Genomic DNA, 72089 nt, shown 5'->3' with positions numbered 1-72089 from the left:
CAGTGCCCAAAGATCATGGGAATCTATCACAATGGATTTCATCTCAGGTATTCCAAGAACACCTCAAGGTCATGATATGATTTGGGTCATAATTGATAGATTCAGCAAACAATCACATTTTATTCCATGTCATAAAACATTGAAATCCGCACAAGCTGCAAGACTTTTCATTCAACATATCTTCAGATTACATGGTATGCCTTCTGAGATCATTTCAGATAGAGACTCCAAATTCACAAGTAACTTTTGGCATGCTTTATTTGAGAATTTGGGAACCACTTTAAAGTTCTCCTCAGCTTTTCATCCTCAAACTGACGGCCAAACAGAGGTGATGAATCTCACTCTTTTGGATATGTTGAAAGCTTATGTTAGTGAACATAAGTCACAATGGGAGAAATATCTTCCATTATTGGAGTTTGCTTACAACAATACAGTGCACTCATCCACAGGGAAAGCTCCAAATGAAATTGTACAGGGTAAAGTGATTCCCCCTCCAATTATTCGCACTAAAGATAAGATTTTTACTGCTGATGAGTTTGCTTCAGATTTAAAAACCGCAGTGGATCAAGTTCGAGCCACTATCAAAGTTTCCCAAGAGCGACAAAAGAAGCAAGCAGATAAACGAAGAAGACCTTTGGCTTTTGAAAAAGGTCAATATGTCTTGCTAAAGTTTGATAAAAGCAGGCTCAAACAAGGTTCTGGTCAAAATTCATCTTTTCCAAAGCTCTCCAGTAGATACTTTGGACCCTTCAAAGTGATTGAGAAAATAAATGAAGTTTCTTATCGACTTGAGCTTCCTGCTCATTGGAAAATACACAATGCTTTTCATGTAAGTTTGCTAAAACCTTACATAGGACCAGAACCAAAGGAACCCATTATTGAAGATCCCCCAGAAGTTGAAGAAACAGAGCAACTCTTGGAACCTGAAAATATTTTGTTTCTCAAGGATCGAACCACGAGAAGTGGCCTTGTGACACGAAAATTCTTACTAAAATTCAAGAATCTACCCACAACAGATGCACAGTGGGTAGATGAAAAATTCATGAAGGATTACCCAAATATTCTACAGCAATATCAAGAAGCTTTTCAGCTGAGGACAGCTGAATAAAAGCCAGAGGGCTGTCACAACTCTATAGAAACAGAATTTGTATCCTTTTTCATTAATTTGTCTATATAATGATTTAGTAAATTTATTTCCTTTGCACTAATTAGATATAAAGAAAAGTGCATTGGAGCTGGCCACTGATGAGTGGTCACAGGTTATGGTGGACCCACGCGGTGGGTTAGAGAAAAGATAGTTCACACTTCCACCTATATGGCCTGATTGGGCGCCTGTGACTATAACTCACGCATATCAGGGTTAGACTCGCACACAGAAAGGATTGATGCCTTGAAGTGTGGGCTAGATCCACCAGAACAGACAGTTACAATCAACAAGATGGCATGATCATGAAATGCTTGTATAATGTGCATGTGTGGGCTGAAAGCTTGAAATGCACATTTCTTTGCATAGGAAAGTCACATGAAGATTCAGATACCATTTTTGCGATATACACGGAAAAAGCTTTCATATGATACCCATATTGGGGGGGTCCCTAAATTTTAGGAGATCCCTAAATTTTAGGAGGTTCCTAAATTTTAGGAGCCTCGAATTAGCCTAAAAATGGTAGTCCTAAAAAATAGGGATGTCATTCTAAAAATAGTAAGTTCTGTACTCTGACTGTGCTTACTAAATTTGGTTGTTTCTATTCTTGACAGTATTCAACCCAAAAAGGAAGGCCATAGAGAAGAGACAAGTGTCAAGACACTTGTCACACAAGTTTCCAAGTGTCCCACCACTTGTCACATCTCATGACATGTGGCTGGACACTTGTCTTGTGCTACTCCACTTTCCCCTTTTGTACTAGCTCTCCCCTCTCCTATAAATAAGAGCTCGTTTTTCTTCATTCAACATCATTTTTCTTTGCTGTAAACTCATGTACAACACCCACGTATAGCCAGAAACTGGCCCCATCCATTCCCATCATCATCCCCCACTTCTCCATTATCAAATTCCTCCATATTCCCTCTTCTATCACTGTTGTTTTACAAGACAACAAGCCTGTAAATTCATTACAGCACCTCCTTCTTAAGCTATTTCTTCCATTTTAGCTACAAGAAGCAAGCTCTATCCATGTACTGCTGATCAACGATGGAGAAAGGCTGAATTCCCCTTTTTCTTCTCTCATACTGTTGATTGTAACTGAGCTCTTCCCTAAGGGACTTGGGTTGAGCAGAGATACATTCCTTCGGGGGGGGTTGCCCATCTTCAACCCTCAATCTTGTCTCCATTACTTTTACATTTTCATGGCTGTAATTTTGTGAGTAATTTTCATTTTCAGCTTTAAGTGTTCATTCTCTTTTATATTAAATCTCGAAAACAAGCAAATATCATAATTGTTAAGCATACTACGTTGTTCGGGGCGTTTACAACAAAGAAATGTGTCCTAGATGACTGCAAGTCCAACACACGATTGGCTCTTGTGTCTACCCTCTTGGGCCTTTGTCTCTCCCTCTACCTAATGTTATCACCGGTACTTGCTAGTAGTCAATAAGGATTGGAGTGACCACTAATGACCAGTATCGGTGATGACGCTAGGTAGAGGGAGATCTTCTCAATTCCTAGCAATAGACTCTTCTCGATTCCTAGCGCTGGTCAGTAGTCACTCCAATCCTAGCGCTGGAATCGAGAAGAGTCCAGATTCAGCTCCTCCACATAGTGGACTGGAGTGTCACTTGGTGGATGGGTCGCCAGTTTATAGGGTTTTCACTGCACCTCCCACTTAGTCAAGATTCGTTTGGGGGATTACGACTCCGCTGGATTGCTAGATTGTCAACCAGCATCGCCTCTATGTCTATGTTTCATTGATTCTTCTATTCCTTGTGCCAGAAAGGTGTTTCAAGTTTATGTATGGCCTTCAGAGGTTCATACAGTCGGTGTCTAAGTGGGTCTGGTCCAAAATTTAAAATTTTTGGAAAAAATCAAGTTTAGCCCAAGGTCCAAATTGCAAGGGCCAAGTGTATAACTCAGACAGGCTGAGTGGCTGAGCGTCGAGTGAAACTAGGCCAAATTAGGACGGTCTGAATGGTTGACGGGCCAAGTGGGTGTTGTGTCCAAGGATCAAGCACTTCCAGATCACATCTATGGATTAAGAAGGTTTGGATATACCTGTAGCGGGCAACAAACTTGTCGGTGGCAAGATCAAAGTGGATCTCTCTCTCTCTCTCTCAATTAGTGCTTGATTTGAGGTGCATAAGTGCTCAAGCTTGAATCTGTTGGTCCCAAAAATGGAACCAAAATGTAGAAGCAAACTCATACTCAATGGAAAAGACCCACGGATTGCTTATTTATTCAAGTGTTTCAAGCAAGCACATATGTCTATCTCTCACCTAGCCGACACGCCTTCGATCCTAGCGGGGTGTAGTGAGCTTACCTCAATGCACGAATGAGTTTCCTCCTCCCTCAAGCACACCAATAGCTCCATGATTCTTGATGCAAACTCAAGCATCCTCAAGCCTCCACCTCCAAGCTCCATCCTCCATAACTACACGCGAGATAAGAGAAGAGAAAATAAGAGAAGAAGAAGAAGGGAGGAGATGGTGGAGAGCTTCACCTCCTTGATCCCTCACCCTTACACAGTCACTCCCTCACACTCTCACACTCCCTCTCTCAAGCACACACAAGCAAGAAAGAACAAGAAGAAGAAGAGAAAGAAGAAAGCTAGTTTTGGCCACACACAAGAATGAGCTCTCATTCACTTTTTAAACTTTATATACATGTCCTAAAATCCTATGGGCACCCATCCCCTTTTTTACATGACCGGCCATTGTGGCAAGGTCCTCTTTTCCATTCCTTTCTACTTGGCCTATTTCTTTAGCCTATGCACATCTTCCCTTTTACAATTTGCACAGGAGGGTGCCTGGCACTCTTTCACAAAAGTTTTTAGGTGCCTTTCACCTAAAAACGTGCTTTTGCTTTTAACTTGATTTTAGAGGCTGCCCTTGCACCTCTGGTTGTTCGTTGTCATGCCTCTTCCATTTCATCCACATTTCACTTCTTTTGCTTCTTTCTCGAGCTGGAGTTAACAGTCAATAGCGAGGTACCCCTTGTATACATAACACACAATACATGCATATATAAGTGAAGATAACAAAGAATAAGGGCAAAATAACTTGACTTTAGATGTTTGCGAAGAGATCTTGGTACATGATTTTGATGTATTCAAGTGTACATGTTGCTTAAGCACAGGAGTAGATTTTTTTTGGAAGAAAAGGGGTTTAAGAAAGAGGTCTACTTGGATCTAGTAGGGTTGTTTCTTAATCTTAGGTTGTACTTGGCTTGAAGTAGGGGGGCTCTTGTGTCTATAAACAAGGAAACAGAAAGGGTGAGAGATTTATAGTGATATCTCTGGGTACTAAGAGGCTACTTATATTAAAAATGACCCATGCAGATGCGTTTTCCTTGGTCAATCTACTCCCCATATTTTTTCATTATCTAAAAGCTATGTGGTATCTATTTTACCCCACAAAAACCTTTCTATAAGGTCTAAATGTTATTTGGCAAAGTGGAAGGTTGTCGAATTACTCTCGGCTTTGGATTGCACACATATTTTGATAAATTTATTCACTTTGAGGATGTCCCATGCTAGTTTATACTCACTTTCCAAAGATTATGTGGACTAAAATTAATTTGTGAAGGAAATTTGCATGTAATTGGTCTTTGGTGATTGTTTTATGCATAAAAGATAGCTGAAATACTTGGGACATCTTGCAAAAAATTCATATGCCTTTGGAAGTGCTAAAACATCATTTTCACATTAGGTTTATATTGGTTTGATATTTAGATAGCCATTGCTTCCCTTTGTGGGGCACTTTGTTTGCAGTCTGTCGATCTATTTTGAGCTTGTTTGTTCGATATACCTTCTTGTTTTTGGTATACATATGTACATACTTTTGTCATTATGGCTTCTTCATCAATTAGGTCATGCATTGTTTAATATTAAAAAAACTTGATGGTACACAATTTTCATATTGGAAAGATTAAATATACAATGTATCGGTCTTGAAGAAGCAAATAAAGCTACTAAAATGAAGTGGGATTAAGCTTAAGGACATGGATCTAGATGTCTAGGATGAACTAGATGAGTTAGTATGCTCTACTATTATATTGACACTCTCAAAGCTCGTGTATATTAATGTGAAAGACATGACATGTGCATATGGTATATGGAAAAATCTTGGTGACTTGTATAAAAAAGAAGGTGCAACCTTGCTAATTGATTGGCTGAAAAAACTCATTGATCTCTACATGGAGGAGAGGGCTTCAATATCTAATCATCTCAATAAGTTTAATACTATTTTTAGCTAACTGGCATCCCAAAATATTGTCTTTCATAAATCATTGAAGGCCATGTTCTTGCTAGTCCACCTTGCCTGAGAGTTGGGATACTTTCAGAACTACCATTAGTAACTCCACACTTGGAAGTGGTATTATGAGCACTAATATTGAGAGTAGCTTACTCATCTAGATGGTGAATAGAAAGAACAATGTAGGGTCAAAGAGCTCTAATGTACTTATGGTGAGAGGAATATCAAATACTAGGGAAATTATCAGGAGAGAGGTAAATCAAGAAGCAAGTCACATAGCAAGAAGGATGTAGATTGCTATATTTATAACAAGAAGGGACACAAAAAAAAGGATTACTATAAGTGAAAGAATAAGAAAAAAAGACAAGAAGAAAATAAAGATGATGGGAAAAAGAAAAGCAAGGTAAAAACTTAGGAGATTAATATGGTGATATCTTGTTTTTTGTATCCTCTTTTGATGATGCATACTTGGTTACCACGGATAATGGCATGTCTTAGAATTGGCTTATGGATTCTAGAGCATAATTTCATGTTACTCCAAATAAGAAGTGGTTCTCTACTTATGATGTTGAAAAAACACAATGCATGAGTTTTGGAAACAACTATGCATGTAACATTGTTGGCATTGGGGATATATATTTTTCATAATTTGCCAAATGGTTCTTTTTTTGTCTTATGGAATGTACAACATATTCTAGACTTTATAAAAATTGTGATTAGTACTTGACAACTTGATAATTGTGGTTGTAGAGTGATCTTTGATTATCATATGTAGAAGATTTGTAAGGGATCTCTTGTTGTGGATAAAGAGCTAAAATTTAGTACTTTTTATCATTTATATGTTTTTGGTGTTAAAGAACATGTTATAACTATCTTGCTAAATTGCCATATATTTCTTTATGATATCACCATTTGGGACATATATCAGTTACACTAAAATGAAATCTTTGTGTCTTTTGAATTATCTTCCTTGTCTAAATTATTCTGATCTTAGTTTTTGTAAGCATTGTCTCTTTGGAAAGCAAACAAAAATGTTACATAAGAGAAGTAGTGGGAGTAGAAGATTAGAATATCTAGAATTGGTTTATAGCAATTTTTGTGGGCCAATATCCAAGGTTTCGTTGGGTGGAGTATTGTACTTTGTCACTTTTATAGATGATGCAACAATGAAGGTTTGGAATTATCTCCTTTGCAAGAAAAGTGATGTGTTGAATGCATTTCAAAACTTCATAACATTTGCAAAGAATCGGTCAAGCAAGAAACTAAAATGCTTGAGGACCGATAATGATGAAGAGTACACCTCTCATGACTTTATGGACTTTTTTGAAATCCATGGTATCAAGAGAGAGTTGACATCTCTTGAGAATCTTGCTTAAAATGGTATTTCTTAGAAGATGTTGAGATGGCAAGCTCAACACATGCAGACATTGATGATGGATCTCTTGGTTAGATAGGTCCACACATCTACACTTAGCATTTTAGTGGTCTTTATAATCCTCACATAGCTATCACTTATCATATTTGATAAATTACACCTACCTATAGCTAGTATAGTTATAACACTAGTTGATTAGTATAGTTAATTATGCATTGTTTGACTTAATATGCCACTTTTCTTTATGTTGTATCTTATCATCAATACTTTGTGTACATTTCATTATATGTAGAAGAAATAAGAAAAAACAACAAGAAAATGTTTTGGCCTCCATCTTTCTTCTTGTGCTCTTGAGTGAGCTTCCTCTTGTATGTATTGTGGATTCAGTGCAGTAGCTCAAGCAAGTCCCCTTACCTTATGATTCGTGACATGATATCAAAGCGGCACCACTGAGAAGGGTTAGTTTTGAAGGCTGAAGTGAAGGAGAAGGAGAAATGGTTCAAGAAAGCACGCAATCAATAAGAAGCTCTCCCATTCTTTCTCTCTTTCCCTTGGATAGTGCTTTTGGAGTCATCGAAAGTAGGGTAGAGCAAAAATCTCAAATTGCTATGAGATTCAATGAGCAACCAAAATGGTGTGTATTTTACATATAAGTACTTCAGATCTTGCCACTGTCTTTTTGGTCATTTGAGGCCATTTCGAGCCCCATTTTAGCTTTGTAGATTGCAGATGACAACCACAAGAGTCTCCTACTCATGGTTTGGTTGATAGACCTTGGAGTGGCAGATTGAGGTCATAGTTTACTCCACCAAGTACATCATAACTGTCAAGAAAAGGTATCGAGAAAGTTGGGGACTCATCTATTGTGACAAATGTATCTTTAGGCTTCTCTCATATTGAAGGTGATTCATATTACTTTGAGAAGAGCTTAAATGAGGAGTTTTGAATTCTGTCTATTAAAACACTTGGCATGCGAAAGGCACAAGAGGATGCTAAAGCATCTAGTAGTGATCTAGGTCCATGCATGTCACAACTCTATAGAAACAGAATTTGTATCCTTTTTCATTAATTTGTCTATATAATGATTTATTAAATTTATTTCCTTTGCACTAATTAGATATAAAGAAAAGTGCATTGGAGCTGGCCACTGATGAGTGGTCACAGGTTATGGTGGACCCACACAGTGGGTTAGAGAAAAGATAGTTCACACTTCCACCTATATGACCCGATTGGGCGCCTGTGACTAGAACTCACGCATATCAGGGTTAGACTTGCACACAGAAAGGATTGATGCCTTGAAGTGTGGGCTAGATCCACTAGAACAGACAGTTACAATCAACAAGATGGCATGATCATGAAATGCTTGTATAATGTGCATGTGTGGGCTGAAAGCTTGAAATGCACATTTCTTTGCATAGGAAAGTCACATGAAGATTCGGATACCATTTTTGCGATGTACACGGAAAAAGCTTTCATATGACACCCATATTGGGGGGGTCCCTAAATTTTAGGAGATCCCTAAATTTTAGGAGGTCCCTAAAATTTAGGAGCCTCGAATTAGCCTAAAAATGGTAGTCCTAAAAAATAGGGATGTCATTCTAAAAATAGTAGGTTCTGTACTCTGACTGTGCTTACTAAATTTGGTTGTTTCTATTCTTGACAGTATTCAACCCAAAAAGGAAGGCCATAGAGAAGAGACAAGTGTCAAGACACTTGTCACACAAGTTTCCAAGTGTCCCACCACTTGTCACATCTCATGACATGTGGCTGGACACTTGTCTTGTGCTACTCCACTTTCCCCTTTTGTACTAGCTCTCCCCTCTCCTATAAATAAGAGCTCGTTTTTCTTCATTCAACATCATTTTTCTTTGCTGTAAACTCATGTACAACACCCACAGATAGCCAGAAACTGGCCCCATCCATCCCCATCATCATCCCCCACTTCTCCATTATCAAATTCCTCCATATTCCCTCTTCTATCACTGTTGTTTTACAAGACAGCAAGCCTGTAAATTCATTACAACACCTCCTTCTCGAGCTCTTTCTTCCATTTTAGCTACAAGAAGCGAGCCCTATCCATGTACTGCTGATCAACGATGGAGAAAGGCTGATTTTCCCTTTTTCTTCTTTCATACTGTAAAGAAATCAGTTCTTATCATTGCATAATAGATAATGCATGTGTGTTTGTACATCTTTGCATGATCTTGTGAGAGTGAGAATTACTTCTTCTCACTCTCAGGTTGATTGTAACTGAGCTCTTCCCTAAGGGACTTGGGTTGAGCAGAAATACATTCCTTCGGGGGGGGTTGCCCATCTTCAACCCTCAATCTTGTCTCCATTACTTTTACATTTTCATGGCTGTAATTTTGTGAGTAATTTTCATTTTCAGCTTTAAGTGTTCATTCTCTTTTATATTAAATCTCGAAAACAAGAGAATATCATAATTGTTAAGCATACTACGTTGTTCGGGGCGTTTACAGTGGTATCAGAGCTTTGGCTCGGTCCTCACCCCCAACACTGGTAGTGCTTACAACTATAAGTTTGTTTGTTTTCAGCCCTTGCATTGAGTGCGTGAGCATTTTTTTTTTCTTTAGTCTCAATGGATCAATCGAGTGCTATCCTTCAAGCCATTCAAAGTCTTAGAGAGGAGAATCAGCAAATTCGTGAGCAACTTCTCAAACTAGAAAAAGTTGAGAATCCCAAAGAATTCAAGGAAAGAAGCCCATCTACTTCAAGGAGACAAAGCCATACCAATGAAAGGAGCCGATCAAGAAGTCCAACTATTTCTAAAAGGCAGTCCCATTCTACTTCAAGACAAAGAAAGAGATCGCGTCGAAACTCATCCTCTTCTTCAAAGTCATCTGGCGCCTATTCTGATGGATCCTCTTCTAGTAATGAAGAGTCACACCCTTCTCATGGAAGACCTCATCATCGTCAAAGGCGTCGACATTCTTCACCCTCGTCTCCATCTTCATCCCCATCAAGCACTTCATCATCTTCAACCTCAATATCCGAGCATGGACGAAGGCATAAGAAGAAGAAGAAGACTAAGTCACTATCTCAACTTGAAAAGAAGATCAAGTTCAGTATGTATGATGGTTCCCGAAATCCTGATCTTCTTCTGAAGTTTATTCGTCAATTTCAAATTTTGTATGGTCGTGACAAGTATAAAGAAAAAGAAAAGATTAAGTTTGCAGCTTTACATTTAACCGACTTAGCCCATACTTGGTGGACGGGGTTGGAATATGATCATGCTGCCCCAAAATCATGGCGGTCCTTTGTTCGCCTGATACAAAGCCAATTTCTTCCTGTTCATTTCAAAAGAGATGTAAAAATGGAATGGGATCGGCTTTGGCAAAGGAAAAATGAGTCACTTGGTGACTATACCAAGAGATTTTGGGAGCTACTTTTGAAGGTCCAACATTTCAAGAAGATCAGCAGTTCGGAAAAGCTTAGGAAGTTTCAAGGAGGTTTGCATTTTAAACTTCGTACTGCTCTTAATCATTATCATTGTTCTAGTCTCAGGGAACTCATTGACCATGCTGAGACATGGGAAATGGAGCACAATGGCAACAAATCATTCCAAAAGAATGATAATAAGAGAGTAGCTGATGATGAGGAGTATTCAGCCCCAAATGAAGGACAAAAACAGTGGAAAAAGCAGCCATCAAATCAAAAGAAGATGAAGCCCTATGCACCTCCTAATGCTCCTCAATTTCGCTCCAATCTATACCCACAAGCAAAGCAAATTTTCGAAGAAGAAAAGCAACGCTTCATGAAAGAAGGGAAGTGCTTTAAATGTGGACAAACAGGCCACATAGCGAAGCAATGTCCAAACAAGGGACAAAGCAAGGTTTCTGACAACAAGCCTAAGTCGCCAGTGAAAATCAATGCTATCAGTGATGTAGTTGCAAACACAACTCACACTCCAGAGACGCGCAAATTATTAAAAGCTTGGGGACAGTTGCAAGGTAAGCAAGCACTATTCTTGATAGATCTTGGGGTGAATGAAAATATTATTTCCTTGCAATTAGCTAAAGAGCTTGGATTAAAGAATGAAGAGATGGACACTCCGGTAGAAGTTCGCCAAGCTTTAAATGTTGATGAAGGTGACACAATGAAGACTGTGATACCCTACATTGGCAAGCTCAAGTTTCAAATTCAAGGCTATAGTGACGAAGATACCTTCTGTATCGGAGACCTTGATGGTTGCGATGTGATTCTTGGCATGCCCTGGAATCATAGAATAGATTCAACCATCTTCTCTCAGAAAAAGAAGGTAGAACTCACCAACAAAGGCAAGAAGTACGAGATCCAAGCTGGAGTTTCTGGAGACACCATACCTATGGTAAGCCATATGCAAGTCTCTAGAGCAATTAAGGATTGTGTTCAATGCTGTCTGCTTTATGTCACTGATGTAAAAGATAATATGAATGCTGAAAACCAAGAGCAACTTCAGCTCTTGGAAAAGTATAAAGATTGTTTTTTGGAAGATCTTCCTTATCAGCTTCCCCCAGAAAGGCCAGAAGACCATCATATTGATATTATCCCGGGCAGTTCTCCTCCTAATATAGCACCATACCGTGTGAGCCGTCCTCAACAAGAAGAAATCAGAAAGCAAGTCGAAGACCTACTGAACCGTGGGCTAATTAGGCCAAGTAGCTCACCATTTTGTTCACCGGTTCTTCTTGTTCAAAAGAAAGATGGCACATTCAGGATGTACATTGATTATCGAGCCCTCAACAAAATCACCGTGAAGAATCGGTTTTCTATTCCCAGAATTGACGACATTTTGGATCGTCTAGGAGGCTCAAAGGTTTTCAGCCGCATTGATTTAAAGAGTGGTTATCATCAAATTAGGGTAATACCACAATATGTACACAAAACTGCTTTCCGCACTTCATACGGTCTTTATGAATTCTTGGTGGTTCCTTTCGGATTAACCAATGCACCAGCCACCTTTAATCGAATGATGGAGCGCATCTTTAGAGAGCATCGACAATATGTCGGTACTTTCTTTGATGATATTCTTGTCTTTAGCAAGAATGAAGAGGAGCATCATCAACACTTGGAAATTGTTCTACAATTACTACAACAAAATCAACTCTTGGTAAATGGTAAAAAGAGTGAATTTTTCATGCATAAAATAAATTACCTTGGGCATGTCATCTCTTTTGAAGGGATTCAGATGGATCCTGAAAAGATCAGGATAATCCAAGAATGGCCTCATCTTCGTGATGTACATGAGGTCCGATCGTTTCTTGGCTTATGTTCTTATTACCGCCGCTTCATCAAGCATTTTGCACATATGGCTTCTCCACTTCATGACCTTACAAAGAAGAAGATCTCTTTCCAATGGAAGGAAAAAGAGAAGGCAGCCTTCACAAGGCTGAAAACAGCTCTTACTTCTGGACCTGTTCTTATCATTCCAGATCTGGTAAAACCATTTGTGATGGAAGCAGATGCTTGCGGTGATTGTATTGGTGCAGTGCTAAATCAAGAAGGCCATGCCGTAGCCTTTGAAAGCCGCCGTCTAAATGATGTGGAGAAAAGGTATGACATTTATGAAAAGGAGCTCTTAGCTGTGGTTCATGCTTTAAAGATATGGAAACATTATCTTTTAGGCAATGAATTCCTTATTAAAACCGATCATCAAAGCTTGAAGTATTTCAAGACTCAAAAGCATTTGCAGGAGAAACATGCAAGATGGGAAAATTTCTTGTCTATGTTTCATTTTCAAATTATGTACACTCCAGGGAAACAAAATGTAGTTGCTGATGCACTTTCTAGAGTGCCTCGCATTGCAACTATTACAGTGGCTCATCATGAAGATTTTCAAACGATGAAGAATACTTATGATGAAGATACTGATTTTGCAGCAATTTGGTCAAATTTACAGCAAGGAGGTTCTCATCCAGATTATTCCATCAAAGATGGTTACCTTCTCATGAACAATCGCCTTTGTGTCACTCTTCCTGTTCGACAAAAGGTGCTTAAAGAAAGTCATGAACCCCCTTATGCAGGGCATAGAGGGAGGGCAGCCACTCTAAGTGCAATTGAGCGCTACTTTTATTGGCCAACATTACGAAAAGATACACATAACTTCATCGAGGCTTGTCTAGTATGCCAAAAATCCAAATATGATAGGCAGAAGATTCCAGGATTGTTGCAACCTCTTCCAGTGCCCAAAGATCTATGGGAATCTATCACAATGGATTTCATCTCAGGTATTCCAAGAACACCTCAAGGTCATGATATGATTTGGGTCATAATTGATAGATTCAGCAAACAATCACATTTTATTCCATGTCATAAAACATTGAAATCCGCACAAGCTGCAAGACTTTTCATTCAACATATCTTCAGATTACATGGTATGCCTTCTGAGATCATTTCAGATAGAGACTCCAAATTCACAAGTAACTTTTGGCGTGCTTTATTTGAGAATTTGGGAACCACTTTAAAGTTCTCCTCAGCTTTTCATCCTCAAACTGACGGCCAAACAGAGGTGATGAATCTCACTCTTTTGGATATGTTGAAAGCTTATGTTAGTGAACATAAGTCACAATGGGAGAAATATCTTCCATTATTGGAGTTTGCTTACAACAATACAGTGCACTCATCCACAGGGAAAGCTCCAAATGAAATAGTACAGGGTAAAGTGATTCCTCCTCCAATTATTCGCACTAAAGATAAGATTTTTGCTGCTGATGAGTTTGCTTCAGATTTAAAAACCGCAATGGATCAAGTTCGAGCCACTATCAAAGTTTCCCAAGAGCGACAAAAGAAGCAAGCAGATAAACGAAGAAGACCTTTGGCTTTTGAAAAAGGTCAATATGTCTTGCTAAAGTTTGATAAAAGCAGGCTCAAACAAGGTTCTGGTCAAAATTCATCTTTTCCAAAGCTCTCCAGTAGATACTTTGGACCCTTCAAAGTGATTGAGAAAATAAATGAAGTTTCTTATCGACTTGAGCTTCCTGCTCATTGGAAAATACACAATGCTTTTCATGTAAGTTTGCTAAAACCTTACATAGGACCAGAACCAAAGGAACCCATTACTGAAGATCCCCCAGAAGTTGAAGAAACAGAGCAACTCTTGGAACCTGAAAATATTTTGTTTCTCAAGGATCGAACCACGAGAAGTGGCCTTGTGACACGAAAATTCTTACTAAAATTCAAGAATCTACCCACAACAGATGCACAGTGGGTAGATGAAAAATTCATGAAGGATTACCCAAATATTCTACAGCAATATCAAGAAGCTTTTCAGCTGAGGACAGCTGAATAAAAGCCAGAGGGCTGTCACAACTCTATAGAAACAGAATTTGTATCCTTTTTCATTAATTTGTCTATATAATGATTTATTAAATTTATTTCCTTTGCACTAATTAGATATAAAGAAAAGTGCATTGGAGCTGGCCACTGATGAGTGGTCACAGGTTATGGTGGACCCACACAGTGGGTTAGAGAAAAGATAGTTCACACTTCCACCTATATGACCCGATTGGGCGCCTGTGACTAGAACTCATGCATATCAGGGTTAGACTCGCACACAGAAAGGATTGATGCCTTGAAGTGTGGGCTAGATCCACTAGAACAGACAGTTACAATCAACAAGATGGCATGATCATGAAATGCTTGTATAATGTGCATGTGTGGGCTGAAAGCTTGAAATGCACATTTCTTTGCATAGGAAAGTCACATGAAGATTCGGATACCATTTTTGCGATGTATACGGAAAAAGCTTTCATATGACACCCATATTGGGGGGGTCCCTAAATTTTAGGAGATCCCTAAATTTTAGGAGGTCCCTAAAATTTAGGAGCCTCGAATTAGCCTAAAAATGCTAGTCCTAAAAAATAGGGATGTCATTCTAAAAATAGTAAGTTCTGTACTCTGACTGTGCTTACTAAATTTGGTTGTTTCTATTCTTGACAGTATTCAACCCAAAAAGGAAGGCCATAGAGAAGAGACAAGTGTCAAGACACTTGTCACACAAGTTTCCAAGTGTCCCACCACTTGTCACATCTCATGACATGTGGCTGGACACTTGTCTTGTGCTACTCCACTTTCCCCTTTTGTACTAGCTCTCCCCTCTCCTATAAATAAGAGCTCGTTTTTCTTCATTGATAATCATTTTTCTTTGCTATAAACTCATGTACAGCACCCACAGATAGCCAGAAACTGGCCCCATCCATCCCCATCATCATCCCCTACTTCTTCATTATCAAATTCCTCCATATTCCCTCTTCTATCACTGCTGTTTACAGGACAGCAAGCCTGTAAATTCATCACAACACCTCCTTCTCGAGCTCTTTCTTCCATTTTAGCTACAAGAAGCGAGCCCTATCCATGTACTGCTGATCAACGATGGAGAAAGGCTGATTTTTCCTTTTTCTTCTTTCATACTGTAAAGAAATCAGTTCTTATCATTGCATAATAGATAATGCATGTGTGTTTGTACATCTTTGCATGATCTTGTGAGAGTGAGAATTACTTCTTCTCACTCTCAGGTTGATTGTAACTGAGCTCTTCCCTAAGGGACTTGGGTTGAGCAGAAATACATTCCTTCGGGGGGGGGGGGTTGCCCATCTTCAACCCTCAATCTTGTCTCCATTACTTTTACATTTTCATGGCTGTAATTTTGTGAGTAATTTTCATTTTCAGCTTTAAGTGTTCATTCTCTTTTATATTAAATCTCGAAAACAAGCGAATATCATAATTGTTAAGCATACTACGTTGTTCGGGGCGTTTACAATGCAAGTCAAGTAGAGTGAGCAATCCAACACAACAATTGGCATATAATAGCTATGTAGCTTATCACTATGCATACATGGCTAAGGCTTTGTAGGATGTGGAACCCACTTGTTTTGAGGATGCAGTGGGTAATGAGTATTGGGATCATACTATGGATGAAGAAATGGCTGCACTTATGAATAATGAATGACACATGGGAGTTAGGGGCCCTCACATGAAGGCAAGAAAGCTATTGATTACAAATGGGTTTACAAGGTCATAAGTCACATGGATCTATTGAGCACTATAAGGCATGACTAGTTGCCAAAGAGTATGCGCAGACTCATGGTATTGATTATGAGGAGACTTTTGCTCCATTGGCTAAAATGGCCAATATAAGGGTTGTCATAATAGTGGCTACATCAAAAGGTTGGATCATGCATTAAATAGATGCTAAGAATGCCTTCATACATGGGGAGTTGCAAGAGGAAGTTTATGTGGAGCAACCACCTGGTTATGTGAATCAAAATCATCTAGATTATGTATGCGTGCTTTGTTAGGCCTTGTATGGGCTGAAGCAAGCACCTAGGGCATGGCATGATAGGATTTCAGAATGCCTTGTCAACATTTGATTTTGCAAAGTGCATGCTAATCACTCACTCTATTTATGTGAAAGTGATGCAGATATTGTGGTGATTACTATATATGTGGATGATTTGATCCTTGTGGGTGATAGGGTGAGATAGAGATTGACAATGTGAAGGACTTCTCAAGACTAAATTTGAGATGAAGGATTTGAAAGACCTGTGCTATTTTCTTGGCATAGAGATAGTCAAGACTCTAGAGGATATATGATTATCACAGAGATAGTAGGCATTGGATATATTAAAGAAGTATGGTATGGTTCATTCCAACCCTATTTCTATATCCTTGGATGTTAATGCTAAGCTTAGTGTACATGAGGGTGACTTGATTGAGGATGTCTCTATGTATCGAAAGATTTGCAACAACCTTATCTATTTGACAATCACTAGGGAAAACCTATACTACACTATTGGCTTGAAGAGTCGATTTTATGCAGCTTCCATGAAAGCCACATTTGAATACAGTGAGGTGCACATTGCTCCATGTCATAGACTATGCCTTATTCTATGGTGTAGGTGTACCATTGGACTTGCATGGTTACATAGATGTTGATTGGACTGATAGTATTTTAGAATGAGATCTACCAATGGTTTTATGTTTTCCTTTGGGAGTGTTGCTATTACTTGGAGCAACAAGAAATAGTTAGTACAGAGGCAAAGTATAGGGTTTTTTCAATTGCAGCATGTGAGGTAGCTTGGTTACATAAGCTACTTGGTGATTTGGGGATGCAGGTGGATAAGAATGTTATCATCTATTGTGATAACCTTATTAGCATTCAATTGGCTAGTAATCCAGTGTATCATGTGCGGACCAAACACATAGAGGTCTTATTATTTCATTCAGAAGCAGATTCTGGCAAGTGATATGGACTTGCTTTATGTCAACATAGAGGATCAAGCTACTGTCATGTTCACTGAGGCCTTGGGATCTAATAAACTTCAACACCTCAGGACTATGCTTGGAGTTCACGAGCTCATGCTAAGCTAGAGGAGAAGTGTTGAGATGTCAAGCTCTATATAAGTTGGCATCCAGTACATATCTTAGTGATGTGGTAGGATATTATTCACTAGCATGTTAGGTGATCAACATGAGAATACACCAGTGATTCTACAGTTGACCAAGGATGGGCTACACCCACGTAGTCCATCCTTGTTTATGGCACTTTCATTATGCTACCTCTTCTTTCCCTAGCAGGTTCACCCTTAGCGACTGCATGTACATATGTGGTACTTTCATATCGGTCTTTTATCATATTGTAGACTTAGTTCTTTTTTTGTATGTAGAAGAAGAAGAAGAAGAAGCAGAATAAAATTTCAACCCTATCTCTCTATATGCTCAAATATCCATTGCTTTTGTGTGTGTGCTCTTGGTTTCTTCACCTCTTCCCCCTCTTTTCTATTTTCGCTCTATAGGTGGTAATCAAGGTAAGAAAGAAGCATATGCCATACTTGAAGCTTAGAAAATGCAATAAAGAGGCAAGTGTTAGAACGAGTCCAGAGGTACGTGAGAAGAGAGAAGGCAAAAATCAAAGCTGAAAACGTGCTTGCAACAAAAGCCTCCTTTGATGCCCTAAAAGCACTCTTTACAAAAGTCCCCATGGCAACTCAAGGTCCCCTTCCTAGTCAGATTCGTCCTGGAAACATTGATGACAGGCCAATAAATGTAGTCCCATTGCCAATTTTTAAGGGAGAGTACAATGAAGACCCTGATCTTCATGTAGCAGAGTTCATGGTAGCATGTGTGGCTAACAATGCCAGAACCCCTGAGCATTGGTTAGCAATATTCCTCGCCACTTTCAAAGGCGCAGCGTTTCAGTGGTATGAGAGACAAGCAGCAGGAACTTTTGGCACATGAATGGGATGACCTGAAGTTGGCCTTCCTCACTAAATTCAGGCGTGAAGGTTTTGAAGAGTGGACGCGAGAGGAGTTTATGAACCTAAGTCAATCCTCTGGAGAAAGAGTAGAAGCTTATGTCTCACGAATGGAATCCATCCTGAAGAGATGGACTAACCATCATCTAGACGAAGGCATTCAAAAAGGAGTGTTTCTCAGAGGCCTACAACCAGAAGTTTGCAAGTTTGTGGAATTGAGAAGACCAGTCAATCTCCAAGCTGCAGTGGAAGGTGCAAGGTTGTATGACGAAGTTGAAGCAAGGCTATCAATGACTCTAGGAAGAGGAGTCTTACCTCCTCCCATGCCTGGAATGGTATACCCACCAAATGCAGTCCTAGGGAAAGTTCTCTACCCCTATCCCTAGATGCAAACAGTGTCGTAGTATAATGCACCTAATCCAGTGTGGTCACCGCAGACGACAGTGCCTCAAATGATGGTTCAACCACAACAACAGTGGCCTCAAACAGTTCCTCCAATGGCGACTCTCAACAACCCCAAGTCTCAGCAGGAGCTCTGAATTAGAGCCAGAACAAGGACTTTTTGGATCGACCCAACCAGTTTATACAGTAATTATAGAAGCTTCCCAAAATCCTACTACAAGCACTTCAGGAGGTGAAAATCTGAAGGACTACTTATCCAACTCAGTTGCAAGTATCAAGAAAGAGCTTCTAGATGTGATTACGAGTAGCTACAGATGCTGAAGGTGAATACTGCCAATATATCCACTCCTGTGGGAGCTGGAAGAGATGTGATGCACTCTAATACATGGTGCGGAAAGTTTCATCAAGCGGGACATTTAGCCACTGAATGTACCCGAAAACCAACCATTCTTGGAGCCTTCTGTTCCTATTGTTTGCGGAAGAACCATACAGAAGATATTTGCTCTCTGAAAGAGATGCATGAACGAAGACAAAAGGATGAAAATGCAAGATTCACTTGCTAGAATCCAAAATGACAACATAGGATATTGGACCAAATCCTAGGGAGTTTGGTCCTAATTTTAGTCCAAGGAGGTTTCCCTCTCAAAGTTACAGAGGACGATAGTCTGGCGGTGGTTAGAGATCAGAGGTGGAATGTTATAGGTGTGGAGAAAAGGGTCATATCTCCCCAAATTGTCCAAACCCTAGACGATCCATGGATTACAAGCCCTTATGCAGCCGATGCAAAGGAGAAGGACACACTGCAAAGGATTGTCCAAGTCCAGCCCTTGTAAAGGCCAATGGCACTGATAGCCAATAGAAGGTACAAGAGGCTGCCTCCAATTTGGTAGAGTTGGAAGTTGCTGCTGTTACGTGCACCGAGAAGAAGGAACCAGTTGTTCAGAATGAAAATAATTCTCTTGCCAAGACTGTGAAGTTCAACCTGCCCACAGAGGGACAGAGCAGTACAGGACATAACAGTGCAGTATAGAGCATTGTAGTGCCATAGAGAGTTACAGAGATAGTCCTAGAGACAGGACCAGAGGTCCAGGAGATAGATGAAATAGAAGCACTTCCAGAAACAAAAGAAGTGCCAATGCTGCAATTATTAGAAGAAAAAGGAAAGATGAAAATGGGTGTAGCCCCATTCCCCAGCAGGCTGGAGAAGCCTATGGATCCTATAAAAGATTATGACTTGGTCAAAGACCTAGACACTTTTAAACCAAACCTAACATTCTGACAGTTGTTGATGCTGTCTCCTAGCTGCCAAAAGAAATTCAAAAGCATCTTGACAAGAAGATGTGGGACTAAGGATCGCTCCTTCAACAGCGACCAAGACCAATAAGGCCCCAGAGCCTGTAAAAGAAGTAGATGCCTTCCTAGATCTTGGAACCCCAGAGATTAGTGTATAGATAGAAGAATGCTTTATTTCAGATGCATTGATTGATGGAGACTCATCAGTAAACATAATGACGGATGTGACAATGAAGGACTTAGGGTTGTAAGGAATTCATCCTACACAGTGGCTTATCAGATTGGCGGACCAAAGCAGAATTAAGCCGTTGGGCATCCTCCCATATGTAAAAACAACCCTTGCAGGAAGAGACTATTGGCTGACATATTTGGTGGTCAAACCAAATTCTTATGGGACCTCATACCCTCTGATGTTGGAAAGACCTTGGCTTTTTGAAGTGAGAGCTAGGACGGACTGGTTCAAAGGAATCCTAACCCTAGGCAGAGGACCCAACAAAGCCGTGTTAAGGCTGTATAGATCACAAAAGGGCAATGGATCCATAGCCATCAAAGTCATAACTGACTCCTCCAACGAGGTAACAGATGGTACATCAGGAGAGAAAGAGGCTGTTAAGCAGATCTTTCCTAAGAAAACAGAGGCACAGTCCCTAACAGTGGGCACTATAAGCCAACTGCCAAGGGAAGTAAAATCCTTATCCATGGGTGAATACCTCCTGCCTCAACTAGAATTAACCTCTGAAATCACCTCTAACAGTGAAATAGAAGCATGGATGTACTATTCTCCCTATTACATGACAGTCACAGAGACAGAGCAGAGGCAAAATAGATATAGAGCAGATAAAGAGACAGAGTAGAGACAGTACAGTTACAGAGCAAAGACAGAATAGAGGCAGAACAGAGACAGTCACAGAGATAGTAACAGACACAGAGCTAGAGCCAGAGCCAGAGGCAGAAGCAGAGTCAGAAGCTGTGATAGAAGCAGAAGCAGATGCAGAGGCAAAAGATCTATTCTTCTCTTACAGAGCCTCTACAGAAGCAGAGACAGAGCCTTCAGAGGAAGAGGATAAAAATGATGAGGAAAAAAACAAAGTAGGTTATGAAAGTGCAGATGAAGAATTTCCTCTGATAGTGGATGATCTTGTTGATGTCCCTACAGAGACCTCAGAGGCCGAAGATCTCAGGGTAGTGGATGGAATGACCATGGTTCCATTTGGGTTGGCTAATGGACCACAAAGTATGCAGAATCTGTATAATCAATGGATTAAAAGCATAAAAATTACATTCACTAGTGGCTCCTGTCGCCCTGACTGTTCAGTCCAAAGAAAAGATAATGATGATGCTCCTTGTCAACAGAAGCCAAAGCCCTTAGAGCCCCGTCATCTAAAAGGTTTGTGCTATGTGACATTCCTGGAGACATCCTCTGAAGATGAATACCTAAGTCCAGAAGAAATCACCACTCACACAGAAGTAAACAAAGCTCTGATACCCTTCCAGCAACCTCAACAGACGAATGAGTCATCTGTTCAGAAGGAGGACACTGGTTCTAGCGGAACATCAGACGAGGATACTACTCTCTTGAAAGTGTCGGACCTCTATTAGAAGCAATCCCTGGAAAATTTATCCGCGAAGTGGAAGGTGAAAGACAAGTAACATTCCTGGATACTGACGGTACTGAATGTCACCTGAAAGTGGGTCTCAATCTTCTAGAAGAAGAACTAGTGGTCTTGCGAGACTTACTAAAAAAGAACTTAGATGTGTTTGCTTGGTCGTACAAAGACCTAAAAGGGATTGATCCCACAATATGCCAACATCACATTGATCTAGAGCCTGATGCCAAACCTGTAAGGCAAAGACAAAGGCGCATGAATCCTAATTATTTTGCTCTGGTGAAGGCTGAATTATTGAAACTTCTTGAAGCCGAGTTCATTTAACCCGTGGCTAATAGTGAATGGGTTTTTCCCATTGTGGTTGTACCCAAGAAGAACGGGAAACTTCGAATATGTCTCAACTTTCGGAAGCTGAATTCAAAGACAAAGAAGGATCACTTCTCTATCCCTTTTACAGATCAACTGTTGGACACAATGGTAGGCCATGAGCTGTATTCCCTCTTGAATGAATTCAGTGGATATAACCAAGTCCAAATTGCAGAAGAGGACCAATCTAAAACAACCTTCACCACAGAATGGGGGACCTATGCCTATAGAGTGATGCCATTTGGGCTCTGTAATGCTCCTCCACCTTCCAACGAGTAATGATGGCGGCCTTCTAGAATCATCTGCATGATTTCATTGAGGTGTATCTTGATGATTTCTGTGTCTATAGTTTGATCCAAGAGCACTAGGGACACCTAGAGCAATGTTTTGATAGATACTGAGAGTATGGGATTTCTCTCAACTTCGACAAATGTGTCTTTGGCGTCTCCTCAGGAGTTCTTTTGGGCCATATTGTCTTGGTACAAGGGATTGCAACAGACTCCGCGAAGATTGAGAAGATCGCCGCCTTGACAGCACCAACAACCCTCAAGCAATTGAGAGGATTTCTTGGCCATGTGGGCTACTACAGAAGATTTATTGCACATTTTGCAACCAAGGCAGCCCCTCTACGCAAGCTCCTAAGGAAAGATGCGGATTTCCTTTGGACTGATGACTATGAAGAAGCCTTTAATGCCCTAAAACAATGCCTTATCCAAGCACCTATCTTGCAGCCTCTTGACTGGATGAAGGAGTTCCATGTGCACACTGATGCATCGATTGAAGGGCTAGGTGCTATCCTATGTCAAAAGGGCCCCTCTAAATTAGATCAACCAATATATTATGCAAGCCAAAAGGTCACTGATAGGGAACGGAACTACACAATGACAGAGCTTGAGTGCTTGGCAATGGTGTTTGCACTAGAGAAGTTTAGACACTATCTACTGTCAACACATTTCAAGTTCTACGTAGATCATGAAGCCTTGTCTTTCCTGATGAACAAAGCGGATGCTAAAGGATGACTGATGAGATAGTTACTCCTATTCCAAGAGTTCGATTTTGAAGTGGTCACTAAGTGTGGCCGTTTCCATGTCCTAGCTAATCATCTATCACGGATCCCTCAACCAGAAGAAGAGGAACAGGATGATCCAGACCTTCCTGATGCTTCCTTATTTCTAGTTGAAATAGTTACTCCCTAGTATGCAGACATAGCCAATCTCCTAGCAACTCAACAGTATCCTCCTGGCATCTCAAGTCGTGAGAAGAAGAAGCTTCTGCTAGAATCAGCCCCCTACACCTTGCTAGGCGGTGCACTGTACAAGAGAGGCAAAGATGAAGTGATGTGAAGATGTGTTGTAGGGGATGAAATTGGCATAGTATTGAAAGCATGCTATGACGAACCATGTGGTGGACACTTCGCAGGAGAAGCGACAGCCAGGAAGGCTCTGCTAGCAGTATACTGGTGGCCGACCCTCCACAAGGATACATATGATTACTACAAAAGATGTGATGCTTGTCAGTGAATGGGGAAACCCACTAAAACAAGTGCCATGCCACTACAACACATTCTTTTCCTAAAGCCGTTTGAGAAGTGGGGGATTGATTTTGTGGGTCCCATTGATCCACCTATCAGAGGGAAGCAGAACAGATACATCTTAGTATGTACGGATTATGTCACAAAGTGGTGTGAAGCTAAAGCCCTGAAGCGGGACGATGGTAACAGCATAGCCCTGTTCATGTACGAGAATATTATCACCCCTTTTGGCAGTCCCCTTGAGCTGGTGAGTGACAGAGGCACTCATTTCCTTAACAAAATCATGGAGGAGTTGACAGAGATGTATAAGATCCGCTATCGTAAGTCCACTCCTTATTACCCCAGAGCCAATGGCCAAGTTGAATTTACCAATCGCATCCTCTGCTTGATCCTGACAAGAACGATTGCCACACATCATCGTGACTGGGACGATCGACTTACAGAGGCCCTCTGGGCATACAAAATCTCTCATAAGGCAGCTACAGGGTAGACCCCTTTCCAGCTAGTGTATGGTATAGAAGCCGTCTTCCCTGTTGAGTTGGAATTGCCCTCTTTAAGAACTCTTGGGAGATGATGAGTCATTACAACGCCATCTCCTGCACTTGGAATGCTTGGATGAGATACGGCGGATGGCCCTATAGTACATGGAAACCACTTAAGTGTGATGCAAGGCCTATCATGACAATTTCATCAAGCACAAGGAGTTCAAAGAAGGTGATCTTGTCCTAGCCTATGATTCGAGATTTGGAAAGTTTCCTGGCAAGCTTCAACCATGGTGGATGGACCCATACAAGGTACTTGCTATCAATCCTAATGGCTCTGTTCAGGTGCAGACCGTTGATACCTTTGATGATCCTTTCCTGATCAATGGCTATCGCCTGAAGATGCACTTCCCTCCTTGGGGATCTTGACAATCACAGTCAACCTACCCTTTCCCTTTTGGGCATCGCACTGTCCTTCTCGTCATGCTTCTGATAGCCCTTATGATTCTCCTCATGAGGCGGTCTCGTTCTGCTAACCCCTCGCAGAAACATCTCAACCCGACCGTGTTCTCTTCTCGTCTGATCCAACAAGGATGGCGAGGTTGGTCCTGACATATGGTATTTCTACAATTCTCATTTTCACCGAAAAAAAAGAAGGAAAAAGAAAAGGAAAAAAGAAAAAGAAAAAAAAACAAAACTATTATGGGAGAAAATGAAGAAATTCCCTGTCATAACAGGCCTCGTTCCAAGAAAAGGTGGAAACACCCTTGGATGGGAAGCTGACTGTGTAAAAGGTGGCAACACCCCGCAGTTTAGGATAGCTGACTCACCAACAGAACCTCTTTAGCAAGTAATTTGAAGCCACCTCCCTTGGTGTGTTGTCTCTATAATATCAGTCTGTCTGTCCTTTTTAACAGACGACCTTTTTTACAAATAATTGAAGTACCAAATTTGTTGGTTGCCTCCCTGGGTACGCCTCATCTTCAAGATCTTGATGACAACAACAACCGACATGATCTTCATCACCAAACCCTTGAGTGATACAAGCTTACATCCTAACAGGATGGAGATGCGAGTATGGGCTGCCCTCTACATCTATCAGAGCATGAGACAGAGGGTGGGGTGAGTGACCAATCTTTCCCTTCAAATCAAATGAGAGGTGAGATGTGTGAACGGAGTGTTGCATGCACGAGATGGGCCTCTCAATGCACAATGCACGATTTGTTCATGTGCACTGTACCATAAGGCTCCTTGGCCTTCCTTCTTGCATTGTATGTCAGCACAGGGCGGGATGCACAGTTGCACCATCAAATGAGCACAAGGCATACAACCTTGCACAAGTGATAGTGAGGATTACATCAATGGGTTTTAGGAATGGCTTGTCCTCTATATCTATTAGAGCGTGAGACACAGAGGGTGGGGTGAGCGTGACTAGAGTTTCTTCAATCAATTATCGAGAGGTGAGGATTGAGGGACGTTGCGACCATTGGAGTCAGGTACGTTCCCGTTCCCCTATGCACCCACCGGTTGGGTCTCTACCATAAGCACAAGACATGTCATTCTATTCTGTGCACTGCACTACAAGGCTCCCTGGCCTTTCTCCTTGCACTTATGCCAGATGGGCGGGATGCACTAATGCACCATCAATTGTGCACCCTGGCATACTCTCTCTACACCATCCCCTTGTCGATTCCTAAACCAGGTGTGAGCTTTGGGTTTCATTATTATTTCCTTGAGTGATGTTAGTAATGGGGCGAGTGACTGTTCTTTCATGCCATTTGAGTGATCGTGAGTTGAGTGCAATATCCCTCGCCATCGACGAATTTCCTGTGATTCCTTCAACCAGCTACCTCCCTCGGTGCTGTTGCATGGTCCCTGCCATGTAGGATGAAGGACGTGTGATGTGACGACACCTTGTTGTCTCCTGCAGCCGACAATGATACAAGACGCAACCTCGATAGTTGACATTCCTCCTCGGCAATATGGGCCAAGTTTTTCTAACCCTATACCTTCTGTTTCTCAGTGATGGTTATGTCTTAAGTGTGGGGATGTTCGTGGTTGGGTTTGAGGTGTGGTACTAGGTCCTTGTTATTCGGTTTACCCTTCCTGCTAAGGTCTTAAGTGTGGGGACACGTCCCTGCGCGTCTATGTTGCATACCCACATGCATATACCCTGTTCTGATTATGCATCTATGTCGTGACTTCCTTTTACCCTGATGGGGTCCCTTCCTCACTCTTCCATTCTATTTCACCCTGTCCCTGGGGTTGTCTCTTTGGTCGTTTTCCTTTATTCTTTGTTTTGTGACTTTTTCATGCAAACACACCCTACGTTCACCGCAATCCCAATCCAACCTTACAGTCCTATTCTTCCCTTTGAACTGCCATTTTTCCTTTTTACCAACCCCTGTTCTGATAGACGATTCGCAAGTTATTAATTTTTGAAGTAATTCCCGTAAATTAGATAGTTTTCCATGTGAATGTATCTTTATTGCTTCAGAACCCTGATTTGATGTGCTAGCCTTGTCCTACCCCTTTCTCCTGATACTTTTCCTTTTTATTCTGTGTCATTCTGATGAATGGTTCGTTCGTTATTAAATTTTGTGGGTTTTTGGGCCCTTTTTCATGCCTATTTTTCACATTTTTTCATGTGAACCTGCCCTATTTTCACCAGAATTCTAGTTTAATTTGACAGCCATGTCCTACCAGCCTTTCCCTCACTTTTTCCTTTTTCCTCCCCCTCTTTTGCTTGCCGGATTTTTAGTTATTAAATTTTCTAAGTGTTTTCAGGTGTGATTTTTGTGTTTTATCCACTTGAAAACCTCCTAATTCCTTTCCAACTGAGTTTTGATGTGTCAATCCTATGAATCCCTTCCCCCTGGACATTTTTCCTTTTTACAGTCCTCTATTCCGGTGCACGGTTCTTCCCGTATTAATTTCTGAGTCCCTTTTTGGGGGTTTTCCCATGTGAATGCGTCCTATCTCGATCGAAATTGTGTTTTGTCCTGATAGGGTTGTTGGCGACCTTGTTCTACATAATTTTCCTTCTTTTCGCACTTCATTTCGATGCGCGGATTTTCTGATATTAATACCCGTGTGTGTTTTCACGTCTCTTTTTTGTGTTTTTCCCATGTGAACACCTTGATTTTGCCTTGGACCCGGTGTTGCATGTTTCCATCCTTTTCTCCTATCTCCCGATATATTTTTCCTTTTTACGGATTTTTGAATCGACGAACGGTTTGAATTTTATTAATTTTTATTCCTTTTTTCCATGTGATCGTATTTCTCGTGTCGCGCGTGAACGCGCCTGTTTTTGGTTTTACGTGCCTCGGGATGCCCCCGTGGTGTCTGTGGCTCGCGCATCGCCATCCCTGTCCCGTTTGATCCCGTCCCTGCAAATTTTTTTACTCCCGCCTCGCACATGCGCACGAGACGGGGGTGTGTTTTTGCCCACCCATTTTTCATTTTTTTTCCTTTTTCCATCAAACAACAAAAACAAAAAAAAGAAAAAAAGGGAAAAAAAACACCAAGAAAAAGAAAAAAAGAAAAACGACACAGAAAAAAAAACAAACAACAAGGACACAAAATGAAGAAGAAAAAAAAACAACCGAATACATAATCATAATAATAAATAAATAAATAAAATAATTAAAAAAAGGACACAACAAAGCAACACCAAAAGAGAAAAAAAAAGACAACATAGAAAGAAAAAAAAGAAAGAAAAAGAAAGAAAGAAAAGAAAAACGAGAAAGAAACAAAGAAAAAAAAAACGAAAGATAAAAAGAAAAAGAAAAAGAAGAAAAAAAAAACCCATACCTACTGGACCGTTGTCATCCCCGTGTCCCGTTTGTTCTTCTCCTTCCTGTTCTTCTCCTCTCCTTCCTCTTTCTCCTCCCTCTCCTCCTTCTCTTCTCCTTCTCCTCCTTCTTCTCCTTCTCTTCTCTTCTACCTCTCCTCCTCCCCCGTCTATCCCGACAAAAAGAAAAAGAAAAAGAAGAAAAAAAAAACCCATACCTGCTGGACCATTGTCATCCCCGCGTCCCGTCTCTTCTTCTCCTTCCTCTTCTTCTCCTCTCCTTCCTCTTTCTCCCCCTCGTTAGCCTAACTTCACATTAGTTAGTCTGACCTAATCACGGTTAGCCTTCCTAACCCTAGGTAGATTAACTTACCTTTAGTTAGACTCCTAGACTTACTGAACCTAAGTAACCAGGCCTAACCAGACTTAACCTACCCAACTAGACTAACCTAGTTAACCTGACTAACTAGACTAACCTAATTTCCTAGACTTAACCGAAGTAACCTAATTTACCAGACTTAACCAGACTAACCAGACTAACCTAACTAACCTAATTGATTTACTCAACTAAACTAACTTAATCAACTTTCTCAGACTAAGCTAGCTTAATTCACTTAATCTACTCAGTTAGCCCCCATTCTTGCCCTTTCTCTTCCGTTATTTCCCCGATGTGTACGGGTGTGCTAGCGGGCGTTCATGTGCGAGGACGTGCTTCCGACTTGTCCGTGCGGTGGAGTATTGCAGTCCGTCGTTCACACGTAGTCATCCTTCGCTGTTCACATGTAGCCCGGGTACCGCCTTTTATTTTCCCAACCCGCAAATATATAAAAATACATAAAAATAAACATAAAACCCATAAAAAGTTTAAAAATTCTTTTAAAATTTAGAAAAAATTGTAGATTTTTTTTGAGAATTTACCAATATTGTTAAAATTATTTGGAATCTTTTTAAAGTGGAAATTTAAAAACAAATAAATTGCAAAAAAATTAAAATCTAAAAATTTCTTCAAAATTACATGTAAAATGAGTAAAAATCATTAAAAATTAGTAAATTAGAAATAAATAAAAAAAATTCCATAAATCCCCTTGCCTCTTTTTCTACTAATTTTCCAATTAAAAATGATTTTATAAAAGGACAAAATATTATTTAAAGAAAAAACCCTAATTTTAATACTTCACTTTGTAAAAATTCATTTTAATTCTAAAAATCGGTTGGAAAATCATGGATGAATTAAAATACATTGTTGACACTTGCTAGATTGCTAAAATTTCACCCTTACACTTCATAACATTTTCATGTGTCATATATCTTGATTTAATTTTTTTAAAAATAAAACAACAGAAAAACATAAAAATAACAAAACAAATAAACCAAACCAAATAATATACAAAATAATACACCTAAAATACAATTTAAAAAACCATCAACAAAAAAAGTTTAAATTAAAAAAAAATCCAAATCCAAAATAAAACAAAAACACTAAGGTGCTTTATTTTTTTTTCAGTGTGGTGTTTGTTTTTGTTTGACTGGATTCCTTGCTTTTGGGGGACTACTCCGTGCGCCTTCAGTCCATTGCATACACACCCCTATGAGGTATTCATTTTGTGAGCTTTATTTATTTTCATTACCCCTTAACCACAATTAATTGCTAAAACGAACCATATTCACCCACTTTTTCACACGCATTCGCATTATCCTTCATTAAAACAATTTTTCCTCACTGCACTTTTTTTCCCCCTTTCAATAAACATGCTTCGTGGGATGGTCACGTAAAGTCCTCTTAGTTGAAATTGTAGGTTCTGGTCAGGTCATGATGTACATTTTTATGGTATTATGGTTTGTTTATGTGCTACGATTATGGGTACGGTTTGCAGTTTTTTTCTTTCTTTCTTGCCTGATACGGGGTTTTGGGTACCTGTTTGTTGCATCGCATTGTTGAGATGACAAGCTCAACACATGTGGACATTGATGATGGACCGCCTGGTTAGATGGGTCCACACATCTACACTTAGCACGTTGGTGATCATTATGACTCTCACATGGCCACTGACTCATTACTTATTATATTCAGGTTGTTACATCTATTTACAGCTAGCATAGTTATAGTGCCAGTCGACTAGTGTAGTCGGTTATGCATTGTTTGACTTAGTAGGCCACTTTCCTTTATGTTGTATCTTATCTATACTTTGTGTACATTGAAAAGAGTGTGGAAGAAGAAGAAGAAACTAGCAAGAAAACGTTTTGGCCTCCATCTCTCTTCTTAACTCTTGAGTGAGCTTCTCCTTGTGCATTCTGTGTGTGTTCGACGCAGCATCTTGAGCAAGTCCCCCCACCACCCGATTCTTGACATGGTATCAGAGCTGCACCACTGAGAGAGGCTGATTTCGAAGGCTGAAGCGAAGGAGAAGAAGCAAGGTTCGAGCAAACAAGCCACGAGTAAGAAGCTCTCCCATTCTTCCACTCTCTCTCTTGGATAGTACATGTGGAGGCACCGGAAACAGGGTCAAGCAAAAATCTCAGATTGCAGTGAGATTTGGTGTGCGCGAAGAGTGCTATGTATTCTGCAGATTAGCTTTTTAGGGCTGTCTCGTAGTTATTTTGGGCATCTGAGGCCGTTTCAAGCCCCGTTTTAGAGCCGCAAGGTTGTGGACAGTAGTTTCAAGGTACATTGTGACTTCGTCTGCATTGACCGAAAGTGGGTGCACAGGTTACAGATCTCAGATCTGTAAGTTCAAAGGTGTTTACCAGCGAGTAAGCACAAGGTTTATCTGGAAATTGGTTGCAGATTGCATGTATTGTTGAGCAGACAGTGAAAAAGGCTGTCTGGTGTATTGCTGTGCACTACAGATCGAGGGTTGCAGAAAATTTGCTTGTTGTTGGTATTAATTTTGTGATAATGGCAGAGAACAGTGGAAGCCCCATCATTGAGAAGCTCGACAAGAACAACTATCCTTCATGGAAGTTCCGTGTCACAAACTTCCTTATTGGAAAAGGCCTCTACGAGTTTGTTTCAGGTGAAGAAAAGGAGCCAGAGGTGAGTGATCCTCCAACTGCAGAAGAGACAAAGGCACGGAAGGAATGGAATGCAAAAGATAAAAAGTTCATGTATTGGTTGTCTGCAGTAATTGACAATAATATACTGGGACATATTAGAAATACATCGAATTCATATATAGCTTGGACCATACTTGAAAGTATGTTTTCTGTAAATACAAAGGTACGAAAGATTCAACTCAAGCAAGAGTTGAATACATTGAAGAAAGAGAAGATGTCTATCAATGAGTATGCACTGAAGGTAAAGAGCACTGCAGATGCATTGGTAGCGATTGATACAATGCCCGATGATGATGATTTGGTGTCACCTACCTTGGGTGGACTTAAAAAAGAAAATGCTTGGAAGTCTTTTGTAACTTCCGTATATGTCAGAAAGCCATTTCTAGATTTCGATGAGTTGGTCTCCCTTATGATCACTGAAGAGATCAACATGCAGAGTGAGACATCTGAAAGAAGTGGTGAACATGTCTAGGCTTTCTACTCCAGTTCATGAAGGGGACGTGGTAGGTTCTCCTCAAGAGGTCGTGGTACAGGACGTGGTAGTGACAACCAGCAAAACAGATTGAATCAGCAATTTGGCGATATGCAGGTTTCAGGAGGTCGTGGTAACTTTAGAGGCAGGGGGAGCTTTAGAGGAAGAGGTGGATGGCAGAACAGAGGTTCTAACAACTCTGGTATTGTGTGCCACTACTGTGGCAAAACAGGTCATATTGCAGCCCAATGTTATGCTAAGAGAGATGATATCCGCAGTGGTAAGTTGCAGCAAGGAAATTATGCATCGTCTTCACGACAGAATGAAGACAAAAATGAACGTTTGTTCGTTATGCAGCATATGCTGAATGCTGTTACAGGAAAGGGAACACATGAAGATGTTTGGTATGTTGATTCAGGTGCATCCAATCATATGACCAGCCATGCAGAATGGTTTGGGGAGATGCAGGATTTGCAGAATGTAGGTTATGTGCAGACGGGTGATGACTCATGCCACCCAATTTCACACATTGGAAAAGTTCCCTTGTCCTTGCATGATGGTAAGACAAAGAGTCTTTCAGATGTATTACATGTGCCATCTATTACAAAGAACTTGGTGTCAGTCGGTCAAATGGTAGAGCAAGGGCTGCAAGTCAGATTTAATGCAAAGGGCTGCTTTGTAGAAGACTTCAATGACAAGTGCAGGTTGGTAGCAAAGGGAAGTAGAGTTGGACGTATGTTCACTCTAGATGCTGGAATTCCTACTATGAATGCTGCTATGTATGCCAAAGGAAAAGGTGTTGTTGCAGACATTGAAATTTGGCACAAACGCATTGGACATGCAAATGTACAAAGGCTGAAATTAATGCAGTCCAAAGGGTTGGTTACAGGTTTGCCTACATTTAAAGTTGCAGAATTTCAGAAGGTATGTGAAGCATGTCAGTTTGGTAAGCAGGCAAGACAACCCTTTTCACATGACAGAGATGTAAGCAGAAATATCCTTGATGTTGTGCATACAGACATTTGGGGGCCTACACAAAATGTATCTCTTGGAGACAGTTCATACTTTGTCACATTCATTGATGATTGTTCTAGAAAGCTGTGGGTATATTTTATGAAGGAAAAGAGTGAAGCGTTTGAGCACTTTAGAACTTTCAAGGCTGTAGTTGAAAGAGAAACAGGGTTAAAAGTAAAGTGTTTGAGGTCAGATGGAGGGAGAGAGTACCTCTCGAAAGAGTTTAGTGATTTTCTGAGGTATCATGGGATAAAGAGACAATTCACATGCAGGTATACCCCACAGCAAAATGGGGTTGCAGAAAGGAAAAACATGCATATTGCAGAAGTTGCACGTGCCTTGATGTTGAAAAGAATATGCCTAAGCATTTTTGGTCTAAGGCTATTCATACTGCTGTTTATATTATAAACAGAACTCCCACAGCTGCAGTTCATGGTATGACTTCTGAAGAATGATTTACTGGCAAGAAGCCTGATGTATCGCACTTGAAAGTGTTTGGCTGCATTGCGTATATTCATGTGCCATATGAGTTGCGGAAGAAACTGGATCCAAAGGCTGAAAAGTGTGTCTTTATTGGATACTCTTTAGAGCAGAAAGGGTATCGCTATTATAACCCTGTCACATGTAAGTTCAGAGTGAGCAGGGATGTCATCTTTGATGAAATGAGCAGTTGGTATGCATCTAGTGGTGATGCATTGGATGATGATGATGATGATCATGACACTCATGTGCAGGCTAAAAAGCAAGAATCACGGACTCTTAGTGGTGGACCAGAGACATCATATGGTAGTCCTTGGTCTGAGAGACTAAGGAGTAGCTCTACATCTTCAGGTGCATCTAGTAGCACTACAAGTAAAGACAATGGAAAGAATAAAGTGTCAGATGGCATTGATGTAGTTCTTGATGGAGACTCCAGTGGCTCAGAGAGCTTGGATGATGAGCTTGGCATTCCTTTAGTGAGGACTCCAGGTGTGCAGAGAGCACGCGTCAATGCAAAGACTCCATTGAGTGATTCAGTGGTATGCAGGTCTAGCAGGGTGAGATACCCTATTAAAAGATTTGGTTTTGAAGGTTATGCAGCTCACCATTATGATTATATGGTGAAACTAGTTGAGGATGTTGAGCCCACTTGTTTTGAGGATGCTGTTGGTCATACTCATTGGGATGCAGTAATGGATGAGGAGATGGCTGCATTAGAGGCCAATAAGACTTGGGATCTAGTATCATTTCCGAAAGGCAAAAAAGCTATTGGATATAAGTGGGTTTATAAGATTAAGCACAATGCAGATGGTTCTATTAGTAGGTACAAAGCTAGGCTAGTTGCAAAAGGCTATGCCCAGACATATGGCATAGATTATGATGAAACCTTCAGTCCAGTTGCTAGAATGGCAATTGTCAGATGTGTGATTGCTTTGGCAGCAGCCAAAGGTTGGAGGTTGCAGCAAATGGATGTGAAGAATGCCTTCTTGCATGGTGATTTGCAGGAAGAAGTGTATATGGATCAGCCAGCAGGTTATGAAGATTTAAAGCATCCCACCTATGTGTGCAGGTTGAAGAAGGCGCCCTATGGGCTTAAGCAAGCACCTAGAGCATGGTCTGACAAGATCAGAGAGTATCTTGTCAATATTGGCTTCTATGTTTCTGATGCTGATCACTCACTTTATGTGAGAAAGGGAGATGCAGGTTTGGTCATCATAGTCATCTATGTGGATGACTTGATTATTACATGTGATAGTGATAGTGGGATTGCTGAAGTCAAGGATTTTTTGAAGAAGAAGTTTGAGATGAAGGATTTAGGTGAGCTAAGATGCTTCCTTGCTCTTCCAAAGACAGTATGGCTTGGATATGTTGTCTAAGTATGGTATGACAGCATGTAAACCACTTTCAATCCCGTTGGAGCAGAATGTAAAGTTGAGTGCTGATGTTGGGGATAAGATAGAAGACCCTACTATATTCAGGAGGTTAGTGGGGAGTTTGATCTACATGACCATTACAAGGCCAGACTTGAGCTATGCTGTTGGTCTTGTGAGTCAGTTTATGCAAGTACCTAGAAAGCCACATTTGGATGCAGTCAGACGTATATTGAGATATGTGAAGTCCACATTACATTATGGACTTTTCTATGAAGCAGGTACAGATGTACAGGTGTTTGGATACACAGATGCAGATTGGGATGGTAGTATGTCTGATAGAAGATATACCGGTGGATACATGTTCTGTCTTGGTAGTGCAGCAGTTGCTTAGAGTAGCAAAAAGCAATCTACAGTTGCTTTGTCGAGTACAGAGGCTGAGTATAGAGGTGCTACTGTTGCAGCATGTGAGGTAGTATGGCTGCAAAAGTTATTGGCTGATTTAGATGTGCAGGTGGAAGGTGCAGCTATCATTTATTGTGACAACATGAGCAGTATACAGTTGGCTAGGAACCTTGTGTTCCATGCGAGGACAAAACATATTGAGGTACACTACCACTTTGTGAGAGAGAAGGTACTAGCAGGTGAGATTGACTTGGTGTATGTTAGTACACAGGATCAGATAGCTGACATCTTCACGAAGGCATTGGATACAAAGAAGCTTCAAAAGTTTCGAAGCTTACTTGGAGTTGTAGAGATGCAGTTGAGCTTGAGGGGGAGTGTTAAGATGACAAGCTCAACACATGCGGACATTGATGATGGACCGCCTGGTTATATGGGTCCACACATCTACACTTAGCACGTTAGTGGTCATTATGACTCTCACATGTCCACTGACTCATTACTTATTATATTCAGGTTGTTACACCTATTTACAGCTGACATAGTTATAGCGCCAGTCGACTAGTGTAGTCAGTTATGCATTGTTTGACTTAGTAGGCCACTTTCCTTTATGTTGTATCTTATCTATACTTTGTGTACATTGAAAAGAGTGTGGAAGAAGAAGAAGAAACCAGCAAGAAAATGTTTTGGTCTCCATTTCTTTTCTTGACTCTTGAGTGAGCTTCTCCTTGTGCATTCTATGTGTATTTGGCGCAGCATCTTGAGCAAGTCCCCCCACCATGCGATTCTTGAATGCATGAAGTTTTTGGTCGCATATGTGTAGAGGTCATGTCGAATTTTTTCTAGGATGTGGGTTGTTTGGGGTGGTAAATTGGTTAAGTTACGTCTATGTGTGTGCCCTTATTTTGATTGATTCCTTTTTGATAGCCCTTTGGTTGTTTTGCAGGCATTCTTTGTGATTGTCTGTGTTGTGGTGTGTGTGTTTTCCATCTGAATGGTGCCTCATGCTCCTCCTCCTATCTAGTATGTCCCGCTGGTTAGTATAGGGATTATTCTTCCCTACTGGCTTTTGAGCCTATAGTGAAAGCACGACTTGCGACTTTTGTGGCTCCTTCATTTTCATTAATTCCAGATGATCCATCCCTGTGTGATGAGTTTCTTGCATCCTACAGCAAGAAGTCAGGCCTGGTTCATGGTGCTTCCATGATATTGACACCCCGAGAGTTAGGGTAGGCTTTGTCTCTTCTCTACAAAGGAGAGCCCTTTGTTATAGCTAGACAATTATTCTCCAACGATGAGATTTTCAAGCTGTTACAGAAGCAGACCAAGGAGATTCTGGATGTTAAGAAAGTGATAAACACTTGGGGAGTATCTTTTTCCATGATCACTGATCCTCTTTGGAAGTTAGTCTGCCAGTTCCTCTAAGACAGGTTTATTCCTGCCAAAACACCATCCCATTACTTGTCCAAAGAGCTCTTCACAGCTTCCAGGATGGTGATGAAAGGGGTGGCTATTGATTTGAGTACTTACCTGCTTACAAAGATGGACCAACATTTTGTCAAAGTAACCAGAGGAAATGTTATAAATGTCACATATGGTTCCTACTTGTATGCTTTCTTGACATAATTAGGCCTAAAGAAGGGTGTGCTTCCACCTCCTCCATCTGATCCAGTACCTCCTCCACCACCTTTAGAAAAGTCAGAACCTATTGATATAGAGGATCTTGATTCCCCTCCTCCATTGGTCATTCAGTGAAAGCGCTTGAAGAGTGTGGCAAATAAAACTCCTTCAGTTCTTGCTTCAGTCACAATTCCTGCTACATCTGGCATCCCTGCTTACCTCACATGTAACAATTTGTTTAGGGCACATAGAGAGGGTTCCTTGGAGATATCAGTCCCTTCCCTGAACAGTTTATTGTTGGGAGATACCATTCCATTCCTCTGTAAAGACATCCAGAGTTCGATTGAACTTTCAGTGAGACAGCCGATGCTCAACAGCTGTATGCTTCTTTTTATGAAGAACTGATGTAGTCCAAAGACTAGTTGCATAAGGCAACCTCAGAGTTAGCCTCTGCTAAAGACACACTTGCAGATCTATTTAAGCAGATGGAGTAGCAAACCCAAATGATTGAGACCCAGAGAGAAGAAATATCTTCTTTGAAGATTCAGTTATAACAGAAGCTCAGTCAGAGGTTTCTAAAGTCTCAGAGGAGAAGGAGAGAATGTCCAAAGAAGCTCAAGAGTTTTAGACTCTTTTAGATGCAAAACTCTCAGTCTTACAGACTGCTCATAACACAATGGAAACACAAGCTTCCCAAATCAAGCAGTTGCAAGACCAACTGACGCAGTCACGGTCTGTTTCTCCAAGCCCCAATGTTCCTCTGATTCCTTCTATCTCTAATCAGGACTTGGTAGTTCTCCAAAGACAGGCCACATTGTGTCCTTTGTTCCAAGATAAAGTGGAAAGATTGCAGTCCAAGATGGATTTGTTATGGTCGACATTTGAGCACTTCTAGGAGTATGTTCCTCCGAACCATTCTTTCTTTGTCCACTATCCGAGTGATGTATGGTTGTTAATGGAAGTGTTCGAGATTTTTTTGGATGATATTGATTATGTTTTGGAAGTTCATGATGATTCTTAGTGGAGATGTGAAGCTCTATGATGTTCTGATAGGTTCAGATTGGTTATGTATACCTTCTGTATATCTTCTGTTTTGTTCTGATTTTCTTCTGTATGAAGCATGGATTGATGATTGATGAAAATTGAGATCTTTTGGAAGCCTATTGAATAGTTTTTGATAGTTTGGAATGGTTTGAGTATGATTTATGAGGTTCTGATGACCTTCTGTAACCCTCTGTAAACCTTCTGTAGAGCCTCTATCTCTGCTGTCTCTGTACTGTAACTGTACTGTAGCTGCTCTGGTACTGTACTGTAACTGTTCTATAGACCTTCTGTAAGTGTTCTGTAGAATGTATGTGTGACATTGGAAAATTTTTATAATTTTTGGAAAGGATGAATCTAAGTTCAAAAGAGCTAAAACAAGTGGAAGAAGCAGCTGGTGAAGACTGAGTGACAGTGACAGTAGTGAGCTGTGAAGAGACACTGTAGTGGCTCTGGTGACTCTTCATATCAGACATACCTCTTGGGAGGTGCAGCCACAACCTAAGAAGGATTATTGAGAATTATTATGAGAGTATTGTAGTGAGGATATGATGTACTATTGATAGATAGAGAGAGAGAGAGCCAGAGGTAGTCAATTCTATCAAAACAGTGTAACTGTATATGAGAGATTGAGAGAGAAAACTATGAAGACATTGAAGATGAATACTATGTGATTGATTTCCATTCAAATATGGTGTATTCTTTTATATTTCTTGTTCTATTGATGGATTCTATGAAGATGTTAAAGATCATGGTTGATTCTATCAAATCCGTGGGAGATATCTACTATGATGTTGCGTGAAGATTTGCTGTTTTCTATTTTTTGGTCATCAAAAGAAAGAAATAAAAGCTTGTTGATGTTACAAGATAGATTTTCTTGTAGTAGAATCTCCTTTTCCTTGGTGTTCTCTCTTGGGACTCCACCCCTTGAAGTGCCAGTTTTGGGTGAAGCACAGATGCATCCTAGGACACATAGTAGTGTCGAAGAACAACATTTCCACAGACTTCTCAAAGGTCAGGGTCATTGTTGATCTTCCATCCCCAACTTATTACAAGGGTATTTAGTCTTCTTAGGCCATGCAGGGTATTATCGGCAGTTTGTGTTGGACTATGCATTGATTGCTAGACCTCTATACAAGCTATTGATCATATTCGAATGGACTGAGGAATGCCAATGCGCATATGAGGAACTGAAAAAGGCTTTGACCACCACTGGACTGATTCTACGAGCCTCAGATTGGATACTCATGTTCCATGTGCACATTGATGCTTGAAATTCACTGTAGGAGCTATGTTGTGCTAGCCTGGTGAACACAACCTAGATTACCTAGTGAGCTTTGCCTAGCAGACAACTCACTGAGACCAAAATGAATTACTCAATAATGGAGAGAGAGGGTTTGGCCATGGTATTTGCTGTAAAGAAATTTTGGCATTATCTTTTGGCTACGCCTTTTACCTTCTCTGTTGACCATCAATCCTTGTTATATCTTGTTAATAAACCTTATGCTACAGAACGCATCACTCGATGACTACTGCTTTTAGAGTTCGACTTCTTAGTGGTGGTACGTAAAGGGAAGCAACAGTACATGGCTGATCATATGTCTCGCATCCCCAAAAGAGAAGTTGCTGGATAAGGCATTGTAGAAAAAATTCCAAATGCACATCTATTCAGCTTATCCAGCGAAAAAGATTGTTTTAGACCCGACATGATGCTGTATTGGGCAGATGACTCATCTTGAAGATCCAACCCCATCAGTTGATAGTAGGCAAACTCTATAGGTTGGGGCAAGTTGGGTTGCTGTGCAGATGAATATGTGAGCATGAAATGCATGATGTACTCACAGAGGCACACAATAGAATCACAGGAGGACACTTCAGTGGAGACACGACAGCCCACAAGGTGCTGCAATCCCAACTGTGGTGGCCCACTCTTTTCCAAGATGCAACATGATTCGTAAAGCATTATGATGAGTGCCAATGGACTAAGGTCCCTATTTGTAAGGATCACATGGAGCTAACCCCAAGCATTGCATGACACCCTTCGAGAAATGGGGTATTGACTTCATCGGACCTATCAGTCTCGCAGCACAATATTTACAAGCTAAATATATCATTGTCGCCCCATCGATTATCTAACAAAATGGGCAGAAGCATATGCTACAAGAAAAAAGCCTCTAGGATCACTGCCAAGTTCTTATGGGAGCAATTGATCTCACAATTTGGTTGCCCCATCAAAGTTGTTAGTGACCAAGACACACACTTCATTAAAAAAGTGATAGCTCATCTCCTATCCACCTTCCTAATCATCCATTAGAAACTTCACCTTATTACCCTCTAGTAAATGATCAAGTTGAATCCACAAATAAAATCTTGGTGAACCTCTTGACCAAGGTAGTCTCTACTTCGCACATTGACTAGGATATCAAGTTGATGGCGACCTTATGGGCCTTCCGCACGGCTTATAAAATGGTTGTGGGTTAGTGTAACGTGTCCGCTTGTCCACTTATGGGACACGTCTTAGCAGCCCATTGGGAAGAGAGTCTAGGAAGCGCCACCTGGCACTTGCAAGGAATGTCACAGGGTTTGTGATCTAGGTCTTCCCGAGTCTGCCCAGAAGCAGAAGTATCTGGCCGTTCCCACTTAGGATCGACCTGAAATCAGGGTTTTTTTCCTATCAGCCAAGTCTCTAGGAAGTAGCTAGTGTTGAGCTCCAGATGAACCACTTTGCGTAGGAACAACAGAGTTGAAGCGGATTTATGCTGCACTTGGTTCATGGAGAATGGGAAATGAGAGGGATGCAAAGCCCAACCTTTCTGCCCATAAGGCATAGTCCCATTCTGCTCCCCTAAAACAACATAAATCGGGATTCTAACTCTACTGACTCTAGGTCTTCATAGTCTCATTATCGTGCCTTTTCAGAAAAGTTCCCAGCTAACTGGGACCACCCTTCCGTAGGACGGACCCAAGTTGCGTCCACCGCACTTTCCTCGGGTTGCTTAGCTATCTAATTACCTACCACATTATGTTTGACATGCAAAGGTAGCTTCCTTAATTATTCAATTTAAACACAGGTTCCTTCACGTAATTTAGGCATTGACATTAAAAAAAAAACAATATCAAGCAAGTTCCTTTTCCAAATATTTGACCTTTATTTATCATAGTCTTGGAATACATCAAGTATCATGCCCGAAGGCTATCCCAACAATCAATAGGATTGCTGCTCCAAGTTTCTCCCGTAGACTAGTACACAGGCCTCGAGATCCCATCTCGAGTCACATCGGCCTCTTGTGCGAGATTCGGAGGCAAGGAATTTATGGCCAGAGCCTCCCCTGGCACCCAAGTGTCCTCCTGCTCCAAGCAGCACCCATGGAGAGACCTCTCGCGGCGGGTTCGGTCCATGTACCCGACGTGGCTAACAACCCCCTTGGATAGGGCCAGGCAGGCAGTCGGAGGTAATTGAACTTGCCTCTTCCTCCAGGCTATTAACTTGAAGCATTAAGTGTTTGGCCTTGAATTAGTTCATTGAGCAAAGAAGTTCAACAATGTACCTAAGTGTACAATCATGATCATTTTTGTGGTCGTTCGTACGACCAACTGTTAAGGTGTGATTCCTTTTTCCTGAATACTCCTAGCATTCGATCCTGGAACGTTCATGACTTGGCGAGATTCCAAGGGCTTGGCAAGCTAGGTTGCTTGTTTCCCCTTTTTCTTTGGGTTAGGGTTTGTACCCTACCGACCCCAATTATCCTTACCTTAGGTCTCCTTGTAAAATAGATCTTGGACAACCCCGTCGTCCTCGGCTGGTCAATTTGCTTCTTAGCAATTCACAATTTCCCTAAGTTTGACAAATCCGTCCCCAAGAGAGAGAGTTGTAGTAGGGCGACTACTCGACTTCTTAACGAATCTAGCTTGTAATTAGATCTCGCCTCCCTTGGCCTAAGATGTAGTAGTAGCATCTTATGATTTAGTTGCAATAGCATCTAACCTTGCAGAATAGTTGCACGAGATAGGTAGCAGTGCCTATCTTGAGGTATTACATCCCTTTGTTTGTCGATATTACTAGTATTCGTGTCCTAAGGCTTGGTACCCTCTCTTACTCGCAACATAGAATGATCTAAGTACGAGAATGTTGGATTAACTATGCAAGCGCAATACCAAGTAACATTTTAACCTAACTTAACCTATCTTTCATATTGAATGTAACTGTCATTTCATGCATATTATATGCTTTTCATCAAATGAAATATAGCCCCTTTTTCTTTTCATACATCTACTTATGCATGCAAGTTATGCTACGCAAATTTATAATGTTATAAAAACATAATCTTTTCTTTTCCCATGCAAGTCACGTGAATAAGAATGCAGTTGCTTATGCGAATTCTAAATAAAATATAACTCTTTTATTCCTCCCCATAGCAACTATCTATTCATTAATTAAACATCCTTCTATGAATTAACCTATTTATAGTCGTCACAAGGGGTTTTTTATTGCACAAATACTTTGTATACAACATAATTCTTTCTTTCCAACGTAAACTGCCCAATGCAAACATTCCAGAGCACAAGAACATCACAATTTATATTTAACCTATATGCGAGATGCAACTAGGACATGATTGCATAAGTGCATCTTTTAAGACATGAACCATATATTAAAAAATGCGACAACCTTTCATCATGATGGTGCGAGAAATATAAGTACCTTGTCATGCGATTTAAAACCTTTCCAAACATTCCTATGATATTTTTTTAAACAAAGTGTTCTAATTAAGTTTTCCCTATGCGAATTTATACTTAATGAGCCCATATCATGCGGAAACGAAAAGGGTGAATTTGATGGAACCTGAACATATACTCCTGTAGGAGGGGTATTATCGATTCTTGCGCTTTGGGTGGGGATTCCTACATGTGCTCCTCTTACTCCTATGTGTGCTCCTATTGTGTGGCGCTTTGGGGCCATCTCAATCGGGAATTGGAAATAAGTCAGCGGGCAGGTGGAGGGTGTGTTGAAATTCTCTGCAAACAGGCAGTCCTTCCTTCTTGCAAGGGAACTCCCTTCGCAAACGAGTTGTGTCCTTCTGCGGTTTGCAGGCGGGTGAAACACCCCCTAGGAAGGTTTTTTGTGGAAGCTTCTAGGAAGCTTTTTTAACTTCTTGTTTTTTGACAAGGGGCCCTGACAACATCGTGATGGAGACGAAGACTATGATGATGGGGGTGGCGGCGGTCCTGGCAGCCTGGGGGGTGGCACTGCATGTCAGGCAGAGGGAGGGGCATGACGTGTAGGCAGAGCAGGGGGCAACGTTTTCTCCAGATCACAGGGAGGGGCTCTCCCCTTAAATAGTGGGGAGGAGGGGTGGTTCATGAGGGGGAGATGGCCGTTTAACGGCCGCCACCCCTACACCTTGGGGTGCATGCCCCCCTCTCCCACTCATACTCCCTCTCTCTCTCTCTCTCTCCCCGCCATGCTGTCAGCAGGGGGAGAGAGGTAAAAAAATTTAAAAAGAAAGGGGGGTTTCTCATGGGGGAGGTACGAGAGAGATATTACAGTTAGACTCCCTTTAGGTTGACCTATGGAACTGAGGCAATTCTAACCTTAAAGTTCTTTATTCCTAGCTTGAGGATAGCCCTGAAAGAGAGATGGGATGGGAAGGAGGCATGGACGGAATGCTTGGTTGAGCTCGAAAACTTATCAAAAACTCGACTTCTAGACACCCATGCACTAATATGTGAGAAAGCAAGATGCAAAAGCTGGTTTGACAAGCACGTCAAGCAACGAGACTTTGAATAGGGCAACTTAGTACTATTGTACTCAGTCAAGGGACATCAATAGAAAATGAAGTTTAGGGGGTTAGGTCCTTCAAAGTTTGAACCATCAGTCGAGCAACGTAGAACTCGAAACCCTAGAAGGTGAGTGTATAGGCTTCTTCAATGGCAACCACATAAAGAAGTACTTTCCTCTAATGTACCCACTGCATGAGCCTCTAATGCTAGCATCCCCTATCAATGTATGAGTAGGCACTATAATTGAGATGGATGATGAGGATGAGGAAGCTATAGAACCATCTTATCTAAGCATAATAGTCACTGCCAAGCACACATGCACCTTCAATGCATTGATCGATGAGGGAGTTGACTTTAATGTCTTAACTCATGATCATTGGACCCAAATTGGCAAACCGAAGTTACACCCCACTAATGCTAAACTTAGTCCGTATGGGGGCCGATCATGTGCACTCCTAGCAAAGTGCAAGGCTACAGTTTCTATCGAGTCTGAAAGCATACCGATGATATTCTATGTGTTGCCCAACACTAAAGATGCAGGCACGGAGTCACTGTTAGGATGAAGCTTTAAGAAGCAATCTTCGACTATGAGTCATAGTGTATCCACCTAGCCATGGGAAACATTCGCATAGTTACAGCTTTTAGCAAGGGTTGCGTGACTCCTTCCAAGTTCGCAAAGCCATCGACAAAGAAACCTGCCGCAAGTCTAAGGAGGGGATAGTGTTTCATCACAATACACCAAGCCTCAAGACAAGAAAATCATTGAAGTCAAAGCTAAGGCCAATGAGCCAAACCTTCAATGGATGCCTAAACTACAAGGACTGCCACCTGGGAGAAGACACCCGCAACCCCACAAGGTTAAGAACCCCACCTCACACCCTAGGAGGCCAAGATGATGCAGCTATAGACCTTGACGTATGGTCAGCCACCCGTGATGGGTCCCCAAGACCCTATTGCAAGCACAAGGCTATTACGAGGGTAATGCCTGGATATGGATTTCTATGACCAAACTAGCCAAAGGCACTAATCGAACACCACCCACACAAGCCTACATGACACATCCAAGGCCAAGGCTGCAAACTAGTGAAAACTGAGTCTATCGACCCAAACCACAGCCTACTACTCACACTCATACCATGACTAGTCCTATAGCTTATGGAATGTCACTTGAGTGTTGCAGTGCACCATCCATAGCCATAACCCCCAACCTACTATGCAAAAGGCCCAACCGCAAGCTCGTGAACAACCAACACATCCACCATCAACTATTGAACTCTCTAGTTCTGTCAAACCCCAACCCCTTGCTGGCCTTAGACCCTCTTATGAGCAATGATTAATTCTGAATGTGGCCTTGGACTTAGCGAAGAACACAGGGGATGACTTGGTTTCCTGTGTTAGATGCCTAGATGCCACCTTCATGTCACTTGCTAAAAGCTATGATTGCTTAGACTTGGGACTCTTGGACAAGGCTAAAGCGACGGAAGTACGGACACTCCCTTGTTCTTGGGAAGAATCAAAGTTTGTGTTTTTCAAGGCTTTTGAGGCAGCTGAGGAGCTGATTGCCACTGATGTTTCCCACAAACAAGCGCAGAAACAACGTCTCATCACCTCATATGACAAGCACATATCTTATGCCAATGTTCAAGATAGAAGACTTGAAATAGCTTGCTAGCAATGACTCCCCTTTCTTGAGGAAATGGTATGCTCTTCCTCTTCAATGGAAGCTCGAAGGATGTCAGATCATGACAAATGTAGAGCAACAATGCACAATCATTGGAGTATGACCTAACTTATGTCGCTCCAACCTCTTATAGGGTATTGATGACCATTCGTGACCGACCCATGGAAGAACACATTCAGGGACACCCCTACTTAGATTGCATCCTCACCGAGGAGGAACTGCACATTCCTAGTCATGTAGACTTCGGTGACTTCTTGCTCGATGTACTTACTTACATAACCTAGGTAGGCATCTGACCTTTTGACATGGACCGATACACTCATATGGAATATAATCCAAACTTCTCTGCTTGGCTCATGTGAAAGTAAAACACTATGCCCATGTGTTGAATGCCCTCTACCACCTTCAATCCTAAGAAGGACCCTTCTCAATTCCGAGGAGGAGGGGGTAAAGGGGTAAGGTGAATCAAAATCAAATCAAACACATAAGGAAACAAGAAAATGAAAAAAAAAACCTTTAAAAGCTCAATCCACATCTAAGAATAGAAAAGGAAGGAAAACATTAACTAGCGATTGAGGAAAATATCACAAAATTTTTGAAGAAAGCTTGAAGGGAAAGTCTATTTCTGTACTAAAAACGTTTCAATTTAGCAAGCATGAAGTCTTTTCTTTCAGCAAGTAACTATTTTGGAAAGCACTAATGGTAAAAAATGGTTCATGGTAGGAGCTGAAGATGTCACAACAAGATCGAGCCCATCACCTTCCCTTCATGGAAGAGGAAAGAGCAAAGTATGGTCTCTCCCTTGAAAATCGACTCAAATTCTGGAGCATTCACAACATTGAAGAGGTGGTGGCTAATGAGGAGGGTGTTAGGAGGGTTGTAGAATAGCTCAACCTTGCCAAATACATCAAAAAGTTTGGCAACCACACTAAGTATTGTTGAGATGGCAAGCTCAACACATGTGGACATGGATGATGGACCGCCTGGTTAGATGGGTCCACACGTCTACACTTAGCACGTCGGTGGTCATTATGACTCTCACATGGCCACTGACTCATTACTTATTATATTCAGGTTGTTACACCTATTTACAGCTGGCATAGTGTCAAGAATCGCGTGGTGGAGGGGGTTGCTCAAGATGCTGCGCCGAACACACACAGAATGCACAAGGAGAAGCTCACTCAAGAAACAAGAAGAGAGATGGAGGCCAAAACGTTTTCTTGCTGATTTCTTCTTCTTCTTCCACACTCTTTACAATGTACACAAAGTATAGATAAGATACAACATAAAAGGAAAGTGGCCTACTAAGTCAAACAATGCATAACCGACTACACTAGTCGAATGGCGCTATAACTATGCCAGCTGTAAATAGGTGTAACAACCTGAATATAATAAGTAATGAGTCAGTGGCCATGTGAGAGTCATAATGACCACCGACGTGCTAAGTGTAGACGTGTGGACCCATCTAACCAGGCGGTCCATCATCCATGTCCACATGTGTTGAGCTTGCCATCTCAACACTCCCCCTCAAGCTCAACTGTATCTCTGCAACTCCAAGTAAGCTTCGAAACTTTTGAAGCTTCTCTGTACCCAATGCCTTCGTGAAGATATCAGCTATCTGATCCTGTGTGCTGACATACACCAAGTCAATCTCACCTGCTAGTACCTTCTCTCTCACAAAGTGGTAGTGTACCTCAATATGTTTTGTCCTGGCATGGAACACAGGGTTCCTAGCCAACTGTATACTGCTCATGTTGTCACAATAAATGACAACTGGACCTTCCACCTGCACATCCAAATCAGCCAGTAACTTTTGCAGCCATACTACCTCACATGCTGCAACAGCAGCACCTCTATACTCAGCCTCTGTACTCGACAAAGCAACTGTAGATTGCTTTTTGCTGCTCCAAGAAACTGCTGCACTACCAAGAGAGAACATGTATCCGCTGGTAGATCGTCTATCAGACATACTACCAGCCCAATCTGCATCTGTGTATCCAAACACCTGTACGTCTATACCTGCCTCATAGAAAAGCCCATAATGTAATGTGGACTTCACATATCTCAATATGCGTCTCACTGCATCCAAATGTGGCTTTCTAGGTACTTGCATAAACTGACTCACAAGACCAACAGCATAGCTCAAGTCTGGCCTTGTAATGGTCATGTAGATCAAACTCCCCACTATCCTCCTGAACATAGTAGGGTCTTCTATCTCATCCCCAACATCAGCACTCAGCTTTACATTCTGCTCCAACGGGACTGAAAGTGGTTTGCATGCAGTCATACCATACTTGGACAACATATCCAAGCCATACTGTCTTTGGAACAGCCATATACCATCATCACATCTGATCACCTCAATGCCAAGGAAGTACCTTAGCTCACCTAAATCCTTCATCTCAAACTTCATCTTCAAATAGCCCTTGACTTCAGCAATCCCACTATCACTATCACCTGTAATAATCAAGTCATCCACATAGATGACTATGATGACCAAACCTGCATCTCCCTTTCTCACATAAAGTGAGTGATCAGCATCAGAAACATAAAAGCCAATATTGACAAGATACTCTCTGATCTTGTCAGACCATGCTCTAGGTGCTTGCTTGAGCCCATAGAGTGCCTTCTTCAACCTGCACACATACGTGGGATGCTCTAAATCTTCATAACCTGCTGGCTGATCCATATACACTTCTTCCTGCAAATCACCATGCAAGAAGGCATTCTTTACATCCATTTGCTGCAACCTCCAACCTTTGGCTGCTGCCAAAGCAATCACACATCTGACAGTTGCCATCCTAGCAACTGGACTGAAGGTTTCATCATAATCTATGCCATATGTCTGGGCATAGCCTTTTGCAACCAGCCTAGCTTTGTACCTGCTAATAGAACCATCTGCATTGTGCTTAATCTTATAAACCCACTTACATCCAATAGCTTTCTTTTCCTTTGGCAATGATACTAGATCCCAAGTCTTATTGGCCTCTAATGCAGCCATCTCCTCATCCATTACTGCATCCCAATGAGCATGACCAACAGCCTCCTCAAAACATGTGGGCTCAACATCCTCAACTAGTTTCACCATATAAGCATAATGGTGAGCTGCATAACCCTCAAAATCAAATCTTTTAACAGGGTATCTCACCCTGCTAGACTTGCGTACCACTGGATCACTCAATGGAGTCTTTGCATTAACACGTGCTCTCTGCACACCTGGAGTCCTCACTGAAGGAATGCCAAGCTCATCATCCAAGCTCTCGGAGCCACTGGAGTCTCCATCAAGAACTGCATCAATGCCTTCTGACACTTTATTCTTTCCTTTGTCTTTACCTGTAGTGCTACTAGATGCACTCGAAGATGTAGAGGTACTCCTTAGTCTCCCAGACCAAGGACTACCAGATGATGTCTCTGGTCCACTAAGAGTCCGTGATTCTTGCCTTTCAGCCTGCACATGAGTGTCATGATCATCATCAACATCCAATGCATCACCACTAGATGCATACCAACTGCTCATTTCATCAAAGATGACATCCCTGCTCACTCTGAACTTACATGTGACAGGGTTGTAACAGCGATACCCTTTTTGCTCTAAAGAGTATCCAATAAAGATACACTTTTCAGCCTTTGGATCCAGTTTCTTCCGCAACTCATCTGGCACATGAACATACGCAATGCAGCCAAATACTTTCAAGTGTGAAACATCAGGCTTCTTACCTGTAAAACATTCTTCGGGGGTCATACCATGAACTGCAGCTGTGGGAGTTCTGTTCATAATATAAACAGCAGTATGAACAGCCTCAGACCAAAAATGCTTAGGCATATTCTTTTCAGCCATCAAGGCGCGTGCAACTTCTGCAATATGCCTGTTTTTCCTTTCTGCAACCCCATTTTGCTGTGGGGTATACCTGCATGTGAACTGTCTCTTTATCCCATGAGACCTCAGAAAATCACTGAACTCATTTGAGAGGTACTCTCCCCCTCCATCTGACCTCAGGCACTTTACTTTCAAGCCTGTTTCTCTTTCAACTGCAGCCTTAAAAGTTCTAAAGTGCTCAAAAGCTTCACTCTTTTCCTTCATAAAATATACCCACAGCTTTCTAGAACAATCATCAATGAATGTGACAAAGTATGAACTGCCTCCAAGAGATACATTTTGTGTAGGCCCCCAAATGTCTGTATGCACAACATCAAGGATATTTCTGCTTACATCTCTGTCATGTGAAAAGGGTTGTCTTGCCTGCTTACCAAACTGACATGCTTCACATACCTTCTGAAATTCTGCAACTTTAAATGTAGGCAAACCTGTAACCAACCCTTTGGACTGCATTAATTTCAGCCTTTGTACATTTGCATGTCCAATGCGTTTGTGCCAAATTTCAATGTCTGCAACAACACCTTTTCCTTTGGCATACATAGCCGCATTCATAGTAGGAATTCCAGCATCTAGAGTGAACATACGTCCAACTCTACTTCCCTTTGCTACCAACCTGCACTTGTCATTGAAGTCTTCTACAAAGCAGCCCTTTGCATTAAATCTGACTTGCAGCCCTTGCTCTACCATTTGACCGACTGACACCAAGTTCTTTGTAATAGATGGTACATGTAATACATCTGAAAGACTCTTTGTCTTACCATCATGCAAGGACAAGGGAACTTTCCCAATGTGTGAAATTGGGTGGCATGAGTCATCACCCGTCTGCACATAACCTGCATTCTGCAAATCCTGCATCTCTCCAAACCATTCTGCATGGCTGGTCATATGATTGGATGCACCTGAATCAACATACCAAACATCTTCATGTGTTCCCTTTCCTGTAACAGCATTCAGCATATGCTGCATAACGAACAAACGTTCATTTTTGTCTTCATTCTGTCGTGAAGACGATGCATAGTTTCCTTGCTGCAACTTACCACTGCGGATATCATCTCTCTTAGCATAACATTGGGCTGCAATATGACCTGTTTTGCCACAGTAGTGGCACACAATACCAGAGTTGTTAAAACCTCTGTTTTGCCATCCACCTCTTCCTCTAAAGCTCCCCCTGCCTCTAAAGTTACCACGACCTCCTGAAACCTGCATATCGCCAAATTGCTGATTCAATCTGTTTTGCTGGTTGTCACTACCACGTCCTGTACCACGGCCTCTTGAAGAGAACCTGCCACGTCCCCTTCCAGAATTGGAGTAGAAAGCTTGGACCTGTTCACCACTTCTTTCAGATGTCTCACTCTGCATGTTGATCTCTTCAGTGATCATAAGGGAGACCAATTCATCGAAATCTGGAAATGGCTTTCTGACATATACGGAAGTTACAAAAGACTTCCAAGCCTTTTCATTGTTAAGTCCACCCAAGGTAGACGATACCAAATCATCATCATCGGGCATTGCATCAATCGCTGCCAATGCATCTGCAATGCTTCTTACTTTCAGTGCATACTCATTGATAGACATCTTCCCTTTCTTCAATGTATTCAACTCTTGCTTGAGTTGAATCTTTCGTGCCTTTGTATTTACAGAAAACATACTTTCAAGTATGGTCCAAGCTGCATATGTATTCTCTGCATTTCTAATGTGTCCCAGCATGTTATTGTCAATTACTGCAGACAACCAATACATGACCTTCTTGTCTTTTGCATTCCATTCCTTTCGTGCCTTTGTCTCTTCTACAGTTGGAGGATCACTCACCTCCGGCTCCTTTTCTTCACCTGAAACGAACTCATAGAGGCCTTTTCCAATAAGGAAGTTCGTGACACGAAACTTCCATGATGGGTAGTTGTTCTTGTCGAGCTTCTCAATGATGGGGCTTCCACTATTCTCTGCCATTATCACAAGAATAATACCAAACAGCAAGCAAATCTTCTGCAACCCTCGACCTGTAGTGCACAGCAATACACCAGACAGCCTTTTTCACTGTCTGCTCAACAATACATGCAATCTGCAACCAGTTTGCAGATAAACCTTGTGTTTACTCACTGGTAAACACCTTTGATCTTACAGATCTGAAATCTATAACCTGCGCACCCACTTTCGGTCGATACAGCCGAAGTCACAGCGTACCTTGAAACTGCTGTCCGCAACCTTGCGACTCTAAAACGGGCCCTGAAACGGCCTCAAATGCCCAAAATAACTGCGGGAGAGCCCTAAAGGGCATATCTGCAGAATACACAGCGCTCTTCGCGCACACCAAATCTCACTGCAATCTGAGATTTTTGCTCTGCCCTGCTTCCGGTGCCTCCACAGGCACTATCCAAGAGAAGGAGTGGAAGAATGGGAGAGACTCTTACCTGTAGCTTGCTTGCTCGAACCTTGCTTCTTCTCCTTCACTTCAACCTTTGAAATCAGCCTCTCTCAATGGCGCGGCTCTGATACCATGTCAAGAATCGCGTGGTGGAGGGGGTTGCTCAAGATGCTGCGCCAAACACACACAGAATGCACAAGGAGAAGCTCACTCAAGAAACAAGAAGAGAGATGGAGGCCAAAACGTTTTCTTGCTGATTTCTTCTTCTTCTTCCACACTCTTTACAATGTACACAAAGTATAGATAAGATACAACATAAAAGGAAAGTGGCCTACTAAGTCAAACAATGCATAACCGACTACACTAGTCGAATGGCGCTATAACTATGCCAGCTGTAAATAGGTGTAACAACCTGAATATAATAAGTAATGAGTCAGTGGCCATGTGAGAGTCATAATGACCACCGACGTGCTAAGTATAGACATGTGGACCCATCTAACCAGGCGGTCCATCATCCATGTCCACATGTGTTGAGCTTGCCATCTCAACACATAGTTATAGCGCCAGTCGACTAGTGTAGTCGGTTATGCATTGTTTGACTTAGTAGGCCACTTTCCTTTTATGTTGTATCTTATCTATACTTTGTGTACATTGTAAAGAGTGTGGAAGAAGAAGAAGAAATCAGCAAGAAAACGTTTTGGCCTCCATCTCTCTTCTTGTCTCTTGAGTGAGCTTCTCCTTGTGCATTCTGTGTGTGTTCGGCGCAGCATCTTGAGCAACCCCCTCCACCACGCGATTCTTGACATGGTATCAGAGCCGTGCCATTGCGAGAGGCTGATTTCGAAGGTTGAAGTGAAGGAGAAGAAGCAAGGTTCGAGCAAGCAAGCTACGGGTAAGAATCTCTCCCATTCTTCCACTCCTTCTCTTGGATAGTGCCTGTGGAGGCACCGGAAGCAGGGCAGAGCAAAAATCTCAGATTGCAGTGAGATTTGGTGTGCGCGAAGAGCATCTGAGGCCGTTTCAGGGCCCGTTTTAGAGCCGCAAGGTTGCGGACAGCAGTTTCAGGGTACGCTGTGACTTCGACTGTATTGACCGAAAGTGGGTGCGCAGGTTACAGATTTCAGATCTGTAAGTTCAAAGGTGTTTACCAGTGAGTAAACACAAGGTTTATCTGCAAACAGGTTGCAGATTGCATGTATTGTTGAGCAGACAGTTAAAAAGGCTGTCTAGTGTATTGCTGTGCACTACAGGTCCACGGTTGCAGAAGATTTACTTGCTGTTGGTATTAATTTTGTGATAATGGCAGAGAACAGTGGAAGCCCTATCATTGAGAAGCTCGACAAGAACAACTACCCTTCATGGAAGTTCCGTGTCACAAACTTCCTTATTGGAAAAGGCCTCTACGAGTTTGTTTCAGGTGAAGAAAAGGAACCGGAGATGAGTGATCCTCCAACTGCAGAAGAGACAAAGGCACGGAAGGAATGGAATGCAAAGGATAAAAAGGTCATGTATTGGTTGTCTGCAGTAATTGACAATAATATGCTGGGACACATTAGAAATGCAGAGAATTCATATGCAGCTTGGACCATACTTGAAAGTATGTTTTCTGTAAATACAAAGGCACGAAAGATTCAACTCAAGCAAGAGTTGAATACATTAAAGAAAGGGAAGATGTCTATCAATGAGTATGCACTGAAGGTAAGAAGCATTGCAGATGCATTGGCAGCGATTGATGCAATGCCCGATGATGATGATTTGGTGTCGTCTACCTTGGGTGGACTTAATAATGAAAAGGCTTGGAAGTCTTTTGTAACTTCTGTATATGTCAGAAAGCCATTTCCAGATTTCGATGAGTTGGTCTCCCTTATGATCACTGAAGAGATCAACATGCAGAGTGAGACATCTGAAAGAAGTGGTGAACATGTCCAAGCTTTCTACTCCAGTTCAGGAAGGGGATGTGGCAGGTTCTCTTCAAGAGGCCGTGGTACAGGACGTGGTAGTGACAACCAGCAAAACAGATTGAATCAGCAATTTGGCGATATGCAGGTTTCAGGAGGTCGTGGTAACTTTAGAGGCAGGGGGAGCTTTAGAGGAAGAGGTGGATGGCAGAACAGAGGTTCTAACAACTCTGGTATTGTGTGCCACTACTGTGGCAAAACAGGTCATATTGCAGCCCAATGTTATGCTAAGAGAGATGATATCCGCAGTGGTAAGTTGCAGCAAGGAAATTATGCATCGTCTTCACGACAGAATGAAGACAAAAATGAACGTTTGTTCGTTATGCAGCATATGCTGAATGCTGTTACAGGAAAGGGAACACATGAAGATGTTTGGTATGTTGATTCAGGTGCATCCAATCATATGACCAGCCATGCAGAATGGTTTGGGGAGATGCAGGATTTGCAGAATGTAGGTTATGTGCAGACGGGTGATGACTCATGCCACCCAATTTCACACATTGGAAAAGTTCCCTTGTCCTTGCATGATGGTAAGACAAAGAGTCTTTCAGATGTATTACATGTGCCATCTATTACAAAGAACTTGGTGTCAGTCGGTCAAATGGTAGAGCAAGGGCTGCAAGGCAGATTTAATGCAAAGGGCTGCTTTGTAGAAGACTTCAATGACAAGTGCAGGTTGGTAGCAAAGGGAAGTAGAGTTGGACGTATGTTCACTCTAGATGCTGGAATTCCTACTATGAATGCTGCTATGTATGCCAAAGGAAAAGGTGTTGTTGCAGACATTGAAATTTGGCACAAACGCATTGGACATGCAAATGTACAAAGGCTGAAATTAATGCAGTCCAAAGGGTTGGTTACAGGTTTGCCTACATTTAAAGTTGCAGAATTTCAGAAGGTATGTGAAGCATGTCAGTTTGGTAAGCAGGCAAGACAACCCTTTTCACATGACAGAGATGTAAGCAGAAATATCCTTGATGTTGTGCATACAGACATTTGGGGGCCTACACAAAATGTATCTCTTGGAGGTAGTTCATACTTCGTCACATTCATTGATGATTGTTCTAGAAAGCTGTGGGTATATTTTATGAAGGAAAAGAGTGAAGCATTTGAGCACTTTAGAACTTTCAAGGCTGCAGTTGAAAGAGAAACAGGCTTGAAAGTAAAGTGCCTGAGGTCAGATGGAGGGGGAGAGTACCTCTCAAATGAGTTCAGTGATTTTCAGAGGTCTCATGGGATAAAGAGACAGTTCACATGCAGGTATACCCCACAGCAAAATGGGGTTGCAGAAAGAAAAAAAGGCATATTGCAGAAGTTGCACGCGCCTTGATGGCTGAAAAGAATATGCCTAAGCATTTTTGGTCTGAGGCTGTTCATACTGCTGTTTATATTATGAACAGAACCCCCACAGCTGCAGTTCATGGTATGACCCCCGAAGAATGTTTTACAGGTAAGAAGCCTGATGTTTCACACTTGAAAGTATTTGGCTGCATTGCGTATGTTCATGTGCCAGATGAGTTGCGGAAGAAACTGGATCCAAAGGCTGAAAAGTGTATCTTTATTGGATACTCTTTAGAGCAGAAAGGGTATCGTTGTTACAACCCTGTCACATGTAAGTTCAGAGTGAGCAGGGATGTCATCTTTGATGAAATGAGCAGTTGGTATGCATCTAGTGGTGATGCATTGGATGTTGATGATGATCATGATACTCATGTGCAGGCTGAAAAGCAAGAATCACAGACTCTTAGTGGACCAGAGACATCATCTGGTAGTCCTTGGTCTGGGAGACTAAGGAGTACCTCTACATCTTCAGGTGCATCTAGTAGCACTACAGGTAAAGACAAAGGAAAGAATAAGGTGTCAGAAGGCATTGATGCAGTTCTTGATGGAGACTCCAGTGGCTCAGAGAGCTTGGATGATGAGCTTGGCATTCCTTCAGTGAGGACTCCAGGTGTGCAGAGAGCACGTGTTAATGCAAAGACTCCATTGAGTGATCCAGTGGTACGCAGGTCTAGCAGGGTGAGATACCCTGTTAAAAGATTTGGTTTTGAGGGTTATGCAGCTCACCATTATGCTTATATGGTGAAACTAGTTGAGGATGTTGAGCCCACATGTTTTGAGGAGGCTGTTGGTCATGCTCATTGGGATGCAGCAATGGACGAGGAGATGGCTGCACTAGAGGCCAATAAGACTTGGGATCTAGTATCATTGCCAAAGGGAAAGAAAGCTATTGGATGTAAGTGGGTTTATAAGATTAAGCACAATGCAGATGATTCTATTAGCAGGTACAAAGCTAGGCTGGTTGCAAAAGGCTATGCCCAAACATATGGCATAGATTATGATGAAACCTTCAGTCCAGTTGCTAGGATGGCAACTGTCAGATGTGTGATTGCTTTGGCAGCAGCCAAAGGTTGGAGGTTGCAGCAAATGGATGTAAAGAATGCCTTCTTGCATGGTGATTTGCAGGAAGAAGTGTATATGGATCAGCCAGCAGGTTATGAAGATTTAGAGGATCCCACGTATGTGTGCAGGTTGAAGAAGGCACTCTATGGGCTCAAGCAAGCACCAAGAGCATGGTCTGACAAGATCAGAGATTATCTTGTCAATATTGGCTTTTATGTTTCTGATGCTGATCACTCACTTTATGTGAGAAAGGGAGATGCAGGTTTGGTCATCATAGTCATCTATGTGGATGACTTGATTATTACAGGTGATAGTGATAGTGGGATTGTTGAAGTCAAGGGCTGTTTGAAGATGAAGTTTGAGATGAAGGATTTAGGTGAGCTAAGGTACTTCCTTGGCATTGAGGTGATCAGATGTGATGATGGTATATGGCTGTCCCAAAGACAGTATGGCTTGGATATGTTGTCCAAGTATGGTATGACAGCATGCAAACCACTTTTAGTCCCATTGGAGCAGAATGTAAAGCTGAGTGCTGATGTTGGGGATGAGATAGAAGACCCTACTATGTTCAGGAGGATAGTGGGGAGTTTGATCTACATGACCATTACAAGGCCAGACTTGAGCTATGCTGTTGGTCTTGTGAGTCAGTTTATGCAAGTACCTAGAAAGCCACATTTGGATGCAGTCAGACGCATATTGAGATATGTGAAGTCCACATTACATTATGGACTTTTCTATGAGGCAGGTACAGATGTACAGGTGTTTGGATACACAGATGCAGATTGGGCTGGTAGTATGTCTGATAGAAGATCTACCAGCGGATACATGTTCTCTCTTGGTAGTGCAGCTGTTGCATGGAGCAGCAAAAAGCAATCTACAGTTGCTTTGTCGAGTACAGAGGCTGAGTATAGAGGTGCTGCTGTTGCAGCATGTGAGGTAGTATGGATGCATAAGCTATTGGCTGATTTGGATGTCCAGGTGGAAGGTCCAGTTGTCATTTATTGTGACAACATGAGCAGTATACAGTTGGCTAGGAACCCTGTGTTCCATGCCAGGACAAAACATATTGAGGTACACTACCACTTTGTGAGAGAGAAGGTACTAGCAGGTGAGATTGACTTGGTGTATGTCAGCACACAGGATCAGATAGCTGACATCTTTACGAAGGCCTTGGGTACAGAGAAGCTTCAAAAGTTTCGAAGCTTACTTGGAGTTGCAGAGATGCAGTTGAGCTTGAGGGGGAGTGTTGAGATGGCAAGCTCAACACATGTGGACATGGATGATGGACCGCCTGGTTAGATGGGTCCACACGTCTACACTTAGCACGTCGGTGGTCATTATGACTCTCACATGGCCACTGACTCATTACTTATTATATTCAGGTTGTTACACCTATTTACAGCTGGCATAGTTATAGCGCCAGTCGACTAGTGTAGTCGGTTATGCATTGTTTGACTTAGTAGGCCACTTTCCTTTTATGTTGTATCTTATCTATACTTTGTGTACATTGTAAAGAGTGTGGAAGAAGAAGAAGAAATCAGCAAGAAAACGTTTTGGCCTCCATCTCTCTTCTTGTCTCTTGAGTGAGCTTCTCCTTGTGCATTCTGTGTGTGTTCGGCGCAGCATCTTGAGCAACCCCCTCCACCACGCGATTCTTGACAAGTATGTGGAATTCTTAAGGACATGCAACCTTGATAAGGAGTGAGGGACAGTAACTGTGGGGAGTAGAGAAGGAACCAAGCAAGTGTAGATCCCGCTCAGCCTTGGTAGAGAAGGCGTTGGGATTGGAACTAAAGGTGGAAAAGAGGCAAAAGAGAGATGTTTATGCCATGATGAGGATGAAAAAGTAGAACGTCTTGACGAACAATGGCATGACCATCTAGTAAATCCCTGACTTGAAAGTCAAATTGCAGGCCAAAGTGATCCATTCCCTCTTCTCCATCCAAAGGTACAACTTGCTTATGCACAGGATCAATGTGCTCGTGCTGGAGAGCATGGCAAATCACTCATTGGATGAGGTGGATTGGAATGGCTACATGCAAAAGACCATTGACCAATCTGCTAAAGCACTAGCCCTTGGAAGAAGATCGATGGGTGGAGAGTCCCTAGCATCAAAAGGAGACAAGAGAAAGAAGCCTTTAGCCGCCAAAGCCGTGTTCATTTGGTATGGAGGAATCTTAACCACTCTTATCTAGGAAGTGATAAAGCAGGCGCAGGATGGAGAGGAGGGAGTGGATGAAACACCCGACACAAATCACCTCCTCATCATGACAATCGAGTGAGAGGATAGTTAATAAAGAGGAGGGAGAGCAAAAAGCTCAGTCCAGTAGAAGGAAATCAAAGAAGCCTAAGAAGAAGATGATGCAAGAAAAGTAAGAGGAAGAAAGGAAGAAAAAGGAGAAAGAAGAAATTTAGAAATCCAAGAAAGAGTCAAAGCAAGAGGCAAAGGAAAGAAAGAAGAGTTTGAGGGGTTGGAGGCATAGTAAAAAAGAGCTGAGGAAGAGAGGAAGAGAAAGGCCACTGAAAAGGAGGAGGAGTTGAGGAAGAAGGAAGAGGAAGACATCAAGATGGCCAAATGTAGGTCAATGGAGCAACAAGGTGAACAAGATGAGATGGATACCTTGAGCCCCCCGAGGAGAGATGGACACCTCAAGCACATAAGTACTTGAAGGCATGCTAACCACATCGCAAGAGGGCAAGGGCAAAGCCCCCATCCACCCCATTCCACCCCTCATGGTACCTACCCCCACAATAGCAATGCCCACCCAAGGCACCCTGGCCATGGTCGATGCCAATAATCTTATGACCTAGGTGCAGTATTTTGTTAACAAGAAACGGGATCAAGCAAAGAGCATGTAAACCCCAACCATAGGGCAAAAAAGACCTAAAAATAGGTAGACACCGAGTCAAGGTAGAACCCTAAGCGGCGAAAGGTGGGAACTTCCAAAACTGCCATCCCCACAACTATGATGCCACCTGCTAACTACAATGAGTATGTCACTAAGTACTCTCTCAGTTGTTGGAGAAAGCCAAGGAGGAAAAGAGAATAGCAGTGGGGCTGATTTGGAAGCTGAGAAAGAGTCAGCGACGACCTTCCACCTAGAGAAAACTCGGAAAATGGCCATGTACCAAAAAGAAATTAGCGAGCTAAAAGCAAAGCTTAGTGCCAAGGAAGAAAATGAGAAAAATTGGAGAAAACAACTCAAAGATGAGAACCAAGAGCTAGTTGGACTACAACGAGAATATAAACTCTTAATAATGTAGTATGAGGACCTAGAAGCTCAACTAAAGAGAGTCCAAATGGGCATGGATGAGCTTACTGCAAGAGAAGTAGAAAGAGAGATAGGAAGACCATTCCCAAGAGGTTGAAGACCTGGTAGTAAGGGTGTTCCTAGAGATAGATGAGCAAAAGAGGTTGGAGAGAGAGATTGAGCACCTGGAAGAGGAGAAGGAGGTGATAACTCAAAAGTGGAAAGAACAGGAATCAACAATAACAGCTCTAACATAGAGGTAGAGGGAGAGCTTCGGGGAGATCACAAAGAGAGCAGAAGAGTGGGCAACCTGTAATGAAAGGAGGGTGAAAACCTTGGCACACCGTCTGGCTCAAGTGGAGAAAGACAAAGTACTTGCTGAAGGTTGAGTAGAGGCTACCCAAGTGGGCTTTCAAACTCAGCAACACGCCTTCCTAAATACCTTATTGGATGTCACATAAGTAGATGAAGGAGAATCCATATAAGCCATTAAGAACAAGCTAGGAATGGCATGTAGGGCCCTGAGAGCACGCTTGCAAATGCCACCAAAACCCATGGGAGTTGGCCTTAGCCTTGAAGAGCAATGCCACTATCTCCTGCTATAGGCCTAACCCCACAAGAAGTTGACACACTTGGATTCACAGAAGGGGCACAGAAAGAGCCAAAGTAGGAGGAGGAGGAGGCAGAAATTAACTTTGAAATGGGACCGCAGGAGGAAGAACTTGTTCCACCACCTCCTTCCCCACAACCAAATGATAAGCAACAAGCAAATACCTCCACAGAAAGAAAGGCGATGCTGAGAGAAAGGATAAAACAAATGGCAGAGGAAACAAGAAGAAGATGGAATGCCAAAGGAGTAATGGCACCGCCAGTACCTATCCCACCATGTAAGGACAAATCCCCAGCAAGCTTCCACACCGACCTTGTAATCTGAGAGAGGCAAGAAAGGGCCAAGAACTCTTCGATTTTAATTTCAAATTCCCCACCACTTTGCGAAGATGTTGAATTTTGGCAAAACAATTTTTTTGAAGTGCCGAGGTCTGTGCTTGGTTATGAATGCCAACCTACATGGAGAAGGCAGATCTGCAATGTCAACGTGGAAACTGAGATGGCCTTTTGCAACACTCAACCCTTTGAGCGGAACAACCCAACATTCATGCCACATCCTCAAAGGGTAGGAGAGGATTTTGACCCCAGTGTCCATGACCGGTATGATTTCTTGATAATCTACAATTTGCATTGTACTACATATGAAGATGCCCTTACTTTTACATCAAAAAATTTGTATGATACTATGGTCCAATTCATCAATGAATTCTCTTCATGCCCTGGCCCTACCTTTATTACCACATGTAATTACCTTATATTTCTTAGGATACTCCCTAGATAAGACCTCACTCCACAGGAGCGTGGCCTCCCAGTCGTCCATTTTGATCTTAATGCTATAGATAGTTGCACAATGGCTCAACTAATGATGTGAGCTGCACTACTACCTTCATTTTTCTTGGCTCTTATAGAGGATATGAATGATAGCTACTTCACCCACTGCAATCATCCATTCCTCTCGACCACCACCCTTCAAGTTTTCCTAGACCTTAAGGGGTATCTCCAAAGCTACCAACTTCTTAACAAATCTATTAAGCCTCCTTCTCTGCCTCCCTCTGATGATTAAGACTAACTGACTATGTACCTAAAAAAGAAAAGAGAAAAAAAAAGACAGAGAGAAAGAAAGAAAAGGCAAGAAAGTATAAAACTAAAAGAAAAGTAGAGAGAATGGAAATGGAAAGAGAAATCACACAAAGACACAGTGAGTTGCACATAGACTACAGTCACTACACCTATGGTTTCTCAAGTTAGGCGTGTCCCATGGCCTCGGTCACTAGCCTCGATTGGCTGGGTTTCGTATCTAACCCCCTAGCCCTTTTTAATCCCCCACCACACACGCTTAGGGAACCTCAAGGGCAGGACATAACACTCGAAGACATGCCTCCATGAGTTGCAACCATCGCACCTCACTTCTGCATGCACGAGGTCCTCAAGAGTGGGACATCACCTAGACCTGGTTAGGTAGACCTAGATCCCCGTTCCACTAGCACAATCACGATGCACTACATGGTGAGGTAGAAACTCCCCCTAGGTAGAGCACGTCTCCTCTTTTCAAGTACTCTTCGGATGCTGAAACCACCAATTTTAGAAGCCCCGCCATCAACTCAACATACCGTTGGTCTCCAACAACACAATCATTAGCAAGCTCCTTAACCACTACCAATCAAAACATGGCCCCATCATCCACTTAGGCAACCACCCTTCAAAGCACCAGACCCTCAACAACAAAGCCCCGCAAGTGCCATGGTATTGGCACTCGTCTAGAAGGGAGGTAATGTTAACCCTAGGTCAAGACAAAAGAAAAAGAAGTGGAATGCACATGAAATGGAAGAAGCAAGATGACGGAGAACAAGAAAAGGTGCAAGGGAGGCCTCTAAAATCAAGTTAAAAGTAAAAGCACATTTGTAAGTGAAAGGTGCCCCAAAACTTTTGTAAAAGAGTGCGAGGCTCCCTCTTGTGCAAATTGTGAAAGGGTAGAGGGGCATAGGATAAAGAAATAGGCCAAGTAGAAGAGAATGGAAAAAAGGGACCTTGCCACAATGGCCGGTCATGTAAAAAAAAGGGATGGGTGCCCATGGGATTTTAGGGCATGTATATAAAGTTCAAAAAGTGAATGAGATCTCATTCTTGTGTGTGGCCAAAAGTAGTTTTCTTCTTCCTCTTCTTCTTCTTCTTCTTGCTTGCTTATGTGTGCTTGAGAGAGAGTGTGTGAGTGTGTGAGGGTGAGGGATCAAGGAGGTGAAGCTCTCCACCATCTCCTCCCTTCTTCTTCTTCTTCTTCTTCTTCTTCTTCTTCTTCTCTTCTCTTCTCTTCTCTTCTCTTCTCTTCTCTTCTCTCGTGTGCGGTTATGGAGGATGGAGCTTGGAGGTGGAGGATTGAGGATGTGTTCTAGCATGTGATATTGACTTGGTTTATATCAACACACAAGTGTTGGGGTAAAGGCGCCTCCGCCGTGCCACCCCGTGTATTACTACACTGACAGTACCCGCCACTGCACACTGCAAGTGGCGGGCGCCGTCACTGTCACACTTATTCTTTATTCTTTCAGTGACTAGTGAATAAAGGAAGGCCCAGTCACACATTGTGACTGTTGGAGTTCCCATTTGTATATCTCTCTCTTTTCTTGCTCTTGCTCTCCGCCATAGCTTGTGAATGGTCTTTCGATCCTCTCATCCCTTTCAACTGGTATCAGAGCTTGGCTTCCAATTGCTCGAGCTCTTCTCTTTGCTTGCTTAGCTTCGCATCGACTCCCTTCTTGCATTGGATCTCCATCTCGGCATCCATATCCGATGTCCCCGAGCTCCCATCACTCCCCGGCTTCCCGATTACCTTCCCGGCCTATTGAGGCACCTTCAAGGCATTGGTACTGAGGTATTTGATCATTCTTTCAGGGTTTTATTTCAGTCTACAGGTTGCAAACAGCAAGGGCAGCCATGGCTTCAAACCCTTGAAGCTTATTCCCCTCATGTTGTGCCTTACACCTATCAAGGCTCAAAGAGGCTTGTCATAGGCCTTTGATAGGCCCTTCTTGAGCCCCCCATTACCCCCTTTCAGCCCATGTGGAGCAGCAGCAAGTTCAGCACCAATAGGGCAGATTGCGTTATTTTTCCAGGCTGTTAGCACTCGTCTACTTCAGCTCCACACTTGGCCATTGCTTCTTGCTCTCTACCTTGATCAAGAGGGCTATTAGACTTCATGTTTGATGTCATTCAAGCTTTGGGCATTGGTCTTGATCATTCGGGTTGATTTCTTCAAATTTGGGACTGTCATAAACTGCCATAATAGGCTGAAAACAGGGCAGTAACATTGGCATTAGCATTTGTTGCTTAGACTCCATTCCGGTTGTGCTATTTGATGCTCGTATGTGGCCTAGTTGATGCCCGAATGTCTTGGGAATGTATGCATTCGATTTTCCCATGATTTGGCATTGTTGTTGGGCTGGAAATTGATAGTTTTGGACTGTTTAGAGCTATTGTACATGAGCAGGCTGAAGCTCATTTGTCACATGTATTGATTCTCTATCGATACCGGATGTATGCTATGGGTTATGTCATGATGTATTACACTTTGGGGATCGACTTCGAACTCATGATTGTGATTCTGGAATGCTTTTGAGCATCGCATTTGCTCCGTTGTTATTGGTTTGTCATTGGCAGTTTGGTCGACTTGACTGGCATTTGGGCCGCTTATGCCTATTGTCTGTACTTGACGGATAAGCTCTATGCATCACATGCTTTGGTCCGTGGTTGATGCCTCTTAGTTCGTCCATGCTTGATAGATATTTTGGAGCTCCGATTTGGGTGTTTTGAGCATTTCCGATTCGTAGGGATATTGACTTTGGGTTGCTACTAAATGTATTGACTTGACAGAGATCTTGCCATTGGGATTATGTCTTGCTCAGTGGTTGCTATGATAGTTGCTTCATGTCTGTCATGCTCTCTTGGATACGTCTGACTAATTGACTTGGTCACTTGCACTGGTACTTTGTTATGGGTTGTTTGAGCTCTTTAGCTCGCCTGTATGCCATTTGTGCCAGTGGGAGCATAGTGTATGCATGACCGACAGTTCATGTCTTGGAGCAGCTTACGACTTTGAGCAGATGTTTTTTGAGACTTTGGGATTACCCTCCAACCTTTGGATGTTGCATTGATGTATGTCTTGGTCTCCGGATTGCTTATGAGCTGAGTCTCTTGCTTTGGATTCGCTTTCATTTTGGGCAGACACCTATTTGTGTCAGGTTTTGGCAGTTGCAGGTACATCTTGCCTAGATTGTCTAGGGGTGTGTCTCTTACTGGCAGATGCTATTTGACATGTCTCGGTGTTAAGCTCATGTATTTTCACTATCATTTGGCTTTGCTTTGTCCTTTTCATGCCGGCTTTGGACCTAGCACTATCTAGTTGACTTTGGATCCAGTTTTGGGACAGTTTGCTCTTATTATTGCAGGTCTGCAATTTATTGCAGCAAGCATTTATTGATGGACTGAGCTGTATTTTTCATGATGAAATGTCCTGATTTGGTGTACTGTACCTCGTACTTGGTGGGCAGTAGCTTCTTAGTCAGTTTCCCAGTCATTTTGCCTTGGATTTAGTGGTTTTTTGGCTATTTACAACAGAAAACAATAAGCAGTTTTGAACTGTCTCTACATTTACAGCCTGCATTATGGCTTCGTCCTCGGCTGATAATGCCATATTTAATATCACAAAGCTGGATGATACCAAATATGGCTATTGGAAGAGCCAGATTTGGCAGGTCTTGGTGCAGAAGAACCATGTAAAGCCACTTCGATTGAGCGGGCAGCAGCCTGCAGGTATGAGCAATGATGATTGGTTTGACTTGGATGCATACTGTAAGTCCACAATCATACTCTCTCTGACTGAGCAGGTTCATTACAATGTAGTGGATGAGGCACAGACCGCATGGCAATTATGGGAAAAGATCAAGAATCTTTATGATAATAAGAGCCTGGCTAGTCAGATGTATTGGCTCAAGCAGCTCATGGATCTACGCATGAAGGAGAATGCGATGGTGTCTGCTCATTTGAGCCAGTTCCATGTGATCTTGAAGAATCTGACATCGCATGAAGAGATCAACATGAAGAACTTGGATGCCTCTCGTGTTTATCATGCTTTGACAGTTAGAGGCAGGAATGATAGGAATGACCGTGGGAATGGCCGTAGCCGTGACTCTTAGAAGGGTCAGTCCAAATCTCGTGGAAAATCGCGTAGTAAGTCATGTGGGCGCAACGCTAATGTCACTTGCCATCATTGTGGGAAAAAGGGCCATATCAGACCACAGTGTCATGAGTTGCGCAATGAGAAGCGCAAGGACAAGGGGAAGGATAAAGTGTAGGAAAAGTCTTCTGATCGCAGTATTGTACCTGCGAACTCCAGTGTAAAGATCGAAGAGATCAATGTTACGCAAACTGAGGAGCCATCTGACGGTGATGAGTTTATATTGGCAGCTAGTTCATCTGACAGCTCACAGTTGACTGAGACTCCTAGTATATATGCACAGTGTTGGCTTTTTGGATTCAGGCGTGTTTTTTCATGTGACACCTTATCGTGAGTGGTTCCACTCCTACCGCACTGTATCAGGGTCAGTCAGGCTTGGAGATGACAGGTCTTTGGCTATTGTGGGCAGTGGTGACATACAGTTGCAGTTTTCCACTGGCAGTTCTTTTGTGCTCAGGGATGTACGTCATGTACCTGTGCTTACGCGCAACCTTATGTCTATAGGTTAACTGGATGATGCATGGTTTCACATTGGTTTTGGAGACTCTGCTTGGAAGATTACCAAAGGCAGACTTATACTGGCCAGAGGTGCCAAGGCTGGTAGTCTCTATCCTCTTGTAGTGGATGGTCCTACAGTTGATCATGTTTTGTTAGTGGGTTCTATCCCACATGTATCACTTTGGCATGCCTGTTTGGGGCATATGTCTTTGAAGGGAATGAAAATGCTTTCTAGTTTGCAGTATCTTCCGCCTTTAGACTGTGAATGTTTTGACTCGTGTGATCATTGTCTTTATGGTAAGCATAATAGGTCTACGCATAAGAAATTGGGTAGGTCACGCATGAGTGAGCCCTTGGCTTTGGTGCATTCCGATGTTTGTGGGCCCATGCCTTGTATGTCTATGGGTGGCGTGGAGTACTTTGTTACCTTCATTGACGATTTTTATAGGAAAGTGTGGGCTTATCCCATAAAGAAAAAGTCCAATGTCTTGGTAGTCTTTCAGCATTGGCTTGCTCTTGTTGAGAACCAGACTGGGTATAGGATGAAATGCCTTAGGACTGACAATGGGGGAGAATATGTCTCACCTGCTTTTGAGCAGTTGTGTGATGACAGGGGTATTAAGCGTCAGTTGACCGCCCCTTACACCCCACCCCAAAATGGTTTGGCTGAGTGCATGAACAGGACTATTCAGGAGCGTTTGTGCTCTATGCTTAGCTATGCAGGCCTACCACAGAGCTTTTGGGCTGAGATAGTTAGTACGGCAGTGCATGTCATAAACCAATCGCCTTCTAGTGGTTTGGATTTCTAGGTTGCAGAGGAAGTTTGGGCTGGTAAGCCATCCTCTTATGCGCATCTTCGTGTCTTTGGATGTGAGGCATTCTGCCATGTGCCCAAGGACAAGAGGAGTAAGTTGGATCCAAAGAGCATTAAATGCATCTTTCTTGGCTATGGTGATTCAGGAGAGATGGGCTATCGCCTATGGGATCTGCAGGCACGGAAAATAGTACGTAGCCATGATGTAGTTTTCCATGAACACAAAATGCATAAGAAGCCTGAGAAGGTGGTTGAGATCCGTAGAGTGATCTTTCAGGAGGAGCCTCGGGCTCCAGCACAGCCAATAGTACAGCCTGCAGCAATTCCTACACAGGGTCAGGGTGTTGGATAGGCAGTTGGGCAGGCAGCAGAGCCTATGGTGAGACGGTCTACTAGAGATAGATGTCCACCTGATCGCTATGAGCCCTCTATGTAGTATGTCTTGTTGACGGATGCAGGAGAACCTTTCACCTATGATGAGGCTATGCGCAGGGGTGACAGTCATTCTTGGGAGAGGCCTATGCAGTTTGAGATGGACTCCTTGCATAGGAATATGACTTGGTATCTTGTTGCCTTGCCTAAGGGAAAAAAGACTTTTCCATGCAAATGGGTGTACAAGTTGAAAAGTACCCCTGGGCACCCCAAGCCGGCCTATAAGGCTAGACTTGTAGCTAAGGGTTTTAAGTAGGAGCATGGAGTTGACTTTGATGAGGTCTTCTCTCCTGTCGTCAAGATGACTACACTACGCTTGGTCTTCTCCTTGGTTGCACAACTTGACTTGGATCTTTATCAGATGGATGTTAAGATTGCATTCTTGCATGGGGATTTGCATGACGAGATCTATATGGAGTAGCCTAAGGGCTTTGCAGAACATGGCAGGGAGCACCTAGTGTGCAAATTGAAGAAGAGTCTTTATGGCTTGAAGCAGGCACCTAGGGAATGGTATCATAAGTTTGATGCCTTTATGCAGTCATAGGGCTATAGCAGGAGTGCTATGGATCGATGTCTTTACAGAAGAAAGCCCGTGATGGTAGTTTACTGATTTTGGTTCTCTATGTTGATGACATGCTGATAGCAGGGAAAGCTCATGCAGAGCTTGATGCTCTGAAAGCTCAGCTCAAGAAGAGCTTTGAGATGAAGGATCTGGGACAGGCTTCACATATTCTTGGGATACGCATTAAGCATGATAGGCATTAGGGGCTTTTGTATCTCTCACAGCGGGAGTACATCCATAAAGTCCTTGAGCGCTTCCACATGTAGGATGTAAAGCCTGCGGACTGTCCTTTGCCTTCTCATGTGAGGGTTTTGTCAAGATTGTGGGAGAGAAGGAAGGAGTCTCACTTGTAGCTTTCTTGCTTGCACAATGGGGGAATACACACAAAGGTGGAGGCTGAAAACAGTTTTCCTCTTCTTAGTTGTGTAAGCCAAAAGAACTCTATACAAAGAAATAGAAGAACCCTATATATGGGTCTCAAACCAAACTCAACTAACTAAGGTGGCATACTAACTGAGCCACGAACTAGAGTAGATAAGGATAGCTGTCATGTAGCTATTATTCATGGGTGGTGTGCCAACCGCGTCTGCAACTAACACGTCGGTGACATAAATGCACAACGGTCACCCTGGCATATCACGAGTGGAGCTCGATATCTCAACACTCCCCCTCGAGCTCAATCCCAATTCCTGCACACCAAGCAGGTCTCTGAACTTGCACAGCTTTTCTGCGCCCAATGCCTTCGTGAATATGTCAGCTACTTGATTCTCTGTGCTGACATAAACTAGATCAATAAGACCTAGTAAAACCCTCTCCCGCACATAGTGATAATGCACCTCAATGTGCTTTGTTCTAGCATGATAGACTGGGTTATTTGCCAAGTGTATACTACTCATGTTGTCACAATAAATGACAATTGGCCCATCTATAGACTGATGCATATCATAAAGTAGCTTATGCAACCAAGCTACCTCACATGCAGCCATTGCTGCACCCCTGTACTCAGCCTCTGTGCTCGACAAGGCAACTGTAGGTTGTTTCTTGCTGCTCCAAGTGACTGCAGCACTCCAAAAAGAGAACACATATCCACTGGTAGATCATCTATCAAAAATGCTACTAGCCCAATCAGCATCAGTGTATCCATGCAACTGTATCTAAACCCCAGTCTCATAAAATAGGCCATACTGCAATGTGGACTTCACATACCTGAATATGCGTCTAGCCGCATCCAAATGTGGTTTCCTTGGAGCCTGCATAAACTGACTTACCAATCTAACAGCATAGCTCAAATCTGGCCTGGTAATAGTCATATAAATCAAACTTCCTACTATGCGTCTGTACATAGTAGGGTCTTCTAGAAGCCCACCTACATCTGTGCTCAGCTTCACATTCTGCTCCAAAGGAACTGAAATAGGCTTACAGCCTGTCATCCCATATTTGGACAGCATGTCCAATCCATACTGCCTCTGCAAGAGCTGTATCCCACTTGGTGATCTAATCACCTCAATGCCCAAGAAATAACGCAGCTCTCCCAAATCCTTCATCTCAAACTTCTGCTTCAATAGCATTTTCACATGAAGGATATCTTCATCACTGTCACCTGTCATAATCAAATCATCAACATAAATGACAAGTAGCATAATTCCTTTCTCTATTTTTCTCACATAAAGTGAGAAATCTGCCTTGGAAATCTGAAAGCCAATAGTGACAAGATACTGTCCTATCTTGTCAGACCATGCTCTAGGTGCTTGCTTTAAGCCATACAATACTTTCTTCAACCTGCAAACAAATTCAGGATGAATAGCATGCACATAACCTGGTGGCTGCTCCATATAGACCTCTTCTTGCAAATCACCATGCAAGAAGGCATTCTTTACATCCATCTGATGTAAAGACCATCCCTTTGATGCAGCCATAGCAATGGCTGCTCTTACGGTTGCCATCCTTGCAATCAGACTGAATGTTTCTTCATAGTCAATGCCATATGTTTGTGCATACCCCTTGACTACTAATCTTGCCTTGTATCTGTTCACAGAACCATCTGCATTGTGCTTCACCTTATAAACCCACTTACAACCAATTGCATTTTTACCTTTAGGCAAAGGTACCAATTCCCATGTAGCATTTGCTTCCAAGGCATCCATTTCTTCATCCATGGCTTTCTCCCATTTTCCTTTTCCCATGGCTTCCTCAAAAGAAGTGGGTTCTGGTTCCTGTATCACTTTGACCACATATGCATAGTGAATGGCTGTAAATCCATCATATTTCAGCCTATCCACAGGATACCTAGCTCTCATAGACCTGCGCAAAGTAAGTTCACTCCCAGGTGCTCTCAAAACATCCCTGGTCTTCCTTACTCCAGGTGTAACAATAGAAGGAATACCCAACTCATCATCAATGCTCTGTTCTGAGCCACTGGATTCACCATCCACATAAGAGTGACCTGCATTCACATCAAACATGGGCTGATCAACCTTCTCTTTTCGTTTTTGTGATACCTGCATACCACTATCTGTATTACTTTGAGAAGATTCTCCTGATCTCAATCTGCCTGTCCATGGCGAAGAATGTGAACCACTGCTAGAGGATGCTCCAGGTCCACTAATATTTTGTGACTGCTGCTGTGAATTCTGTGCAGCATTACCATTTTGTGCATCTACATCATCAATCACATTTACTGGTTTATACCAGCTACTCATCTCATACAAAACAACATCTCTGCTCACTGTAAACTTACGAGTAGAAGGGTTATAGCATCTATACCCTTTTTGCTGCAGAGAGTAACCAATAAAGATGCACTTCTCAGCTTTTGGATCCAACTTGGATCTCAACTCATCTGGCACATGTACATAGGCAATGCAACCAAAAATTTTCAAATGAGAAATATCTGGTTTCCTACCAGTATACCTCTCCTCTGGAGTCATCCCATGTATTGCTGTAGTGGGAGTCCTGTTCATTATGTAGACTGCTGTAGCAACTGCTTCAGCCCAATAAAAATCTGGCAAGTCTTTTTCATTGAGGATGGCACGAGACACCTCTCCAATATGCCTGTTTTTCCTTTCTGCAATTCCATTTTGTTGTGGGGTATGACTGCATGAATATTGCTGCTTTATGCCATGCTCTTGCAGGAACCTTGCAAACTCATTTGAGAGGTACTCTCCCCCTCCATCTGACCTTAGGCATTTTATCTGCATGCCTATTTCTTTTTCAACCATAGCTTTAAGAGTTTTGAAGTGCCCAAAAACTTCACTTTTCTTTTTCATAAAATACACCCAAACTTTTCTGCTATAGTCATCAATAAAAGTGACAAAATAATGACAGCCTCCAAGAGATGCAGCTTTAGTAGTCCACACATCAGAGTGGATTAATTCCAATGGCTTCTCACTCTCTTGAACATGTCTAGGAAATGGTTTCCTTGCCTGTTTTCCAAACTGAGAGGCTTCACATACCTTATGCATTTCTGCAACCTTGAATTTGGGCAATCCTGCAACAATATTTTGGGCCTGCATTGATTTAAGTCGCTGTACATTAACATGACCAATGTGTTTATGCCAGATATCAATATCTGCAACTACACCGGTCCCATGTGCAAACATTGCTGCACTCAATTCAGGCATGTCTGCATCCAACGTAAACATTCTGCCCTTCTTCTTTCCTTTTGCTACTATCAAGCGACCTTTATTTTTCATATCCTCAACAAAGCATCCATGAGGATTAAATCTGACCTGCAAGCCCTGCTCAACCATTTGACCAATAGAAACCAAATTCTTGGTGATATTCGGGACATGAAATACATCGGTCAGGTATTTCTTTTTCCCATCCTGCATAGACAAAGGAATTTTTCCAATCTGCACACTAGGATGTGCAGTATCATCACCAGTCTCCACAAATCCTGGTTTTTCCATTTTCCTTGCATCCTCCATCCATTCTGCATGACCTGTCATGTGGTTTGATGCACCTGAGTCAACATACCATACATCATTGCTTTCTTCTGCACTTGTCACAGAATTGTTCATGTGCTACACCATAAACAAATGCTCATTTCTATCATCACCCTGTCTACTAGAAGATGCATAATTCCCTTGTTGCAGTTTTCCATTCATGATGTCATTCTGCTTTTTATAGTAGTCTTTAGCCATATGACCCATTTTACCACAGTAGTAGCATTCAACATTACTGTTTGCATTTTGGCCTCTTTGCCATCCATCACGACCTCTTTGGCTCCCCCTGCCTCTAGAGTTACCATGTCCTCCTTCATAGGACTGGTTTTCTTGAGTTTGCTGCATATTCTGATTTCTACCACGGCCTCCATATCGGCCTCCTCTACCTCTGCCTCTACCTCTTCCAGCATTTGAGTAGAAGACAGCTTCTTTTGAAGTTCCTCCTGAAGAAGATGCACCACCATTTCTCTGCTCCTCAGAAATTAGAAGAGCAATCAACTCCTCAAAATCAGGAAATCTTTCACGGACGGAAATGGATGTTCGGAACTGTGCATAATCCTTTCCTAGACCATTCAAGGTCACTGAGACTAAATCATCATCTTCCATTGGCGACCCAATGGAAGCAAGTGCATCTGCAATCTTATGTATGGAGCAGCTAGGCTAGGAAGATGTAGTCCATTCTAGGAAGAGAGATAAAATCCCATATGCATAGTGGATGTTAAGTGCTACCAAAGAACTCTATATAATGATGTACTTGAACTATCACTTTTATATGATGATAATGCAATAGTACTTGTCTCTTTCTGTCAAGTGTCTGTGTCATTGTTGTCCATACACAAGATTGTGTTTATGAGTTCAAGTCTCAATCTTGAAACCTAATTCACTTGTGTAATAGTTGTCTACATTGTCATGTCAACATGAGTTGTGTCTTTATCTTCCATCCTCCATAGCTTCCGCCTTTGCCATGCTCTAGATCCAGCATCTTTGACATATATTCTAATACTTTCATATTAGTATTTTATCATGTTGTAGACTAATTTCTTTTTTTGTATGGAAGAAGAAGAAAGAATAAGAAGAAGATTTCAACCCTACTTCTTTGTATGCTCAAGTCTCCATCATGTACATATGCTCTTGGTTGCTTCACCTCTCTCTCCTCTTATCTATTTACATCTTTCTCTCTCTATCTCTATCTCTATCTCTCTCTCTCTCTCTCTCCACTTTCTTTGTCTATTTTTGTGACAAATGCGGGATCTAGAGCATGGCAGTGAGTTATGGTGGATGAAAGGAGAAGTGTGGACTCATGATGGAGAAGACAAAGACACTGTTTGTTACACAAGTGAATTAGGTTCCAAGATTGAGACTTGGACTCATAAACACAATCTTGTGTATGTGGACAATGACATTGACACTTCACTGAAAAGAAAAGAGTACTATCATTGCATTAAGAAAGGAAGCAAGTACAATGCTTTATAGGAAAGTAGGAAACTGCAGTAGGCACCATTGTGCATATGGGATAAGTTAGCCTGCATATCCTTGACCCTGAGGCTCCATACAAAGAGGCTGTTTAGTGAGTGTGATTGCTGATTCTCAACAGCCCTCCTCAATCACAACTAGAAAAGGCACAAAGTGTGTAGAGGCTGTAATGAGAACCACCTGCAAAGTGTGGGCATACCACAGACATGGCAAAACACCAGAGGCTGTCGCAGAAAAAGCTAAGTGTGGGTACCATAAAC

This window comes from Lygodium microphyllum, chromosome 10 (genome assembly GCF_053477565.2).
Source record: "Lygodium microphyllum isolate KBCC chromosome 10, Lygodium_microphyllum_v1.1.10, whole genome shotgun sequence".
In the NCBI taxonomy this organism is placed as follows: Eukaryota; Viridiplantae; Streptophyta; class Polypodiopsida; order Schizaeales; family Lygodiaceae; genus Lygodium; species Lygodium microphyllum.
The sequence above is the reverse complement of the archived record's forward strand: the minus strand, read 5'-3'. Positions refer to the sequence as shown.